This window comes from Emydura macquarii, unplaced genomic scaffold, assembly GCF_026122565.2.
Source record: "Emydura macquarii macquarii isolate MOO-44397 ecotype Brisbane River unplaced genomic scaffold, CSIRO-AGI_Emac_v2 contig_3080, whole genome shotgun sequence".
Classification (NCBI taxonomy): Eukaryota; Metazoa; Chordata; order Testudines; family Chelidae; genus Emydura; species Emydura macquarii.
The window spans coordinates 630,285-702,058 of record NW_027133217.1 but is presented as its reverse complement, the minus strand read 5'-3'; the positions used below and the strand labels follow the sequence as shown (position 1 = coordinate 702,058).

General features: G+C 48.2%; 2 protein-coding genes and 1 pseudogene across 3 annotated transcripts; all 3 read left to right on the top strand.

The window, feature by feature from the left end:
* The first annotated feature begins 26,334 nt into the window (after positions 1-26,334).
* Positions 26,335-30,924, top strand: LOC137141532 (zinc finger protein 616-like). The gene is made up of 2 exons (XM_067530433.1): positions 26,335-26,398; positions 28,267-30,924. Exon 2 carries the CDS (start codon positions 28,710-28,712, stop codon positions 30,684-30,686), a length of 1,977 nt encoding a protein of 658 aa, XP_067386534.1. The 5' UTR covers positions 26,335-26,398; positions 28,267-28,709; the 3' UTR covers positions 30,687-30,924.
* Positions 30,925-46,933: 16,009 nt separating this feature from the next.
* On the top strand, positions 46,934-54,009 carry LOC137141515 (zinc finger protein 418-like). Of its 2 annotated transcripts, XM_067530402.1 has the most exons (3): positions 46,934-47,032; positions 48,569-48,755; positions 52,319-54,009. In XM_067530402.1, exon 3 carries the CDS (start codon positions 52,568-52,570, stop codon positions 53,798-53,800), a length of 1,233 nt encoding a protein of 410 aa, XP_067386503.1. In that variant the 5' UTR covers positions 46,934-47,032; positions 48,569-48,755; positions 52,319-52,567; the 3' UTR covers positions 53,801-54,009. The 2 variants fall into 2 exon arrangements, with proteins under 2 accessions (XP_067386503.1, XP_067386504.1); XM_067530403.1 differs by lacking the exon at positions 48,569-48,755 and having other exon boundaries at positions 46,986-47,032.
* Positions 54,010-59,487: 5,478 nt separating this feature from the next.
* Positions 59,488-67,339, top strand: LOC137141514 (zinc finger protein 585A-like; annotated as a pseudogene).
* Positions 67,340-71,774: the final 4,435 nt, after the last annotated feature.

Sequence of the window (71,774 nt, the reverse complement as noted above, 5' to 3'; positions counted from 1 at the left end):
CTTCTTCAAAATCTTAATTTCACTGAAGCCACATGACACTTGTCTGAGGTTAGTTCTGAAGCAGTGGTTCTCATTTGTATGTAAAATTATGGTAAACCATGCTCCTTTCAAAGAAAAATAAAAGCATATTGTGTTTTCATGCTAATGACTTCTCAGACGATTCAGCGACCGTTACCATCACAGACATTTAACATGGAGCCAGATGCATCAGCAAATGCACAAAAAAGGCTGTGAGATCACAAATTGCCTAAAACAAAAGCAAAGGAAAAAAATATCCCAGTAGATTTTCCTGCGGTTTTGTGCTGGTACCACACAAAAACCTGTGAAATTAATTGTTCACTTGAGATTTAATAATCTTCTCCTGAAGATGTGATAATTGTTTCTGAAACCAGCTTTCCAACGTCTTAATATCCTCTCTGGTACACGATGCTTCTGTAATTATTAGCCCTTTGAAGGAAAGCTAAAGTACTCAATTTATAATTCAGGAGTTTCTTTGTAATCTAGGGTGAAATTACTTTCAAGAGAAAAGAACCACCAAGAAATCACCTCTTTAAATAGAGTCTTCTAACCCCAATTTTAAATCAGATGATTAGATTATCTCAGTTTTTAATACATTTTAAAGTTGAGACCCTTCACCTACCATCGTGTACGTTCATGTAATCCAGGTGGGTTACTTATATCTCTTGTCCCAGCTCTCTCTGTGCATTCATGAACTCCAAGTACAGAATGGATATTTAGGGTCCCAGTTTCTCCTAAACAGGGGATATGTGGTTTTCAGCTCATTAATACACAGCCAATAGCCTGCAGAATGCGGATGTTCCCCAGAACAAGTGCTGGAGTCTTTAAAGAAAGAGTAGCTGAGATGGCTCGGTGGTCTAAGCCCTGGCTTTTGAATGACTGCTTTGCCTGCAAATGCAACTTCATGTTGGGTAGCTTGGACTCTATCCATTATCCTTTTTGAGGTAATAAATTGTACATTGTGGAGATCACTGGGGGTGGAGGGGATCTTTCAGATGAAACACATGGTATTTTTTTAGTATGAGCAAGGGTCTGCCTGTCAGTAAACCTGCCTGCTTTTTCCGGTGTGCTAATTACTGGTCTGGTTAGTGGCCACCCGCCTTTGAGGGGGCAGAGTTTCAGTGGCATTGTAAGTACACTGAAACCCTTTCCTCGGCCGGTGTATATCGGAATAACTGCATTGTAGCCAATGGAGCTATACCCATTTCCACCAGCTAAGGATCTGGCCCTACGTGTGTCTCTTTTGATTTACATGGAACCCATCATCATGGCATCCGAATACTAATTATTAATTGATCAGGTAATCTTCTAGCTTTTAGTTATTAAGCTCGAGTGCCAAAGTTGAAATCATCGCTTCAGCACTCTGAACGGGAAACCGAGAAAAGTTTAGACAAGCCTGGGTTCGAAGCCTGGGATCCTTAAATTCCATTCAGCACCATCAGCAGAGCACCAGCTAAAAGTCAGGCTGATTAATAATGTATTTCTGTTTGTTTGGGAGCTAGTCCCCCCTCGCTTTCCCATTTTAGCCAGATGACAATAGCAAGGTGGAAGGTAGGCCTGCAATTTCTATAATGGGTATTTGTGGTTCATCACTGTAAATTGCTGCCCGATTGCAGCGCTTCTCAATAATGCTGAACTGCAACGAGAGCCTAAGAAATTAATGAATTACTGCTGGCTGCACAGTATTCTCTGCACAGACCTAAAGAAATCCCTATACACAGTGCCTCCAGGCTACTTGTCTACACTTGAAAAATAAGTCAACCTAACATAGGTCAACTTACAGCCACCACTGCAATTACAGCAGTGCCTGATGTCCGCACTGTTCTGCTGGTGTCGGTGGAGTGCATCCTCACCAGGAGCCCTTCCACCAACCTGAGAGGGGCAGTGTGGGGAGCTGAGAGACCTGGCTCTCCCTCACAGGGACCCCAGCTGCCCCACAGGCTCCTAGGCTCCCTGTGAGCTACCACCCCAACCCCCGTTCCCGCTGGGAATCAGGGGCAGCCGCCTGCGGCTTCTCCCCTCCCAGTTCCGGCTCTCCACCAGAACTGGGCATCCTTGTCAATTTCACAGCCCAGCTCTGAAATTGACAAGGCAGCCATGGCTCCATGCAGGAGTGGGTGGAGAAGCTCCAGCACTTCAGCCTGGAGACAGGGAAGGGGCTTTCACCAACAGAGCAGTGAAGCTGGCAAGAATGACAGCCCCACAGCCGCTGTAAGGACAGGCAGTGTCTACACTGACACTGCGCAATGGCATACCGTGGGTCTCCAGCTGCCAGGGGCCAAGCCTGCATTTGGACCCTACCTCCCCCAGGCCTCACCTTCCACCCCGCAGAGGGCAGGAGGGGTCCCTGCCTCCCACCAGATAGCGCCACCCCCCCCCCCCCCAGCTGCCCCAGGGAGGCCTCTCCACCACCACAGCCCTCCCTCCACACTAACCCGCCATGCAGCGCCTGCCTCTGTTGCTCCAGCCCCGGAGCCGGCTCGGGAGGGGCGGCCTCACCTCCTGGCTGGGGTGGGGGCACCAGGCTGGCCCCCCCAAGTTCCAGCGCCAGGGGCCTGGCCCCACCCTCAGTATGCCACTGACACTGCGTCACCCGAACTATGCCAACAAAAGCCCTAAACATCTCATTGAGGTGGTTTTCTCGGGAAAAACAAAAAACAAAACAGGGCAGTTTTGTCAGCAGGGGAGTGATTGTAGTGTGCACACCAGCACTGTTTTGTTGACCAAAGCGAACTTTGGTCGACAAAACTCTCTAGTGTAGACCAGGCCTAGGAGAGACACACAGAGGAAGAATGGTGTTAGTCCAAGATTTTCCAAAAGGACTAGTGATTTTGATGGGTACCCCAAGACTGAGGCTATCTAAAGACACCTTAAAGAAGCCCAATTTTCAGTACCAACATCAAGACCTGCAGCACCCAAAACCACTAGTCACCTGGGGAAATCTTGACCTAACTTTCTTCCATGCTACCTAAACACTGCTTCACTGCACTGCCTGGCATTTTCAGCACCTCCAAGGCTCTTGGACTTAAATTTGTCATTGACATTTGTCCACACTTAAAACTGCTACAGCAACACAGCTGGAACAGAAAGGGTTCTTCCATCACTGTAATTAATCCACCTCCCCGAGAGGCGGTAGCTAGAACTCTTCCATCCACCGAGCATAGTCTACACCCGGGGGGTGAGGTCAGCTTAACCACATCACTCAAGGGTGTGGATTTTTACCTTAGATCAGTCTCAGGTTCTAGCATGGACAAGCACACACAAGGTAACCATGTGCAAACACGTGCCAGTGGGATCTAGTATTGTCTGGAGAGTTCAGAGAGATTTACACCAGAAACAGAACAGCTTATTATTGGGCCAGAGGCTGCGTTGTCTCATGGCACCTCCTGATTCCTCTTGGTTGGACAGAATTATAGGTAAATTCCCTTTGAATATTCTAGAAGAATGACAGCACCTTAGGTTGCCCTGCAATCTATTAGTAATCTGTGCAGGGGAAAAAATATCAGACATACCCCATCGGTATTTATACCTGCTCAAGCACAGCTAAAAGTGTCAGCTACCAAAGGTGACATAATGAGCAAAGGGGATAAATTGATTCAGCAGCTGCCATTGGAAGATCCAGGGTAACTCAATGAATTGCAATTGTTGATTGATTCACATACACAGCTTTCCCCTTGGATGGGCGCCCATGATCTTTAACGGCATCTTGCAGGAGTTCGAGGTATCAGCTGCTGAGATACTGTTCAAAAAAAAGAAATTCTGCTTTCCTGGGAGCTACTGATCTCTCTCCCATTTGCACAGGACTCACCATTAATCGAAGCAGGCATGCTGCGAGGGCGGGCTGTGACCCAGCCACCTCTAAAGAAAGGAGGAGAGAAGACGCCTAAGGTAGAAACAGTAAAAAGAATGCAGGGGTGGCAACAGGGATTGTCTAATAATAATAATATCTAGCTATTTTAACAGCACTTTTCATCAGTAGCTCTCAAAGTGTTTTACGTGGGAAGTAAAGATCATTATCCCCATTTTACAGATGGCGAAACAGAGGCAGTGAGAGATTTAAGTGACTTGCTCAAATAGCCATCAAGTCACCAAGCAGGCCAGTGGAAAAACCAGGACTAGATCCCAGTTCTTCCAAGTGCCAGTTCAGTGCGCTATTCACTGAGCCACTCTGCCTCCTACTGTTCAAAATACCAGCACCTTAATTTTATTAGGGCATTTAGGGCACACATCTACCAGGGGAGGGAACATGGCAGGGAAGAAAGGCGTTCTGTAAAACATTCCATCTCTGTCTCATCTCTGATCCCCTCTCTTGATCCCGCTCTCTCCTCAGCTGTGTCCCACCTGTCTCCTGCTCTCCCCTTCTCTTGAGCCTTTACCATCTTCTGCCACCTGCCTTTTGTCCCCTTTCACTTATTCCTCTGTCTCTTGCTCCTGTAGTCCTCAGAGCCTGCTCTCCCAGGATCTCTCAGGATGCTGGGAACTCCCAGGAGAATAAGGCAATCTCCTTTCCTCCCAGCAGACTAGATGAACTAAGGATCGCCTGATCTGGTATGGAGAATCCTATTTACTAGCATGGAATTAAATGACCACGGCGGGGTGATAATACCAATAGTCAGAGCCTACAGCAGTCACTACTGGGCTGGACTTTCCTTGACATTCCCTCCCACACATACATTCTCACTTCTCCTGCTAGCCCCTGTTATTCCACACCTTCTGGAGCTCCAAGGGAAAGAGGAAAAGGTTATGAATCCAACAAGCAGGAAAATCTCTGAAGATAACGGGATGCTGTTAAATAAGGAGGATGACCAAATGTCTAAAGGACGCAAGTGACTCCTCAGCTAGAGCGGTTCAGTGGCTACGCTGCTGACACACCATGGTAATGGGGGCTAATGGAAATCTTTAATGAGATCCCACACTGTTGAATGGTGGATCCAGGATGGGATTCCAAGCTCAACCCTGGCGCTCTAGTTCAGCTGGGAATGTAGTGTCCTAGAAACGTACAACCGGAAGGAACCTCAAGAAGTCATTTAATCCATCTCCCCACACTGAGGCAGGACCAAGTGAACCTAGACCATCCCTGCCAGGTGTTTATCCAACCTGCTCTTAAAAACTTCCAATGACATAAAAATCATAACAAATGCAAGGAGCCCTGAAACCTTGGGATATGAAAATGTCCTAGAGAAGTCAAGAAAGAAGGATGAAGGCTATGGCCATAACTGACTGTCCCTGGGAAGGACTGCTAGAGGGTGCCCAAACAATATAAAGGGATTCTTCCTAATTCCACAGAGTACCATACTCTGCTATCTGCAAATGTTTTAAAAACCATTCGCATAGACTTGACTAGGGAATTGTACCCTGTGACAGGGTGCTGAGCAAGGACTGCTGAGTCTGCCCCTGTCACGGCAGCTCCTATGTAGGGAAGTAAATGGGAGCTGGCTGGAGAAAACCAGCACCTAATTGGCCAATTAGAGGCAGCTGCCAGAGAGCTGAAGGGGGAGGAAGCAGAAAAAGAGAGGAAGAAACTGGAGAGTGGAAGCAGAGTGGTGATTCCCCCCGCCCAACCCCTGGGGTCTAACTGCTAAGAAGGCAAGCTGTATATGAGACATGGTTGGGGGAGCACAACTTGTAAATGAACCCGCACCAGTGGTAACGGAATCAAGGGTTTCTGAGTGGTTTTGTGAAAGAGAAAGAAGCAGAAACAGAGCAGGCTGGCTGACACCCTGCTACACACCCCTGCTCCAGAACTCCATAGGAGTATTTAAATTTATGAAAGGGTGTGGACAGAAATTACTCTGAAAAACTACAGAAGTAAATAGAGAATTAAAGTCCATCAAGTCCTATTCTAATATATTTTATATTGCACCTAGGAGCCTAGGTCATAGACCTCCATTGTGCTAGGGGCTGTACAAACAAAGACAGTCCCTGCACCCAAAAGCTTACAATCTTGGTCAGCTTACACACTTGCTTAGCACTCTACCCGGTGGAACCCTTTGCCCCCTGGTGCTGGTTTCTGGGCAGACCCCTTTATGCCATGTTTCAGGTGTGCCCCCCTGTACTGTCCCTTTGAGGAATCTTAAACGAAGGGTACATTCACACTCATTGGTTCCAGCAAGGTTTTTAACTGAACCCCTGGCAAGATTTCATCCAGTTCATAACAGTGCACACACCTTTCAGACAGGAATTAGCAGAATGGAATCTTAGTAAACAACGTGTGTGTTGCAAAAACTTGAGGGCGGTCTCTGTTATTCATCTCTCCCTAACCCCTGGAGCCAGGCGTTATTTGTCACCCTCCCCACGTGATCCACATCCTGTCAGAAGACAGCAAGAGGATGAAAATGTGATGGGGAGGGGAAGCATTGTATTCCTTTCCTGTCATCAAATACAAGGCATGGTTTTTAAAGTTTCCATCCAAAGGTTAGCATTGAAACTCCCTTCCCTCACTCTCCTATTTTTAGCGTGTCTAATTAATGGCAATTTTATCTCTGCTGACTTACAAAAACTTACACCAAGGTGGGATGTTTCTTTTGTCATGCAGTTTTGCATGTAAATGCACCTACAAATAATTCAGTACAAGTGGAGTTGGCAAGATCTTGTGTACCTCCCACACTCCCCAAAATACTGTATGTTAAATAAAGAAACAGAGCTGAGTTGTTTTAAACATCGTTAAATGTGATTTGCAAATATATCATACGAACACTTCCCTAACCATAGGGTTACTTACCATATGTCTAACGTATCAAGGCTAGGACAGCCACTGTCACGGATTTTGGACTTACACTTGTTTTAGGCTCTTATCACAAATACCTGCTCCACATTTTGATTGAAAATGGCCCACGAGTGTTCAGGCTGGATTTCTGGTTCTTAGATTTTGCCTTTGTTTTTTAGTGAGCTCGTGGTGGCCACCACTTAGCTAATCCCCTGATTTTTCATATCACTGCTGCCAACTCTCACGATTTTACTGATCACAATATTTGGAGTTTTACCTAAAGCTCCAGTTCCTGGGGCAGGGCATTATGGGAGAATCCCTGTTTCCCTTTAAGTTTCTAGCGGTCATAGTTGCAGAGAAAAGCGTGAAACCAGGACCAGCGTGTAAAACACTAAAAGTATTAAAACCAGAAAGCAAATTAAAAAACCTACATTTTTTTAAAAAGAATCTCATGATTTTTAGGCCAGTCTCCTGATTTTGGGTCAGCATTACTGAATATGAGCTTTGGATGCTGCTTAGGAGCTGCTGATTTCAACCCACACCCACTATGCTGCCCATCTACAGCTCTTTGACATGTTTCCCAGGTGACTCCCCATCAGGCAGGCTAATTTCACTGCATGTGCTGCTTCTCCACTGAAGAGGATTATTTCCCCCATAGAACTAAAGGCATACTGAAAAATTAAATTCAGGAGACAGGATCTAAGGAAACTGGGCTTGTTTAGTCTGCAAAAGAGAAGAATGAGGGGGGATTTGATAGCAGCCTTTAACTACCTGAAAGGGGGTTCCAGGGAGGATGGGGCTAGGCTGTTCTCGGTGGTGGCAGATGACAGAACAAGGAGCAACGGTCTCAAGTTGCAGGGGGGAGGTCTAGGTTGGACATTAGGAAAAAGTTTTTCACTAGGAGGGTGGTGAAGCACTGGAATGGGTTACCTACGGAGGTGGTGGAATCTCCATCTTTAGAGGTTTTTAAGCTGAGGCTTGACAAAGCCCTGGCTGGGATGATATAGCTGAGGTTAGTCCTGCTTTGAGCAGGGGGGTGGACTAGATGACCGCCTGAGGTCCCTTCCAACTCTAATATTCTATGATTTCCTGAATTCTACTCTCTAATGAGTTCAGAGTCCCTTTGGTACCCAGCTGAGCAGCTTCTTTGCCATTCCCCATACCCAAAATCTTCACGTCAGGGATAAAGGATACCTATTCTTAGCAAGAAAATTTTCCTCACTGACACATTTACCATTGTAAGGCTTGAGGTTGTTTTCAGCTAACAAGTTGTAGGTCGAAACTCATTTAAATGGCTAACAAAAATACCTGAGCCTCAAGAACAATGGCTAGTGTAAATATCCGATGGCTCAGGAAACCAGATGTCCTCTTAGTGATTCTAATTCCAATGAGAACAGCACATTTGCTTTTAGAATTTCTGTCTCATCTGCCACCTATCTGTAAGGACCCCCCCTTTCTTCCTCCACCCTACCCCCACCCCGAGTGTTGCCCTAGCATCCGTGATGTAAGTAGAGTGATTAGAGTGTCTCTCCGGATGGGACAATGTCTGTATTTGTAAGTGAAGAGATAAAGAATTTGAAACGTACTATGTAATCGATAAGAAAGCGTATATAATTGACCACTGTAACACCAGGAAGTTGAAGCTAATTTATCAGACTTCCTGGTATCATCAATAAACTTCTTCAGTATTGTCTGTGCTGCCTGATTCTTGCAGAAAGAATCCTTCGTGCTTTACACCGTCCTGTGGACCATTCCCTTTCGATGCTCGATTTTCAAAATTAAAAATTATGCCTAGCTCTTACATAGCACTTTCCATCAGAAGATCTCAAAGCCTTTTACAAAGAAGGTCAGTATCATTATCCCCATTTTACAGATAGGGAAACTGAGGCACAGAGCAATAAAGTGACTTGTCCAGTAGCCAAGCCAAGACACACTCTTTGCCCAAACAAAGTACCCAATGTGCATGTACAACATGTGCATTCGCTAGTGAGGTAGCCAGTTGTGTGGCTAATTGGCCTTTTGCAGGCATGGATAACCAGTTTGCGGATGTGCTTTAGGTACATGCAAACTGGCCAGATTCAGATGCCCTTACTTGCACTAGCACCTTGTTCCACAAGTAGTCTTGCTGAAATCAATGGGATTATTTGCAGAGGAAGGTGCTACTCAATGTAAGGGTATCACCAGCTGGTCCCAGGTGAACCCACGTCATATAGAAAAGACTTAAGCAACCACTGCCCCATAAGTTCTCCAACATTAAAGTGCTGGCATTTTCGCTCTGTAACAATAAGTTGACACTGTCCACTCCCATCATATTCCAGGGTCTAAGGCCCTGATCCTCAAAGATGTTTAGGTACCTAACTTTCATTCATTTCAACAGGAGTAAGATGCCTAAATACCTCTGAGGATCTTGGCCTGATTGTTTCACTGGTGAAAGCACACACTGTGCAACATCACAGATATCAGAGAGTTGCCGGCAGTCTAAAGTGACTAGTATGGAAAAAGTCAACATTTAGGATTAGCAATCCCAGCCAGGAGACAGGGGCAGAACAAGACTCATGCTGGGACAAGCCTCTTCCTCGCCGAGAGGCTTGAGATAACATTAGACAGACTGTTCGGCAGCATACACTCTGGGCAGAGGTTCTCTCCTTTCACTATTGCGCACTGTTAATAATCAGAGCAGTGCACTGCAAGCAAGAAAGAATTAATCACGCAACAGTTTCACAGATATGCAGGCATCTACGTCTACAAGTCCTGCAGAAAAACCCCTCCTCTTATTTCATTTTCAGGAAGATGTTAAGATTGCATAGAAACAATGGAACCAACAGTCATCATAATTGTGTGGCTTTCTATTTAGCATTAGATGATGAATCAGTCATTGTTGGCAATGGAAATATATACCAGTACTGCAGATCTGAACTCAAGCAGGGGGCTTGATCATTCTTCTGTGCAAGGGAGGCAGGATGGGACCTTAAGAATCAGGAGATGTAGGTTCAAGCCCCATCTCTGCCACTTAATCCCTGGGACTTTGGGGAAGTCACTTCACTACCTCAGTTTCCCTATCTGTGAAAATGAGAATAATGGCATTTACCCTCTGAAATCTATGCATGAAAACCCATATGTAAGTATCAGCATGTGATACTGACACAGTTCCCATTGCCATGCTCCCATTCCCATATGCCAATGCCCCTTTTCTGCCAGCCTGGCCCTTAGACAGTCAGACAAATCAATCCACACTGCCTCATGCCTCTGGGTATCCTCCCAGCAACCACTGTTCATGCCAGGCTTAGCAGTTTTAGCGGAGAACATCTGGATCTTGCACCATTTTGATTGTGACATACAAACACTGGAGAAATTAGCTGAGCTCTGGACTTTTGCTCCATCCGCTCAGTAGTTTGCCCCATGGAGCTAGATTACCTCATAGGCCCTGATCCTGTAACTTGGTCCAGGTGGGAAGATCCTGGCACCAACATATAGCCCTATTCAAACCAACAGGGTTCTAAACAAGCCCAGGAGTTTGCTGCTGCAGAACAAGAAGCTAGCTCAGGGCCTTAATTATATTTTTGCTAAATTTACCACCCAGCTGGACACTGAGGGGCTACTAATCAGCTGGATTAATTCAAATCAAAGCAATTAAAAATCACTGCTTTTAATCATGCTTTAAATCAGCAAGCAGGAAACCTTGATTTAAATAGTTGCTTTTAAGTGTGTTTTGCATTTGTACTTCTTACTTATTTTCTTAAAGAAAGTTTGATTCTCACTGATTGGTAATCATTAAAACATGGTTATCTCCAGCTAAAGATAGCCTGTACACTAAACTGAGCACTTCTTTTTGCTAAGTAGGAGGATACACTCTATCAATACATATTTGCATAAGCTGTTACATAGCTTAACTTTTTACTATGATGATTATGTTTTACTTGCAATTTGCATCCCGTTCTATTTAGAAGGAAATTCAAATTGAGTTAAAAATGCACTAAAAAAGCATTTTAATTTTTTTAATTAAATACAGCTACCTTCACTGTGCTCGATGCATTAGGAAAAAGGTTTATCAGAACATGCACTGCATTTAAAACTAACTGATATATTATTACTAACTGATATAAACAAAGAGTTGGTGGTTTCTTTTTGATAAATTAGAAGAGGGCAAAAAACCCCAAACTTTCCTGCTTTTTCAACTCCCAGTTGGTTTCTGAATTTTGACTGAGCCAGTCATTGAACTGAACTACCTGAAATGAAAAAAATTGTCTCTTGGCACCTGCAGAAGAAGCGACTGCTGTCAAAAGCTGGTTTCACGTCAGCAAACTCTGCTTTTTTGGCCCTCAGCCAGTGCTTCCACCAGCTCAATGGTTTGACTCTCTTTAAAACTCAGCAGCAAACTTGTACTGCTTAATATGATTTTTTGGTATTTAATTTAAATGATTTTAATAGATTATAATAAGGTCAGCCCTTAACATAGGCTGTCAATTTCAAATGTAAATAGATTTATATTTTAAAAACTGTATTTAATTTAAATTTTAAAAAATCCAATTTAAATGTTTTTTTTTAAATCTGGGCTTTTTGGATTTTTTAAAAAAAATCATCAATTTTGATTCATCTTGCTACTAACCGTACGCCAGGTACATATAATGTCAACCCCCCATGGACTTCAATGGCAGTAAGGGAGAGACCCGAAGCTCCAAGGATTTTCTTTCTTGTGCTTTAAAAGCCCCATTAATAAAGGCATGAACTTACATAAGCACCTGAATCATCCCCGGACTTTTAAGCAGCATGCTGTTCTCCAGGGAAATGGCCTGTGTTGATATAAGCGTGGCGGTTTCCCTACGCAGTCGCAGGGGGGAGTCACAGCTTGCCACTGCATAGCAAGAATCCTTGAAAAGTACATGGCGATTTCAACTTCTAATGGAGGCGTTGTGTGTGCACAGAGAGGTCTAATGCTTTCGCTTCCATTACACAAATTGCCGGCTCACCCTTAGTAAGTCCTTGGATGTTTTGCTCACTGTGAGCAGCTTCTCAGCAATTAGGGGTTCAGGAGAATAACATTCTGGGGCCCCTCGCCTATAAAACACAAGAGAATCAACCTTCATTAGAAGGCAGAGATATTTCAAAATAGAGAGACAGAGCTCAAGCTCTGCATGAATATGCCTGAGTCAAGAGATGTGAAAATGTGACAGCCCCTTTAAATGGATGGACCAGCCCCCTGCTTCACAAGTTACGACAGGAGTCTTTAAAAGAGATCATCATCATCATCCTGGCGCACCACAAAGGAGCCCAGCCTCCTTGCAGATCGAGCGCCACCCGGATTGCTCTCTAGCGAGGCCCATGGGGTGGTCTGCCCACAGGGCACCAGAATAGCTCATTCGCAAGGTGTCCTTGGGCATTTTCACCTCAGGGGCTGAGAAACTCTTGGCTGTCAATTGACCAGAGTGGCCAGCTTCAGTATAAGCCCCGTATGACATGCTGTACCCCATGTACACCTCAGTGCGTACCAAGGCGGGGGCGCCAGGCCCCCGGGCACTGGGCTGCAAGGGATGTCGGGCCAGCACCCCCCCCCCCCAAGGCCGGGGGGGAGGGGATTTTGAGGCCACCCTGACTGGACTGGAGCAGCAGGTAAGTGGGGGGGGAGCACGCCCCACCAGGCTGCCCCTTCCCAATGGCTAGTGGTCAGGGGACACAGGAGGCGTTGAGGGGTGCCCCTTAGCGCCTCCCTCCCTGCGCATCGTGAAGGGCCGGCCCAGCCCCCGTCCCCAGGCCCATCTCAGCAGGGGGCTCACGAGGTGCTATGGGGCGCCCCCCAGCATCTCCCCTGCATGTCGTGAAAGGCCACCCCCCCAGGCTGGGAGGAGAGGCTGCCCAGTCCAAGCCAGTGCCGGGCTGCAGGGCTGCAGCGAGAGGGACAGGCACTGCCTGTCAGATAAGTGCGGGGAGGGGAGGGCAGCGGAGCCAAGCCTGCATTTGCACACCCCCCCCAAGCTTCCGGCCCTCTCCTCCGCAAGTACAGACTCCCCTTCCCGGGGCAGCTGGGGGATAGCGCCGGGACCCCTCCTGCCTTAATTGGGGGGCATGAGGCCTGGGGGGGTGCAAATGTAGGCTTGGCCCCTGGGCGCCGGAGAGCCTCGGTACACCACTGGCACATCCTTAGGGTGTGATTTGTGTATCATCATTATAGTGTGACTGTGTATTGTTTAATGCAAAGTGTCCTGTAACACTCATGACACACTGAACATTGTTGTTCTAGTTGTATGTTTCCTGCAATGTCATAGGTATGGTTATGAAGCTCTGTTATGTAACATTCCCAAATACGTGTCTCACATTGTTCGGAGCAGATCCAGGCAAACACTGACTGCAGAGCGAGAGGTCACACCTCACGGAGGCATGCATACAGGAACAATGGACTGGCCGAGGTATCTGGTAAGGGGACGCTCATTCGACTCAAGTGGAGGAAACCATGCCGGACATTGCTGATCACCTGACCCCAGGTGGTGGTGAAGGAACAGGGGATAAAGGCAGAGACATTTTGGTCTCTTGAGCTCTTTCTTGCAATCCATCTTCATGACCACACCAAGCAATAGAAAGACTGTCCAGAGGGGGAGGGCCTGGCTGAAGGAGTCAGCCAGCCTGTGGTGAGCTTTATTTAATTTTGGGAAGCTACTGGAAGTATTGATCTTATTTTAGAATCTGATTTGCTTTTATTTCTTCCTGATCAAACCAGATTTATAGTCTTCTAGCTTATAATCATTTTAAATCTTTCTGTACTTAATAAACATATGTGTTGGTTTTATCTAAAGCAGTGCATGTGGTTTGGGTGTGTGTAGAGACTTCATTTAGAGTGACAGAGCTGGTGCATATCAAGTTCGTTGCTAAATTGACAAACCAATGAGCCTGCAGAGTCCAGTTGGCAGCACTGAACTCTGTAAAACCACAGTTCCTAGAGTTGCATCTGGGACTGGGGATATTGGCGGGGGGTCATACCATTGCATAATCCCATGAGTGACTGGCCAGAAGCACTCCTTCACTAGGTCAGGGACCGCTTGTTGCAGGTGGCTGGGTGTGGGCTGACCCAAGAGTGGGGGTTCACACAATGAGGCAAGTGCAAGACGGCCCCAGGAGTGGGGGGATTGTGGTGACACAGCGATATATCAGTCCAGATTGCAGAGGGGAATGTCACACCCCGTTACGCATGAATGTTCCGACCCTAGAGGTTTTCTAAACAAGAGAACGATAAAATCCTCTGCCCTGTGTTCTGCAGGTCAGACTAGAATGTCACAATGGTCCCTTCTGGCCTTGGAAACTCTGAATCTACACACAACCGACAAAAGGACAAACAATGAACACCAGATGCGCATTCTCAGCCCTGAATTAAAACACCACCACAAATAGATCCCGGCCTTGCAGGGAAACCAGACACAGCCTCACCAATTATCTTCAGTGCCTGCTCCGGGCTAACGATGCCTCCCTGCCCTGCCGCCTCTGCAGTAAGACGGGAAAGCGTAACAGGTACGTAAGAGAGGGAGAGGCAACTTACAGCTGCGAGTTGCAAAATGGCTGCATTGAAAGGACCAGCCCCCGAAAGTTACCTTGGGGAGAAAAAATGTTTCTATTCTGGGGCAACCTTACACTGGGGGAAGTTAGAAGGGACTAGGAAATTACCGAAGAAGGTGCTACTTATCACTGCTACATGGTACATGCCAAGTTCTGTACAATATAAAGGAAAGGCAGCATGCGCCAGTGGGTGAAGCACTGGCCTGAAAGTCAGGAAACCTAGGTCTCTCCTCTAAACCTCATTCCACTGCTGGGTGACCTTGCACAAGCCACTGAAGTGCTCTGTGCCTCAGTTTCCCATGCCACCCCTGTATCTGCACTGGCTCAGGGCAGGGGCAGTGTTTCACTATGTGTCCATGCAGCATCTGGCGCAATGGGGTCCTGATTCGTATTGGGGCCTCTGGGCATTGCTTTAATAAGTGTATGCGGGCCCACCTGTTGTGTGCCTAACCTGTGCCCCCCACAGAGCAGGGATCTGGAGAAAGTCCTAACGGAGCCACAAAATGGAAGTATGCTCTAGCCATGGTGGTGGGGCAGGGGCCAGTTTACATGTAACTGGATCCATCTCTGTGGCTGCATCCGTACCGTTGTAGGTGGAACCCTGGAACACTAGCAGCCTGCGGTGTGTTTATCATGAATCAAAACATCTCAGCAAAGTTCAGCTGACACGTTAGCCCTGAATAAATATGGAGGCTTTGTCATGTGAAGTGTATTGGATAATACCCCAATGGTTGATAGCGGTGACTGCTGCTAACATCCATCTGAACGTTGCTACCAAGGGCTGAGTACGATTCATCCTCCAAACATTACACAGTATTTCGAGAGCAGCACCATCGGTTATGGACAAACAACCCGTTTCCCAGCTCTCCAGCACGGCTGCAGCAAAGACCATCCATGGTAAACCGGAGGATGATTATTTAGTACCTGCAACAAACATGGCTGCAGCATTTACTGAAAGCCCCAGCAGCAGCCGCTGAGTCAGTCTTTGTAACGGCAACAGCTGGTGATGTTTCCTTACCGGATGCCAAGGCCTGGAAGGGTTGATTTTAGCTACCCACCCATTTGAAGACTCAAGTATCTGGTTTGTTTAGCTCCTGTGGTGTCTGCTGTAGCAGTGCTTTGGAGCTCATTCAGAGCAGCCTTCGTAGTCAGCTGTAGCTGCAGGAAATGTCTGGTGTATATTTCCAGAAACTAGGGCTTGGTAACTGACATAACAGACCATGTTTGGTTGACTGGTCCTACAAACAGCTGCTCCTAACCCATGATCCCCTGATAACAAAAGATCCCACCACTAGAACTCAGTAAAGAACCAAGGGGCTACTCAGAAAGTGTGGAACGAACTCCCCCAGGAACTAACGCCCATTCCAGACTTCATGACCTTCCCATGTGCATGCGAGTTGCTCTTCTTCAATCTGCCTTCTCTAGCATCATTTAAAAAAATAAACAAAACAAATGCACTCCACTGTACATGCGGTTCTCCCCCTGGGGAGAGGATGAGAAAAAGAATCAAACGCAGATGACAGATGTTAGTCATGTTGATTAATGCACTCCTGGAAGGCACTCAATTACTATGGAAATAAAGGGGTTATAAGAACCTACATGGAATAGAAGTGCAATTCAAATTGCAAAACTCTAACTGGCTTCAAGATCAGGTCACTATGCCAACAGTAACGGCTGAATGATGTAGGGTACTATTGTAAAAATAAGTGCCCTTTGTAATTGAGACAGAGCAAATGGGGTGGTTACTAGTTGTTCCCCTGCTGTCTGCAAACACAACGATTCAAGAAGCTACGGAACAATCTCCCAGAACTAGCACCCTAAGCTATCGGGCAATGGTATGATTGCAACCCTCACGTAATTTCTGCAGCTGCTAAGTATTCATATTGAATCATAATATCGGGCCGAATCACGAGGCTTATATGCAGCAGGAATTGCACATCAATGAAGACTGCAGGATTCGGCCCATTGTAATGAACTGGCTAGTGTGGATGTCTGCCATTGCTCTCTGGTGGCTAGAATCAGAACTGTCCAACTGTGCATCATAGGCCTTTGACTTCTAACAGTACAGCTCAAATGGACAGGACCCAGGTTCACTGACTCCCTCTCTGGGGATTTGACCCTTAGAGCAACCTCTTTCCCTGCTACCAGATACAATTTTTTTCCTCCCACAAATGAAGGGTTTTTTTTAAATCATGAAATGTATTCTGTGAAAAGAATATGCAGCTGAAGCCTTTGAAACATCATCTTTCATTGAATTTATAGTAGCTTCTGCCAAATAAATATAATCTGTATTACAATGTCCGACGCTATTACAGTAAGCTGCTGCATTTACCGGAGCAAGGAGTAATCTTCCAACAATTCCTCACGTGAATACGAGTATATAATTTACCCTATGAAAATGCATCAACACTAGTTAGCTCCCGTCCGCAGATCCAGCTATTGTGCAGTCAGCGCTCAACATTTCACAGGGACAAATGTGAGCTATGAGTATCTCCTTGTGGAGAAACTGCTAAATTGCTAGGAGTATGTAAGTTGCTTCTGATTAACAGGTTTCACTTAAGAGGATCTTGTATGTCCTCATGTAAATGACGACTGTCTGGTCCCAATGTAACTCAAGACAAGACCCCTTTTCTCCTTCTGTAATTGTGCTTTCAGACTTTTTGCTTGAGTCCAAAGGCTTTTCAGATGGTGCAGTCCTAAAGGAAACAACAGGCACAAGCAAGGTCTGTGCTCTGAAATGTAATGCAAGAGGGGATTGCTTTTATCCAGCTGAAAAAGAACCATCCTTTTCATATCCTTAAATTAGCCAAATTTGTGCGCTATTCTCTGGTCCTTTAAGGAAGTTACTAACGCGGATGAAGGCTGTGACCCTTCTGCCGATGATGATGATAGCAAAAGGACTAGTACTTATTTTAGGGGACTCGCCACAGTTTCTTAACTTTCTTGGACTCGAGCCCACACCCATTATGTTGGAACCTATAACCATTCCAGGCACTTTTGCTAGGCAAATCTGTATCCACTGGCAAGCACAGAGGTTTAAACAAACTAACTTTATTGGTGGGGCAGGGAAAGGGGAAAGAAAAGGGGGAAATATTTACAATTTAACACCTGCCACCATTAACCTCCGGGTGCACAAGTCACAGTCCCAAGCAATTGGCCCCTGAATGGCTGCTGCAGTTTGGTCTGCCTTCCACTCTCAGTTCACGGGTCCCCGACTCCCTCACTCGCAGTTTGTGTTTCAGGAGTTCAGGAAAATCAGGGTCCCTGTTTCGTAGGCAGTCCTGGGGCTCTACGCTCCGGCCTGCTACAATGCTTTCAGCAGCTGAGACAGGGAGGTCCCTTACCAGTCGACAGTAGACGTACAGAAGTGGTTTCCAACTCTTTTTTCACTTGCGGACCCCTAAAAAATTTCAAAGGAGGTGAAGACCCCTTTGGAAATCTTAGACACAGTCTGCGGACTCCCAGGGGTTCGCAGACCACTGCTTGAAAACCACAGATGTAGACAGTTGCTATGAATTTCCCCGCTCCCACTGTTGTGCGTGCAACGGCTCTCGGTCTGCCGCTCTCCTGCTGGAAGCTGGGGGTGAATTCAACTGCTGCTTTGCTCTGCACGCTGGGCGCTGTGGCTGGGCCCAGAGGCGGCCTTGCTCTGGTTACCAGAACTGCATCTGGGCTCTGACCTCTGCTTGCCAGGGGCTAGACAACTGGAACCTCTGGTGAGCTCTGTCCACATAAGGCTGTTACAGCTCTTTGCTCGGCTCTTGCAGATACAAGGGGATCAGTGACCTTAGGAACACCAGAGTCCCCCAGAAAAATACTCCTCAAAGCAAGCCAGAAACATGCACTGTCTTTTCCCTTGCCCTCTAGGGGAGTGGTTCTCAACCTTTCCAGACCAGCGTTCCCCTTTCAGGAGTCTGATTTGTCTTGCGTACCCCAAGTTTCACCTCACTTAAAAATGACTTGCTTACAAAATCAGACATAAAAACACAAAAGTGTCACAGCGCACTATTATTACTGGAAAATTGCTGGCTTTCTCATTTTTACCATATAATTATAAAATATACCGATTGGACTATAAATATTATATTTACATGTCAGCATAGAGCATACACAAGTCATTGCCTGTGTGACATTTTGGTTTGTATGACTTGGCTAGTGCTTTTTATGTAGCCTGTTGTAAAACTGGGTAAATATCGAGATGAGTTGATATACCCCCTGGAAAACCTCTGCGGGGCCCCTGGTTGAGCACCACTGCTCTATGGGTGTACAGAGCCTCTGACCCCACTTCAGCGAACATCAGTCGTCGTCAGGGTGACCTCATACCCAGCCGTTGTCCAGGCTTTGCCCAGGTGGGTACCCAATGGGTAGTCTCAAAAATATGGTCCCCAAGTACAAACTTAGTCAAATTATATCCCCGTGTCCCGAAACTTCCTGTGTAAACTTAATGTGTAAACGAGGTGCTGCCTCGCTCAGTCAACACCCCTTGCTTGCCAACAGATTCCCTCACCGAGCTCACTCAATTACCCCCTCTCTCTCTTAGGCTACAGGCCATAGAGTGGCCTACAAAGCCTTCTCAGAGTTAACCCTTAACTAGTTGGCCCTCTTCTCTGTAGATAAAAAGACACCTTGAATTTGAAAATACCCCATCTAAAAAAGGACTGTATTTCCTGTATTAAAATTTCACAGAGCTTCCTTAGGAGACTACATTCCATTCCCAGCTCACAGGAGATGCAGCAGAAATAGAAGGGGTCCAAAGACAGGTGCTGGAAACAATCCAAGGCATGAACTGGAAGGGGAAACATATGTTAAATATAAAGAAATAACTTTCCGTGCAGTGAGGTGTCCCTTAAAAAAAAAAGGTGTTACAATAGCCTGCTGTCATGGACCCAATACTGCAGTATTCTGGGCTATCACTGTACAATACTGGAGCATTTTTATATGGGGTATTAATCTGTGACATAGTGGAGTAAGTGCTAACGCTTGGAACATTTAAAATTAGAGTAGGCAAAATACTAGGAAGTCTACAGTGGGGAACAATCCTGGATTGGTAGGAAAATGAACTGGGACTTTCAAAGCAGCCAAAGGAGGTTAATTATTAATTATTATTATTTATTTGTATTACTATAGGGCCTATGAACCTTGGTCATGGACGAGAACCCCACTGTGCTAGGCACTGTACAAACAGAACAAAAGACAGATAAAATCTCTCTTGGATTCATCTGGCATCTGTTCTATTTGCGAATCACAAACTCAGCTGTGAATACATCCTAATAAACCACTATATACAGACTGTAAGCTCTCCTGGTTACTTCTCCCCGCTTGTATTGTACGACTCTCTGATCTTGGACACACTCCACAGCGTACGCGGCATAATGCCCACTGACCTCCGGATGTGATTCCCGGTGGCACTTTTAATAAAACCTCCGGCAACGTTCCCCTTGTGAAGTATGCAGGAGATTTCTCTTTTTGTGTCCAAATTCCATTGTTTTCATTGCTTAGTTAATGGATTGCTACAAGAGCTGAGAGCCTGGATCATATTTAGACCCCCACCTATGCCCCAGCCACCCTGCTGGATATAGCTAAGGATCTGTGTTTGTCTGAAACATAAACATAGGAATTGCCAGCTTGGATCAGACCCCTGGTCCAGCTAGACCAGGATCCTATCTCCGGCACTAGACAGCAGCAGAACTTTCCAAGGAAGGTAACAAGAACCCTGCCCTATTACATTCCGGGAAGTGGGTGGGCACAGCTGAAGGCTCCTCCCCCAGCCTAAGGGGAGGAGTTACTGAGCCCAGGACTCAACTAAGTACAGGGGGCAACCAATGAAAAAACAGGAACAGGTGTGGGGATCAGAGGGTCAAAAGTAGGGAACCGGAAGGGGAACCCTGCAGTAGGCAATTAGGGTCAGATCCTCAATGGTATTTAGGCATCAATCTCCCACTGAAATCAATGGCAGTTCGCTGCCTAAACAGCGTTGAGGACGTGGGCCTTATAGAATAACTTGCTCCAGGGAAAGATTTTTCCTAACCCTTATTAGTTTGAGACTGGCTTATCCCCTGAAGCATGGGGGGTTACATGTACACTCACGTGCATGCACACGCATAGGCACAGGCACATAACTAGTGGGCTAGATTAAGCTCTGGGTTACCTAACCTCCTGCCAACCAAGCCCAGCCCAGGTTGTAACACCCACAGTCATGGCTCCAGTAATGACCCCCGTAATGGGAGGTTACACCATTGTAAGGCATAAGTATGGAGCGAGCCGCAATCACCCCAGAGTTAAGGCTGCAGCTCCACTTTCTGGTCAAAGCTGGATTTTTCATCCTCTCTAAAATTCAAATAAATTGTCAGCTTGACTTGGAAACAGATAGGCCTCTTCAGGGAACAGGGCAGAGTTTGATACAAAAAATAGAAGTCATTTGATTGAGGGGGTCCCAAGATAGAACCCCCCACAAAAAAGTTGTGAACATCTTTGTTTGCATAGCCAAGAGGCAGCTGAGTTATTTGGCACCGGGAAGGGGGTGCCTCACCTCTCCGCCTCCTCCTAATTAAAAGTGTCAGAGGGGACTTTAAACTTTGGAGGGACTTTAACTCATTCCCTGCCACAGCTGAATTTCTCAGCCACCAGCTGCTCCACAAGTCCCTATATCACACTGTATCCAGCAGGAACAGATAAAAACATTTCCTGGGAGGTGTCTGCTGGAAGGCTCAGCCACAAAATCATTAACCCACCATTATGCTTCAGAGTGAACGTACCATTCTGCTGACGGGGGTGTAGTTCACCCTCTCTGTGCTATTGTTTCAGGCCTCCTGCAGACTAAGAAGAATAACACTGCAGAAATTCACGTTTGGAAGATTAGCTTCACAACTACAGGCTACACAGGCTAAAAATAATGTAAGCCTCAATCCTGCTGCACAATGGTGGTGGAATCAATGGGTTCAGAAGTGCATGGTACATAGAGTCATAGTTAGAGCACTGGGCAACGGCTTGATTTTACACTCTGTTGCTATCTGTTTTTTCTGCTACCATCTGCCCTGTTGGTCCCCTTGGACTGCTAGCCACTACATTACCTTGCTATTTATTCTTACTTACACCTGTTCTACGATCATCTTATGCTAATTGCATGTTTCATACCATAGCTATGTCTGGCTCAGAGGTGCCTAGTTGTTGGACACACAGACACCGCAACTGAGATCAGGACCCCATTGTGCTAGGTGCTGTACAGACATATAGTAAGAGAGAATCGCTGCTCCAAAGAGTTTATAATCAAACAGACAAGACAGACAAGGTATAATTATCCTCATTTAACAGGCAGGGAACTGAGGCACAGATGCTCAGCTGGTATAAATTGCCATAAATCCACTGATGTCAATGGAGCTATAACAATTTACACCACTAAGGATCTGCCTCTAAGCGACTTGCCCCAGGTCACACAGGAAGTCCATATGGTAGAACCAGAAACTGAACTCAGATCCAGGGTCCTCACACAGAGGGGTGGGAAAGGGTACACTTTACCAGGCCCGAAGGCCCTGGGGGGCCCGGTCCAGGCTGCAACCCCCATTACCATGAGGGAAAAATTGAGGCTAAATTGTAGATCATGCCTGAGGATATTTATAGAAACTTATTTCCCTGTATCTATGTATCTATTGTCCAGATCTTGTGAGATTTGCAAATCTTGGAGATTTGTAACACGGGAGGGGGCCCGTGTTACAAGTTTGTACTGGGCCCGAAAAAATTATGCTTGGGCCCTGCTTAGATCTCTTCAGTCTCAGGCCGGTACCCAATTCACAAAACCACCCTTCTCAATTTGTTAGCTCGAGACTACCATGTTCCATCCAGGTCAACAGAATCTACAAAACTAGGTGGAGATAACAGCTACGTTTCATCTGTAAAGGGAGCACTGGGAAAATGGGATTTGCTGAGTGGTAGCCTTCACTCCCTCTTCAGAGGGGCCCTTTATTACAACAAAAGTGAAGGATCCTAAAAAGTAACAATCCCCAAATTCTGAAAAAAAAAATAAATTGCCAAGGCAGGGTGGTTTTCTAGCAAGATCAGTTTGGGAAGAGCTTTCACTGGCATCTAGTGGTGCATGATGAAGCAGGCATCACAGCCACTGCATCTGATGTGCTAGTGATCACTATTCATGTTCGCTTTGGAGATCAGCACCTGGGGTCTGCTGTTGAATAGTTTCGGGCCCAGGAAGAGAATGCCAACATTGCAAAAATAATTATAATAGCAGCTGTAACAAAGGGCCATAGATCATACTTTAATCCATCAGGAGCAAGCAGGTGCCAATTCCCAATTCTAGGTAGTGGCCACTGTTATCATTTGTATTGTGGTAATGCCTATGGATGCCAATCAGGGATCAGGGCCCTACTATGCTAGGCGCTGTACATACCAGTAAGACAATACCCAGCTGCATGGAAATGTGCTTGGAGGAATTAAAAAAGAACCCTCCTCATTCCACATGCAAACCCCAAAGTCATGATAATCCCCACAGGATTGTTCACATCAAAGCTTAGTAAAATAGGAAAACGGGAAAACAATTAAGTCCATTCACCAGGGCTGGGGGAGAATAACAAGGCTCCACAAGAGTGTGGCTGGTGGCACACAGCTGGAAGGAAAGCTGGTGAGTTGCACATTCTTCTCCCCACCATACCAAAAATTAAATTCACCCAACGAATAACTCGCCAACATGTTTGCTGACTTTAGGCCAAATCCTCAGACGGCGGAAATCACAGGTAGCCCTGTTTGATTTCTATAGCAGTAATCTGCTTCACACTAGCTGAAGATCTGACCTTACCTTTTTCTAAGTCAGGTTGCTTATTATTCAAGCAGGCTGGCAAGGCGTGATGGCTAGTGGAACTCCCCCCCCCGGGGCCCGTGACAGACAGCGAGTAATGGAAGCCAAGTGGTTTCGTCTAAGGCCATATCCTAATTATCTCAGGAATGCTGACTAGCTTCATTTGAAAGTCAAGTTGAAGAATAAATTAGGGCAAAGGAGGCCAGAAGGGAAATGATCAGTAATGTATCTTCCTGTCTCCCCAGCTACAGGTTTTGCTGGTTGTATTATTCTGTAAGTGTTAGAGAAAGTCCTACTTTGACAGCCCTAGACATGGATGGGCTTTATCTGCTACACAACAAATACACCGCAGTACAAGCTGCCACACATGGCCCCTCCAATGATCTCAAACCTGACCTGGAGGGACCACCCCTAGCATAGCTCAATCTCCTTGTCTCATCAGTCCACAGCTGGCGTCTAGAATGCCAACCTGAAGCCAACTGCGACAGTGTGTTGTTACCTGTCCACTGAAAACTGGACCAAAAACACCAACTTCATTTCGCACAGCCCACCATGCGGTCTCTGGACAGCAAGCCAAGCCCTACCTATTTCTCCAAACTATTTATGAGCAGCCAACACACGATCTGCTTTTCAAAGGGATTCTAACCTTCCAGCTACTGCTTATAAAAGGGTCCTAGCTCCCAGCTGACCAGGCATGGTACATAGAGGGTAAAACACGGCCTGCAATCGCTCTCTCTTTCTGCAGCTGCAAACAGCGAAGCTGATTGATAGCAGGCTTCTACTGCTAGAGTGAGCCTAACCAGTAAGCAATTTCTATTCATCTACCAACAAAAATGTAAGTACCAGCAAATCGTATGGCTGTGTGCCTTTATTTTTTATTAAAGAGCCCGAATCTGCTCTGTTAAGGAAATGGGATGTTCACCCCTGCACGGTACTATTAGGCAGTGTTACCCATGAGTAGCAGTCATAGGAACATGGTAGTGCCAAGAGGTGGCAGCTGAGCTGGGGGCCCCGATGTACACGGAGCTGTTTAAAATGAGCAGTGAAAGACTGCACCTGCCCTGGAGAGCTCCCAGTCTAAAGAAGGGAGACAGACAATGGGCGCAAGGAAAAACAGAGGCACAAAGAGGAGGGAAGAGACTGCAGATTTCCTGACTCTCAGGCTAGTGATCTACCCACTAGACAACAGTACCTCCTTTGTCCTGGAAAGAGCGCTCTCCCCACCCCCCTCCCCCACAGTATATTTAAAGTAGTACAACTCCCCTCCACTAGTGCGGAGTAGTAGTTGTAGGAGTATAAAGGTGCTTATACTGGTACAGCTTATTCCTGTTCCAGAAGGGGAATAAGCTGTACAGGTATAAGGCACCTTTATACTACTACAACTGCATCCACACTAGGGGTTATACTCATATAATTGTATCAGTAACACAATCACATCCCTGATTATAGTTCATAGCTTCTAAGGCCAGAAGGGACCACTGTGATCATCTAATCTGACCTGGATCTCACAGGCCATAAGACTTCCCTGAATTAATTCCTCTTTGAATCAGCACAGCTCTTTTAGAAAAAAAACATGCAATCTTCATTTTAAAATTGCCAGTGATGGAAACTCCATCATGGACCTTAGTCAATTGTTCCAACAGTTAATTACCATCACTGGTAAAAAATTGTACCACATTTCTTGTCTGAATTTGTCCAGCTTCAACTTCCAGCCAATATCTTGGATCCTAAATTAGTACAAAAACTGTGTGTAGGCCAGGCTTGAGAGTCAGGAGACCTACATTCTGTTCCAGTTCTGATGGGTGATGTTGGACAAGTCACTTCACTTCTCTGTGCCTCAGTTTCCCAATCTAGAAGACAGGGATCATAATGCTTGCCACATTTGTAAAGTGCTTTGAGATTGTGGTTGATGAGGTGCTAAGCTTTATCCTTCTGACCAAAAGTGGCACGTGTGTTTGTCTCCATATGTGTGTCCATAAGATGAATGTATTTACATATATGGTGTCAATAATAAGTACCTCTTTTTGTTTGTTTGTTTCCTTTGTTATTTGCCTTCCAAAATGATTGCTATTACAAGTGGAAAAGCCGCGTTTAGGAGATCCAGCTGTTAAAGGCCAGTGAGATTTTAGCAAGCGCTGATTACCTCCTCCTATTTTCTTCCAATTATTAAACTGAGGAAGGAATCAATAGCATTCGAAACCTGGTTTTGAGCTGAGAGCATCAATGGTCCCGACTGACGGATCAAACTACCAAGCGCTATGTCGAAGTACCCGCTGCTGGCCTCATTGCTTTGGGAACGCTACCAGTTCCATTTAGCAAAGCCAACGTCATCACAAGAAATGTTCACATGCATTCAGCCTTTCCCACGCCCAGGGTAATAAAGCAGGTATGATAAAACGGCCTGCAGCGGAGTTCCCGTGTGCTCAGGTGACTCTGATCCTTGAAGGCCTGCTCTAGGAAGCGCTGGGGAGTTCTGAGCACCGTTAATTAGCCTCTGCCCTCGTGGTCAGCATCTGGCAGGTAGCTCCTTGCAGAATCCTGCCCTCACAAGTTCTGGGCCTCAGTTTCCTTGTCTGCGGAATAATCCTGCTCTAGCTAATCTGTCTAAGGGGCTGAGAGGGTCCCATCACACTGGTATTGAAACCCCAATAGCGTGGTCCTCCCCTCCAGCGTAGGGATATTCCCAGCTGCTATGGAGGTGTTTTACGCTTAGCTCCTGGTGCCTCTCAGTGGGAAGCTCTTGAATCCCGCCCCGAGCCCTGCGGAGGCGCTGAGCCCTAGATGACAGCAACATTTTTCCAGCATGGTTTTGAATCCCCCCCCTCATTAAAGGACCACACACTGGGCTGGGATAAGTCCAGGGGCCTGCTCCTGTCCCCATGGAAGTCAATGGGAGTTGTGTGGCTGTAGCAGGATTGCTGGGAGAAACTACAATTCCCAGAAGGCGCTGCGAGTCTGGGAACATTCCAACAGCCGCAGCTCCCCACAAAGCTAACGGTGCAGAAGAAAGGAGGGCGGGCGAGCTTTTTCCCTGCCTCTCGCTGCCGGCCCGCCGGTTAGCATCCGCGCCGCCGCTCTGAAATCCTGCCCAGCACGGTCCGGCTGCAGCATCGCCTCCTCTCTCCCCGCCCCTGGCTTCACTCAACCTTTGCTCCTTGTCTTTGTTGAGTTTCACCCTTCCTCCGGTAGCTTTCACTGCACTGGGCACAGACTTCCTCTTGCTCAGCCCAGCAGCTGCGATTGCAACACAAGTTGCAGCCAAGTCACAAACAAATCTGGTGTCACTGATTCCAGAGGAGGAAAAAAACTGCCTGCAGGGATGGATTGCTCAGGTAAGACGCTGGCAGCGAGCCTCTGGTGGGTGTATTTCACAGAGTAGCCCAAACGAGGAAGCTCCCCGTGGGATCAGATTCTGCCCTCAGTTGAACCCCAAATCAGTGGGGCTGCAGAGTTGCAACTGAAGGCAGCATCTAGCCTTTTGTGATGTGGAAACTGGAAAATATAAGCAGGGATTTCTAATGTGGATCTGGCCTGAATTTAGTAAGAGGCAAACTGGCTTGCATTTGCCAAAACTAAAAGGCAGCTAAAATGTTTTCATAGGTTTTGAAGCCAGAAGGGACCATTGTGATCTTCCAGTCTGGCCTCCTGCATAACACAGGCCAGAGAATTTCACCCAGTGAATCCTGTATCAAGTCCAATAATGTGTGATTGCGCATATCTCTTAGAAAGAAACGTCCTAGTCTTGATTTAAAGATTCCTAGTGATGAAGAGATTACTGCTGCTAATCCATTCCGATGTTAATTGCCCTCACTGTTAAAAATATGCTGTTGAACTTTAGTGACACAATCTCCAGCCACCTGATCTTGTTATGTCTTTGTCTGCAAGTTTAAAATACCCTCAGGAGGGAATTCTGTGCTCTGATCAAGTCCTCTCTGTGGCTGACCCACACAGAAATGGATCTTTAAAATAAAATACACACACCAGAATCAAACCAGGATTCTGCTTGGAAGAGGTTTGTTTTTTGTTTGTTTTTTCAATTAAAGCTTTACAGGTCATTTTCTCTGTTCTCTTCTTATGTAACACCATATTCTGATCAATTCATACAGAACTGCTGGCTTATCTGAAGGCAGAATTGCAGTCCATGCAACCAAATAAAAAATAGTTCTCATCTGCAGTTTTCTGTCTGTGCATCTAGTCAGTTACACGTGTGACCCGCTGTATATGAGCAGTGTACACTGGCAACCACTTCACCCAGTCAGCAGTGCCATATGTGTATCTTGACTTCATTTTGACTGCTGTATTCAGATGTTTAGAAATCTCCCATTTCCAAGCTTCCAAATTGCCCCTGCCCTTAAAGCTGTAGCTATTTTCCTACTTCCTGCTCCGTTAGTCCCATCCACAACGGCATCCCCCCAAAATCCCATCCCCGCAACAACAACATCCCCAACATCCTATCCCTTTGGCAACAGCATCCTCCAGTAACCCATACCTTCCTCACTTCTGCCTTTCAGTTCGAATTCACAGACATTCTAGGAAATGATTTCCTGCGTATATGTGGCCCTGTAGCACGAGGGTCCGACCTTGTCCAACAGACAGGGCAGAGAACGTAGATTCCACCCCTGCCACATTGTGTTGATCTTAACAAGTCACCTAACTGTTCTGTGCCTCAGTTTCCCCAGCTGTAATATGGAGGTGATGATGCTCTGCCTTTACAAAGTGCTTTGATGTCTGCCAATGAAAAGTGCAGAGTATTAGTATTGCAAATGCTGCCAACTTTGATTTTATCCTAACTTTTGAAAACGTTAGCCTATCTGTGCCTCCGTTTTCCTATCTGGATAATTGGACAAGTCATAATCATTACTGTGAGGCTTAATTAATTAACTAACATTTGTAAATTGTCTTGAGATCCTCAGATAAGACACCATAAAAGGGAAAAGTATTATTTTTACTGTAACCTGCTGGTGAGAATGTTACACGTTCCCCTCGGCACCTGATCCGCAGAGGATAGGAATCCGTTTCAATCACACCTACAGCGGCTTTGCTCTTTAACATAAACTGTAGCAGCACAGGGTTTTAGGTCCGGAGATCTCTGGTTCAGTCCCTGGTGTATCAGCTAAGGTGGCAGCCATCACGTTAGCACAAGAAATGTTATCAACAGCACATGGAATAACAACTTGACTTTCTTTTTGCTTTAATCCAGCATGCTGAACCCCCAGGACTGACTGAGCCATCCCGAGAGATATGGTGAGAAGAGAGTGCCCCACAGCAATGATCAGGAAATGGAGCTTTGACTGTTAAGAGAACGTCTCTGCTGTTGGGTTGAAAGAAAACTTCATGAGAAAATGCAAACCAAGGAAGAACCAGAACCATCCAGTTAGCGACACAGCCTTTGTCACCACAATATCTGCGCCGCAAGTTGTCAACTTCTCCTCCCGATCAGCAGGGCAACATGGGCCCATCAGCTGCACTTTGACTGTTGCATCCTGGTGACTTTTCTATAACCACCCCTTGCCAACCTTCCAACCAGCCCTCCCCACAGCGCCCCAGTTCCTTTCCTACTGCCGGCTCCTTTAGCAGTTGCCCGGCTTGCCAGAGAGAACCCCGCCATAGAAGAATCACCTCCACGCACTGCGCGGCACCACCATGAAAGATCCTGCAAAGCGCGCGACCCAGAAGACACATACCTGCCCGGAGTGCGGGAAATCCTTCAGCAAGAAGGGGAACCTGAAGAGACACCAGAGGATCCACACGGCAGAGGAGCTCTACCCATGCGGTGAGTGCGGGAGGCGCTTCACCACGAGGGGACACCTTACCACGCACCAGAGCATCCACACCGGAGAGAGGCCTTTCCAGTGTGACGCGTGTGGACGCTGCTTCCGGCTGGAGATCTGCTTGGCTGCGCACCAGAAGACACACACCAAAGGTGGGCCCTATATCTGCGCCCACTGTGGGAAAAGCTTGAGCACACGCATCTACTTCAGCATCCACATGAGAACCCACAAGGACAAGCGGCCGTACGCCTGCAGTGAGTGCGGGAAGAGCTTCGTGAAGAAGGGGACGCTGACGGCGCACAAGGAGATACACAAGCGGGATAAGCCTTTCAAATGCCCCGACTGCAGCCGGTGCTTTGGCCAGAGTGCGACGCTGGTGGCGCACCAGAAAATCCACCTCCGCGGGGGGCCATTCATATGCACAGAATGCGGGAAAAGCTTGAGCACCAAGAGGTATTTTAACGTCCACCAGAGGAACCATGCAAAGCAGAGGCTGCAGGAAGCCACTGGCCACCTGAACGGCATGCCTCTCCGAGTCATCCAGATTAAAGAGGAGCCGGACGTGGCCTTCAAACACGAGGATGGTTTTAGCCTGGGGAAGAACGTTACAATACCAGGAGCTCACTCGGAAGACAGACCCCAGGAAGGTACTGACTGTGGAACCCGATCCAGTCCAAAGATCCCTCCTAGCACTCCGTGGGGAATACAGACTAAGGAGGAACCAGACACGTACCCTGAACATGAGGGAAACATCATTACGGTAGCACACCAGAACTCTTACATCAAGGAAGAACCACGGGCCAGCCCCGAGTATGACAACCAATTCAATCTAGAAGTGCCTCTCTTTCCTCCATGGGGAATCCAGGCTACCAAGGAAGCCGAAGCAGACAATGACCACAAGGGGGATATCTCCATGATCAGCAATCTTGCGGCACACCCGAAACCCCACATCAAGGAAGAACCACAGGGGAGCATTGACCCTGGAAGCAATTTCAGTCAAAAGACATCTCTTGGCGCCATCCAGAGGATCCAGATTAAAGAGGGAGCCGGGGCGGATGGCGAACATGGGGAAATCTGCAGCCCAAAGAAAAAATATAGAAAACGCCAGAGAACCAGCGAAGTGGGGACTCCTGGTGCATTTACCGAGAGCCGGGCAAACACAAAATCCAAGAAAAATCCCTTGACGAAGGACAGCCCCAAAGGGGAGAGGATATTTCCATGTCCCGAGTGCGGGAAAAACTTCAATCAGAAGTCGAATCTTACGAGGCACCGGAAGATCCACACCAGTGAGGGGCCTTATAAGTGCAACGAATGCGGGGAGAGCTTCCGGATGAACAGGAAGCTCATCAGGCATCAGAGAATCCACATGAGCGAGCCCTTTAAATGCACCGAGTGTGGGAAAAGTTTCACCCAGAGATCGAACCTCGTTAGGCACCAGCGAATCCACACCAGGGAGGAGCCGTACAAATGTCCCGAATGCGAGAAGACTTTCAATCAGAAGGCCAATCTCTTCAGGCACCAGACGATCCACATCAGGATGGGCCCGTGCAAATGCACCAAGTGTGGGAAATGCTTCACTCAGAAGAAAAACCTTATTAGACACCAGACGCTGCACTCCAGGGGTGGGGCATATAAGTGCATGGTGTGTGGGAAACGGTACAGGCTGAAGAAATATCTGCGGAGGCACCAGAAAATCCACATGAGAGAGGGACCCAACGTGTGTGCAAAACGGGGGGAAAAGCTCAGTTCAGCAGCGAGCGTTAGCAACCACCAGTATACCCACACAGAACAAAGAGCGCTCCCGGCCGTGAAACATGAGGAGAGCTTAACTTGTGAGGGCAATCTCTAGCCACAGAACAAAGCCCACAAAGGAAGGTGATGAATGTGGACCAAATTCTGCAGTCCTTAGTGGAGCAAAACTCCTGCTGTAAACCGAGGGATGGAGTGTGGCTGGGATTCAGAAGAGCTGTATTCTGTTCCTGGCTGTGACACTGGTTTTCTGGATGACCTTGGGCAAGTCAGTTTCCCTCCCTGTGCCTCAGTTTCCCCATCTGTAAAATGGGGTTACTGATACTGACCTCCTTAGTAAAGAGTATTATTAATTATTATTATTATTATTAACCAGAGATTTGCTCCACTGAAGAATGCAGAATTTAGCCCAATCAGTCCCAACTCTTAAACAGGCTGAATGTATCCAGGAGCAAAGCACTGATTTCGATTAGACCATTTTTCTCTGGAAAAGAAGTGGGGAATATATCTGCCCAGCATGGATCTGAGAAACAGGGCTCGCCCACGTAGTTCCAACACAGACATCGCTTCCATTGATAGCGGGGGTCAGCACCGGGATTCAGGCTCGGGATGAAATGCAGTAGATGTAAGGGCTAGCATTTTCAAACTGGGGGCCCCAAGAATAGGCTCCGGCGTGAAAGATCTCTCAGGCTGGGTACCTAACATGGACACACACGAACTCGGTGGCCACTTTTGAAAATGTGGCTGACAATGAGCAAATGCTGCTCTCCCGGTACATCGACTCTGCAGCTGGATGTGTAATTTCCAGGTTGGGTAGACGTACACATGCTAGATTAGAGAGAGTGGGAGTCCCCTCGCTGCCATCCAACACCGCCTAGGAAGCCAGACAGCGACTTCATGAAACACACAGTTCTCTTAATCCCAGAGTAGAAGCTACTGGACAATCACAGCACGTCTCAGTACCAACCAGGTCCTTCCTAGTTCAAAGACAAGGCTGGAAGTTACTACCCGAGCACAGACAGGTGGTCACAATGGGCTGGGCAAGAGACACAGGAGTTTATGACACACAGGCCACATAATACAGTGAGAGGCTAAGGGCTTGTCTACACTTGATATGCTACGGAGGCACTGCTACAGCTGTGTAGATGCTGCCTACACTGACAGGAGCGGCTGTCCCATCGGTGTAAGTGTTCCACCTCCCGGAGACATGGTAGGTAGTGCAGTCTATACCAGGGGTTAGGGTGGCATAACTATGTCGCTCGGAGGATGGATTTTTCACACCTCCTGAATGACATAGCTGGGTTGACGTAACTTCCTTTCTTAGTGTAGACCTGGCCTGAGCTAGCATGCTAAAAAGAGCCATGTAGCCGCAACGGCATGGATCTTGGACAGGGTTGTACCCTGGAGGCTAGGCCGTGCCACCACCTGCACCGCCATGGCCACTCATTAAAAATAGTGCGCGGGCTCAGTCAGAGTTAGCACGTGTACAACTGGAGATTACACCTTGGCTGCAGTGTGTACCTGCCCTCAGTTATCCCCATGTGAACCTGTTACCTGGGCGTAAGCGAGAGCAGCAGTCTCAGTCTAGCATTTGGTCCAGGAGACCAGGATAAGGAATAAACCAAGGTGCTGTTTCGTACTACCTACCTTTCCCCCTTAAGGTGATGATGAAGGTCACTACGGGATTTTGAATTTACGGGGCATTATTTAGGGATTTAAAAAAAGCAATCAAAATCCGTGGGACAGGCTGCAGCCCTTGTGGACCGGAGGCTGTATGGACTAGAGGAGCTGAAACCCTTTATCCTTTTGATGAGGGCTACCAAGTGAATTGAGGGCAGACACAAAGTTCGCTGCTCTTTCTTGCTCTCTGCTACTTCATTGTAATAGCACGTAGTCCTCAGTCTGTGGCATCTGCCATGTACTGGGTTGGCTGGCAGGGGCCTTGAAGAACATTGACAGAGCAGAGATCCGGCGGGAACCCAAGACCACCACAACCGGACACTGCACCCAGCCCCTCCAGAGCGTTCTCAGCGACGTGGCTTACGGGACTGATGTGAACACGGCAGCTGAGGGATATGCACTACGGAGCACTGCGTAGCTGGAATAGTTAGAGGGGTAGCGTCAAGTCAAGTAGTGTCTGGGTTTTAGGCATTAGTTCTACCTCGTGGTTTTGTACATGAAAAAGGAAGAACCTCCTGCACCTCACTTCCCCAAGAGAGGTTGCACACAATGGGCTTTGATCTACCCCCATGGCATAGGTATTGCAGCTGGCACCCAGTTGGGGCCATTGAGCCCAAGGGGGGGGGGTCACGTCTGGGCAGGAAGGTAGGCAGCTGTACAGAGAAGGACAATTTTAATCTCTGTCTGGGGTCTCCAGAGGAAACACCCTGGAGGAGGTTGCCTTGGAGATCAGCTGAATCAGTCCATCTCCTGGATGGTCATGCCCACTTAGTGTGCTGTGCATGCCAGTTCCCAGTCCCTTGGGACTTGATCCACCCCAGGCGGACTATCAACCTCCAGAGGCTTGGAGACTGTGTTGCAGTAGAAGAACATGGTGGAACCTAAGTAATGAATCTAGAACAATATTGCTAGGCCTCCCGCAGTGGGAAGTATACCGGAGCTCCTCACTGGAGGATCAAACCGTAACCAAGAAAAGAATTATTTATCCTCCCATTCTTTGGATGTAATTGTTTTCTTCTCATTAGACTAGTTTTGTGGCCTAGAGATTTACCCCGGAGGAGGCAGCTATGTTTGAGAATTTTGCTTTGCGTGTCAATACTACCTTTAATAAGATACATAGAACGATAAGCTGCCCTCGAGCCAATCTGCTTCCCCTGACATCACTGGGCATTGCATCCTGGACCGAGGGCAGCAGCCGGACCTCAGCTTGTGGGGGAAACCAGCGCTGACAGATTGTACCGTCTCCTCAATAAAAGTAAGTATTCTAAAAAACCAAACCAAAATCAAGCCTCCGTTCTGCTTTGTACCACTGGTCCCTAATTGCAGTCAGCACTCAGAATCGGATTGCCCGGTACCCCTAGCCCAGTGGATGATGAATATTTGAATGAAATGGGTATCTCATCTCAACGATAGGTTGCCCTCCATTGTTCTTGCATGCTGCAATTCTTTTGTGATAGCGTGTGTTCTATACGACCTATTAGATATCTGGGGGGATTCTATGCTATGAAAGAGTATTACGCAGCTTAGAAAATTCAATCATTTGATGGTGCTGAAGTTTCCACAGCTCAGCTCAGCCGCCAGGGGACGGGACAAAACTTGACAGAGAACATTGTGGAATTATGGGAGTGTTGCAGCTACTGTGGCCTACCTAATGGCTAAAGCATTGAGCTGGGACTCTATTCCCAACTCTGCCGATGGTCTGCTCGGAGGCAAGTCACAGCAATGCTCCATGCCTCGGTTTCCCCATCTGTAAAATGGGGGTAAATGTATAAAGCACTTTGAGATCTACTAGTGAAAAGTGCTGTATAAGAGCAGAGCTAAGTAGTATTATTGTACCTTCCCCGGGACCTCTTGGAGGCCTCTCTTGGCTATATCATGGAGACTGAGCTCCCCAGGGAGGGAGCAGAATTGAGGACGAGTGTTTGCTGTGGCACTGCACTCATCTGGCCCCTTGGACTTCTAGCCCAAGCGGATATCCCATCAGGCGGCATTAAACGCTCACAGAGCACCCTCACTGCAAATGCTCCTGCCCACGAAGTAGGCACTCTGCCAATGGGAGTACAGGTCCCGAGGGGGTCAGGAACCAGCACTCAGTTACCTGGAAGTTCCATGGCCTGGACACCTCCGGGACCTGCAGGGGTGAATGATCCCATTCTCTGTCCCCTCTGTGCCCTCTCCAGGGACCTCGCTGAAGGGATTGTTTCCTGGAACCCGCAGCAGGTCAGCCTCAGAGCCCCTCTCAAAGCAGTGGCATGTAAGTCTGCATCTGCCACTGGCACCAGGAGTTTGCCCCCATTGTTTTCTGGCCTCCTGCCCTTGAGCTTTCTGGGCTTCAAGCCCTCAAGTGCGGCTTGGCTGGTTTGTCATGGGAAAAGTCTCAACACTGGAGCAAAAACGAATCCAAAAGGCCACATCACTTTTTAGCAAAATAGCCGTCGCTCCGCAATAAAACCAATTTAATAAAATCCAGCTCACCCCCCTCCCCGATCGCCCTCTGCACTAAAGGCAAATTCACAGAGCAGCGCGTTAGAAAAGGCACTGGTCCTGATTCTGCTCTCCGGTACACCAGCGTAGAACAGGGGCTGACACTGCTGAACTCAGTGCTATGGCAGAGTGAGACTGGGGTAAGGAAGAGGAGAATCAAGCCGGCTGACTTTTCAGAAGAAACCTCTGGGAGTCCCACATTTGGTCACGTTCCATCGCGGCTGGGCTGCCTTATCATCAGGCACACTGCGCATTCCTAGCTCCCCTCGGTTTCAGTTGGCCTGAGGCTGCTCGGGCCTTGAATCAAACCTTTTGATACCAGTGAGCCCAAGTGGTAGTTCAGGGTAGGATACGAGCATCTGGAAAGGAAGACAACTCTGGCAGCAGCATTTGTTGGGAAATGGGGGGGCTGCATGAAGGAGAGATGAGACTTTATGTCTAGTACTTTTAATCTCTGAGGGAACCCTAGGTGTTTCGCATGCTATAGACACAAAGCAGCACTATAAGACGCTCACCTCATTGCTGGAAGGTTGGCATCTGGCTGGCACATAGGACACTACACAACACATGGAAGAAGGGGAAGGTTAGGCCAAGAACATCAGGGCAAACATCCGCTCACAAAAAGTGCCCTGAGATGCTTACTGCCCACGCAGAGCATCACTGGTTCCATAAGGTCTGATCTGAAAGAGACGGACCCAGCAGACGGCATGGAACTCAACTCCTGAAGGACGGAATTCATCCTACCACGAACAGTGGTTCAGGAGTGGCCCCAAAGAAGTCAGCGGGTCTGCGTCAGCATGAAACCCGGGTCGGCTGAGAATCAGGCACCAGCGCTGCAGCATCAGATGCTTCGGCTCCTAAAAAGCTTCCTCCGGTTTACTGCTGGCTAAGGGAACGTGCCACAGGTTTACTGGGAAGTATGCGGTTGTGTTAGTCCCCCGTGTGCATTTTACTGAACAGAATCACAAGAAAAAAAAAACCTCCTTTCCTAATTGTAGGCGCCATTAAATTAACAAAGGACAAAGCTAAAGGCACACTGATCTCCCCACAGGCAGCAGGCTAGATGGCATTCGTGGGTTTGTTTCAGAACAGCAGGTACCCCAGGCCATGGCAATCCTTTGGAGGAAGGCCTGCATCTCCCAGCAGGGCATTGAACAAGGCAATTTCTCACGCCCCAGCTCCCCCTCCATCTTGCTAGCCAGGTTTTATTTCTCTGACTCCTGTTTCACTCCCTCCCCCAGAGCTTTTACTACCCCACTGACACAGCCTTCCTCTTCGTCTGCAGAACAGGCCACCGGAAACAAGTGGATGGAAGAAGAAGAAGAGTAAGAGACAGAGATCTGGATTTTATTAGCTGCCAAGTGACAGCTGGGTAGCCAAGTTTCCTCTGGTTAATGCTAAAGGGAACAGAAAAATGCTTGCAAGGGTATTTCTGCTGGTAAGACATTTTCCATTCAGCTGCCTGTGTGTGTTTGTTGCCTCTGGATGACACATGAGGGTGAACATGGAAAGCATCTTCCGTGGGGCAAATAACTTGTGTTATAAGTTAAACAGGTACTGGAGTTTTCTTTCACGTTGACATCTCCGTAAGAAAGTTACCAGTGCACATGGTTAGGCTGCGCAGAGCATCTGCAGAAATTCCTTAACAATCTATGCCCGGCTTGGGAAGAATTAAGCTTCCATTTATGAGGCAACTAAACATTTTGCTAACCTCACCTGGGCATTCATTTTGCTGCATTGCAAACGGCAGAGGACACAAACAACACCAAAGCCTATTTATTCCGAAAGAAGCCTTAACACAAGCTGCTGCTATGCCTTAAAACTCTAGCTGTGGTGTACCATTAGATACGCCCATCAGTGTAGCATTGGACATGTATGCACAGTCTAGGCTCTTTATCCCGGTGGTGGCAAACAGTTCAATAATTTCTGGGACCAGGGTGGATATTATCCAGTTGAGAACGTCAGGTTTTCAGCGTTCCCCTGCATGTCTGGTTCCCAGAAGAAAACGGGTGACCAGATGTAAGTGTAGATCCAAGTATATCAAACTTGAAAGCTGTACTTTGGATGTGCTCACCTTTCTGTCTCCTTTATTGGTTCATAAATGATAAAGCCACACTGATCACCTCGTCTGACTTCCTGCATAACGCGGGTGGAACAGCGGCGTGCTCTTACCATTCTGGCACCTAGCGGCCCAGTTGGGGAGTAAAACGCCCCTTCCTGGGGTTCCTCGGCCCGTCATCCCACTTGCTCGCTCCGTGGCGCCTCTCACATTCCCAGAGCTGCAGTGCTTTCCTCTTTGTGGCTTAGCTCCCCCACCGGCCAAGTCACACAGATGTTCCCCCCCTTCTTGGGTGTTATCAAAGTCTCCTTCCAAACTGTCCCCGGCAGTCCCCAGATAGGCTGCCCTTAGTGTGCCACTCCTGCCATGGCTTGTAGATGAACCTGGGCCCGCTCTCTGCACTGCGTTCCAATCCAGGGACTTCCACCCAACAGCTCAGGGCTTTATTCTCCCAGCCCTTACTGCTTCTTCCTACACTGCCTGGTGCAGGCTCCAGCTCTCCCGCCTTGCGCCTTTCTCTGTTACCAATGCCCTGGCTTTATAGATGCCCCACCTGGTTCGGCCCCAGTGAGCTTCATCCCCAATTAAGCCTCATTGTGTCCTAGCTCTCCTCCAGGTGCAGCCAATGGCTAATTGGTCTCTCTCACCTATATTAACCACTCCAGGGCTAATGTGGGCTGAACACCGCATCATAACAAGCCAGAGAATTTCACCCCGTGGTCCCTGCACCGAGCCCAACTATTTGTGATTGAACTAGAGTGTGTCTTGCAGAGAGACATCCATCCAATCTTGATTATAGACTCCGAAGGAAGGCAACATTACTGCAGCCCTTGGTCCAATGGTTAAATACCCTCCCTGAGAAAAATTCTCATCTTATTTCCAGTTGGTTAAAGCATATGAGTAAAACGTACTAAGAATCGCTACCAGAATGACGTCTACGTGCAATCAGATTTTAGAATGTTGGAGGATATAAAAAAGGAAGCGGATTGGAGGGGCGATCCCGATCAGTTATTATTTGTATTATCAGAGCGCTGAGGAGCCCCAGTCACGGATGAGGACCCCACTGTGCTAAGCATTGTCCAAACACAGAACCAAAAGACAGTCCCTGCCCCACAGTGCTTGCAATCCACATGCAACAATGCTTTGCATGTCTAGACCTTTACCAATAATGCATTAAGCTCCCCAACAGGCAGGGATTTATTATGCCCATTTCCCAGATGGATAAATAAATTGCGCCACAGAGAGAGGGTACAAAACACGTCCATAGTCAAAGAGCCAGTCAGCATGGTAGAATTGGAGCTACAGTCTTGGTTCATCTATCCTAGTTCCTTCCTCTAGCCATCAGCCAAACAAGCAGCTCTACCCTGAGCAGTATTTATACAGATCATCTGAAGACGTGATGGCCCTCATGACTCACCCCCTGGGTATTTATCTGCACCCAGCTTTTGTCCTTTCCTTAGCTTTACTTTCTTCACATTTTTTGTTGTTGAAGATATTTAGATGCCTGCTTTTTTCTAAGATGATGGTGCCTGATTTCCTTGGAAAATCCCAGACTCCAAGAACCCCAGGACTCCAGTGGAGGAATACGTTCCTGGCATGAATCACCACCACATCCAGAGTGTAATGTTCTCCATGCTGCTAGTCACACACCATTTGATATAAACACTCCAAATGCCATTCTGGCTGGTGCAGTGCCATCAGCACTACCATTGCCCCGATGGAGCATGGTACATAACTGGCTACATTTAAAAAACAGTCTCACTCTCCCCCACGCAGACTTTTCAAAGTATTTTCCCTTCTTACATTTTTAATGGGTTTTGAATGTGGTGGGAAAGTAGCTGATCGATAGCCCAGAGGTGGGTGGGAGAGAAAGGAGAGAGAGAGAGGTAGATTCCTGTTTACTGAGAACTTGATTCAAATCAGCCAGGCCCTGATCAGGCCTCAGAATAGACATCAGATGGTGACCGTGTTTGATCCTTGTCCTCCAAGACAGACACCTCTCGGATCTACCACTGGTGCCAACAGCCAGAGGGTTCACTGTTCTTTACAAGCAACTCCTGTCTCAGACCTGATAAACTCACTTCACCTAATACACCGCTTTCACTGTATTTATCCACAAAGGGTAGCATGTGAGGTCTCTACTCAAAGCTTGTGACTTATCAATACTCATAATCATTGCGAGATGTGGGTAGTGGTAATATTTAAGGAATAATGTAACTACATTGAAAATGATGCCCTGATGGTCTTGGAGTGAAAGACAGTCACCAGGGAATTGTATGTCTTGGTAATGGCCCATTCCGGCCGGAGGGAGTTGTCACTCTTCTCTAGCTAGCAAGTTATGTCATATACTGCTCCATTGTCCATCACGGTACCAATGCAAAAGAGCCAATGGAAAAGGCAAACTATAAAGATGGAAACCATTTGGCGGCGAAAAGGAAGGACAGGGCAGTAAGGGGATCCCCTGTGAATAAAGACGAGACTAATTCAGTATATCACGAGGTGGAGGAAGACACTATAGACCCATTCACTGAGGAGGTACCTTGATGCATCATAGAAGACTGGGCCCTACCTCCTGGGGGCCAGCAAATGCTACAAGAGATTGAACTTTGGGGTGAGAACCTATTTTATTAGATGGGAAACAAGACTATTCATAAGCATAGGCACTAGTTAGCGTTTGAGGTTTTGTTTTGTACATAACCGTTTATTTCCATCACTCACACTTGTTGGGATTTGAATCCCTGTTCTTTCTTCAGTAAATGTCCTTGTGTTTTACTATAATTGAACTGAAGTGCTGTGTGTGATACAGGCGTGGTGGTCTAGGGTAAAACTGGTGAATTGAGCTGCACTTTGGGAACAGAGGAGCTGGGATTTCTGTGGGTATCCAGTGGCCAGGGGCTGGACACCACGGGGGGACACTTTGACGGGACTTGGGGACTGGGATGCCTCTCCTGTCAACCTGCAGGGCAAAGACGGGGCTGGCTTCGCCCAGAGAAGAGTGCCTGAGTGGCTGACAGGCCGGTTGTTATAGGGAGCTAACACCAAGGCTCACACAGGCAAGACTCCCTTACGCTGCAGGCAGGTGACAACAAGGTGACTCACAAACCCTGGGTGCCCCAAGAAGCGTCAAGACCTCCCATACTAAAATCTGATAGGGCCAGGATTTGGGGCGGGATTTTCAACAGCCTTCAGCGCCAGCCTCACTCTGCTCCCGGTGATGTCTGTGGGAGTTCTCGCATCATCCCTGAGGGGTGCAGAGTAAGGCCATTGCCCAGTGCTTTTGAAAATCCTTGTGTAGCGATCATGCCAGACACCAGCCTTTGAACTAAAGCCAGGATTCCCTCTTCTGGCATGAACGAAGAGGAACCTGATGGGCAAGTGCTTGGAATGAGAGGGGCAGCTTCAGCCAGAAGGTCTCTCTGGTCCCCTGCCAGAAGATCCACTCCTGGGAGAGGCCCTGCCTCTGCACCAACTGAGGGAAGAGCTTCAGCTCTGAGAGGAACGTGGCCACACACAGAAGGAGCTACACGGGTGAGTGGCTGTTCGTCTGCGCCCAGTGCAGAAGAGCTTCATCTGGCAGGAGAACTTCAGGTGGCATCAGAGAAGCCACATGGGTCAGAGGCCCTAAGCCTGTGGGGAGCACTTTGTGCACAAGACGACCCCGAAGATGCACCAGCCGGTCCAATGGAGGAGATTCCCCAGCCAGTGTAAGCGCTTTGCGAAGGGCTCCCTGGCCATGCACCAGAGGATACACGTGCCCCAGGTACGGCGGAAGCTTCATGCATACGAAGACCCTGAAGGTGCATCAGAGTTCTCCCATGGAAGAGAGGCCGCGCCAACACACTTCCAGGTATATCAACAGCACTGGGCTCCACCCAGCGCTTATGCCACTGCCGAGAATCCACGTAGAAGAGGAGCTGGACGGCAAGCCTTGATGGACGGCAAGTGAGCCTCCATGTGGGAGGGAGTGCATGTCCCAGAGGGTTCAGCGAGATGAGGGTCTGGACCGCAGCGCTGAGAGCAACTTCAGCCCCGTCATAGGAGGAATCACCCAGCAGGGCACTCCTACGTGTGTCCTGAGCACCAGCTGCAGAATAACTCGCAGCCCACCAGACGGCTCAGCCGGCAAGGACAGCAGGGACTGGGGAGGTCACTCATGTTCAGGGTTAAGCTGTGCACCGGAAAAATCGCTGGCTGAGCACAGGAAGGGCTGGACCTCAAAAGACATCAATTGAGCTGGAGGAAAGTTTGATGGGGAAAATGGTGTACACGTGCACCAGTGTGCACTGGGCATGTGCCGACCCACAGGCAGGACAGGCCCCATGAATGCAGGACATTTTGAAACGAAACACTGCCATTCATTTTCAAATGTCGCATCAGAAACATCCAAAAGTTTCATTGAAAAACATTCATGTTTTCCTGCAGAAAAGTTTGATTTCAATGGTCACATTTTGCAAAACACACACACACACACGCACACGCACACGCACACAAACCAAACCTTTGAAAATGTTTGACCAGCTCCACTTTAAGTTCACCCCATGCCTAAGTGCTTTTCTGAATTGGGCCACATAGGCAAGCGGCCATTCATCTGCACACTAAGAGCTTCTTGAATTCCTCCTCTGCCTCTGCCATTTCTTCCTCCTCTCTCTTTGCTTGTACTCTTCTGCATACTTAACAGTCCTAAAAAGTACCAATCTTTCAGAGATTCATCCCAAACATTTGACATTTTAGCTTCTGAGCTATGCATTTAAAATGGTGATGGGCCCTCCGCATTTCACCCTGTGGGACTTTACCTGCCTAGTCACACTCCTTGGTAGCTGCCATCTTGGAATCCCTCCGTGACAGGAGAAAATCCCGACTCCCTTTAAAAGAGCTGGTTTTGAAGTGATTCTCCCAACCCCTCCACATTAGGTTCTCCAACTAAGCTCCAACGAGAAGAGAGAGGAATTGGGTCAGCGAATATTTACATCAATAAGATGGGCGCCTTGTCAAGCGGTTGAAGGCAGGACTTAGAAAACAAGTGTTCCGTGCTGAGCTAAACTCCGGTCCCGTCACAGTCAATGGGCAGCCTCCCGCTGGCTGTGGAGTTCAGCTGGCATCAAGCACTTTGGAAAATCTGCCCATCAATATTTAGCGGAAGATCAGTTTGAAGGTTCCATTAGTTCTGTGGTAGGAATCAGACTAGAATGCAACAAACCAGAGAGAGGATGGAGACTAAAATAGCCGAATGAGATAAGTACACACACAGAATGAATATGAATTAATGTGTGAGGAGCTAGCACAGTGGAGCGCTCCAGTGACTCCAGCATGCCTGATTAAGTTACTGGGAGCTGCGAGAGCTCAGCACCTATGGAGATTCCTTTTGAAAGGTTCTGGATTATTCATAATGCTGAGGACAAGAGGAAGATGGCAGAGCTATTTACCGGTGCTGCTCAGCTTGCCCCTACAGAATAACACGAGCCAGATTCTGTCCTCCGATACATGCTTCCATTGAGTGTGTGAGCAGAACTGGGCACTCAGCAAAGTGGATGAAGATTAAACACCAAAACACAATAGAAGCATTTGACAGAATCTGCAAACTCGGCAAGCACTAGGCATACAGATTTATAGAAATAAGGAGAGGGAGCAGAAACACAAAATGAATGAGACAAAGAATGAAAGATAAATCCTGTGGGAAAGGGAAACCCAGCCAACCCCTCCGCCAATCCAGATCTGTTTCGAAAGCAGCACACTGAAATCAGAGATGCCCCCAAGTCACAAAGTTCAGGCTTTCTTCAGAGGGAGGGCATGCAACTGGATCTCCCCTCCTGCGTGGTGAGTTACTGACATTGCTCAGGCCACAGTGCTTCAAGCTGGAAATGAAACTCATGGTCGAGATTCAGCTCCAGAGTTCCAATCTGGACTACTATGGAAACAGTCTTAGGCTCAAAGTCCAGATGTGACACCTAAATGCCCTACAGATCATGGGGGTCCATAGCCCTCTTTCTAGCTTAGCCCCATCTCTCTGCATAGAAACGTTGGGGGAAATGTTCAGACTTCTGTGCCCAACATCAGGCAATAAATCCACATTTGGGTACCTAAAAAAGTGGCCTGAAGTTCAGAGGTGCTGAGTCCCCTCAACTCCCATGCGAGTTGCAGGGTCTCAGCACCTCTGCGAATCAGCCCACTGATTTAGGTCCCCATTTACATAGCAGGTAAGCTATCATTTTGTCCTGTGTTTGTACAGCGCCTAGCATAACAAGGTTCTGGTCCATGACGGAGGCTCCCTGGCGCTGCCTAAATATGGATTTAGGTGCCTAATTTTAGGCATCCTACTTTGCCGATTTTGGATACTCTGCTTGTCGGGACATAGGCGTAACTGGCGCCTTTGCCCAGATCCCAAAGGGGATCAATTGTGCTGTGGAGTGGCAGGAAGTTTCCTTCTAGACAATCGATATGCTATCTCTGCTGAAAGCCTAAAGCTGCCAGACCCTTCTAATGTCTGAGTTTGCTCCCTCCCACCAACCCTACCTTTGGTTTTAGTTAAAAGTGTCAGTTAAACATCATATGCATTGCATAATGCTGGTGGGGTTGCGGGAGAAGAGGGGGGGGGGGAACCCAAAGAAATACATAGTTCAGACCAAAGAGGAGCTGCCATTCTTGATATGCACCACAGATCCAAGAAGGCGTGCAGGAGAGGGGTCACAGCATTCTCTTACCTAAATCTTTTCACTGATTTTTTTGGGTACTTTACAAATACATTGAAATTCCAGCTAAGCAATGGAGTTGGCTAGCGATCGGTTTACACATACCTAGCGTTATAAGACAAGCAGACCTGGAGCCACCATGGGCATTTCTACACTGCAACCAGGAGATGTGATCACCACTTCAGTAACAGCAGCATAGCCAAAGCAGCATGAATGTCAAGCCCTGATAGCCACTCAAGTAGGTACCCAGGGACCTGGGCATGGGTGAAGGTGCCAGACTGTCATATTTTGGGGCGGTTCTTGTCCAGATCACTCCCCTTGTGGCTCAGTAGGAACGGGGGCATGTCAGTTTCACACTGATGCTTCTTGGAGAAGCGTTGTGTGCAAAGATAAGCAGCAGAGGCGTAGTGCTGCCAGTTCGGGTTGGATGTATTCCTGGAGTTTTCATCACACAACATAATCCTTAATTAATGATTCATCTTTCATTCCTGGAGACGCCGGGACAATCCTGGAGGGTTGGCAACCCTTGTTACCTCAGGAAGAAGAGACATGCAGGAGAGGACAGGGAAAAGAGGAGTCAACACAGAAAACGGGAGGAGAAGGAAGGGGTTTCGAAAATATCTAAACAGAGGGGCTAGGGTGAACCAGAAAGTGACTGTAGGTGGTAAACCCAACCTCCACCAAAAGCCCCCTAAGACAAAAGTTAAAAATCCTAGGATGGAGAAGGGTGGGGGGATCTAGACAGGATAGGGAGGGCAAAGCTATTCTAAGTGAGGGAAGCAGGGAAAAGAGCAGGGAGATATCTCTGGGTTTCTTTCAGATCCCAGCCGAATTAACAGCCCCTTTTGAAAGAGAGAGAAGGCGTGTGTGTTTGAGAAAGCGAGGTCAGGGAAGGTAGGAGATGAGAGAGAGAACTCCCTTACGGACAATAATTAAAACACCGAAAAATATTCCACCATCTTCTCTAACTCACACACCAGGCAGTCCTATATGGGCAGAACAATTCATTACATTAATAATAATTGTAGATTCCTTTAGTGCATGTATTTTATGCACATGATGCATATTCTGTATCTTTAGGGAGGGACAGGATGAAAATTGCATGCATGTGCACGTGTATATTAAAGCTGGTTAGAAAATGACGCTCTCCCGCTCTCCCCCCACGGTATAATTTTGACTTTTCATTGAAAAAAAGAAGAACATGAAAACCAAAGCAAACTTGAGGGGAAAGTTTGTTGACCAGCCCTAAGCTCTCTCTCACCCACATTTTCAATCTGTAGCTCCAAAATCTTCCACATGGGGGAGGGTAAAAGGGTACACTTTACCCCAGCCCAGGCTGTAACCTCCATTACCATGAGGAAAAAAATGTTCCTGGCTCATGCGATTGTATGTATGGGATGAGGGATTGTGGTATGTGTGGGGGAGGGAGCCCATGTTACAAGTTTGTACTGGGCCCGAAAAAATGATGCTCGGGCCCTGCACACACCCCGTTGCCAGTGCTGATCGGATCCCTCACTTCCCCAGAAAGCCGGATTAAGCTTCTTCAAACTCACTCGTCCCACCTCCTCCTCTCACTTCACACTGACCTTTGTTTCATCACCCCTCCCCCAGTAGCTTTTACAGCCCTGCCAGAGAACTTCCTCTGTGTCAGCAGAACAGACATTACATTACATGGCAAACTGGGACGGGAAAGGGGCACAGGGGCTGGACGGACCTGGGTCCCCAATTACAGCTGATTGATCTAATCTGGGTCATTTCAGGACAATAGTGAAATGCCTTCTCAGGTAAGCTATTTTCAGATGAACTGCCCGGTCATTTGTTTGCACATTCAGTGAGGATTGAAGTCCAGAACGTCACTCCCATGTGATGTTGTTTTTTGGGTTTTTTTTTTTTTTTTTTTTTTTTAAGAATAAGACAGAAGCGGTCTGAAGACATGTTCCTGAAATCTGGTTTTGTCTTTACTGTGAACATTGCAGCATGATCTGCATGTGTGCACGCACGTGTGCATTCTGTGCCTGGAGAGTTTAATACACAAGCACCAGCTTAGAAGTTTGATAGTTTGCAGGGTTGTTGTGGCTGTGTCGGTCCCAAGATAGGACAGACCAGGTGGGTGAGATAACAACTTTTATTGGACCAACTTACGTTGGTGAAAGAGACCAGCTTTTGAGCTGAAGAAGATCTCTGTGTATGCTCAAAAGCTCATCTCTTTCACCAACCAAAGTTGGTCCAATAAAAGCTATTACCTCACCCAACTTGTCTCTCTAGGAGTTTTATAAGGTTTTCGGGATATGACCGGACGTAAATCTAGTAGGGACGAAGTAGCAGGCTTGCGTGTTTTACTCATACTTTAAATCTAATTTTACAGAGCTGCTTACTTGTCAGAGAAGCGTACATTTAGCATTTCATTTAAAGCCAACCTTGCAATGATATCCATTTCATAAGACTCCACCAGCACAGGGTACACTGTATTGAAACCAAAGGGCCTGATCCTTGCAGTTGGATCCACTTGGCTACAAAGAGCCTCCTGGGTTCAAGAGTCTGACCAGCTGGACTCGATCACAGAACTGGGTCCCAAGGGCCAAAACCAAACATTTACTGCTCGGCAGACTGCATGTACTACCACCAGCACTCCCTCTTTAGGCCCATGCCATTCCCTTCCTCAAAGAGAGAGTTACAAACTGTGGGGAGGCCAGAGAAGGCAAACAAAAGTGATCAGGGGGCTGACGATGACACAAGAGCTTTTTAAAGCTGCTCTAGTCCAGCTAAGGAGACCAGAATGAGAAGCAGAATTTAGCCACACAGCTGAAAAGCGGGCAGAGAGGGGGAGAAAAACATCATAGCTTTTATCTGTTCTGATTTAAATAACACAGATGGTGACAGAATCATAACAAGCAGGCATGAATAGCAATAGAGTTAGTTTTAAGTCTAAAGCGTCTGATAAGTAGTAATGATAGTTTAGAGTAAGTTTAGGTAGAAATGCAAAATGGTGACTGATGATGTCATCACTAAGAGTAAAAAAAAAAAAAGAAGCAAAATGGAGATATTAAGAAATTGACCAATAGCAGAAAGGTAGGCGAGGGTGAAATAAAGGTCACGCCTAATACCTGCAGGGAGGAGTCGGTAAAGAAGAAGGAGGATCCAAAGTTTGAAGTAAACAAGTGACTCTAATTAGCATATGGGATAGCTGATTGGTTGAAAATGATATCATCTTGAAGGAGGATCCAAAGGAGTTCCAGGCTAGGAAGTAAACTACTAAAGCTAATTAGCATATTGGGCAATTGATTGGTCAAAAATAATATCACCCCTGGGTGGGAAAGTTGCTGTTGATTGATATTAAGAAAGCAACCAATCAGAAAGGATCAGATAAGGGCAGACAAATCATATATAAGGCAGAGAGCTGATAGACTTGAATGAGTGTGGGTGATCGTGACCACAGAAGGAGATCTTGGCAGCAGCAGAAGCAGAAGAATAGCAGCAGCAACAAGCTTGACAGAGGAGAAGGACCCATGGACAGGACAGAGGGATGTCAGAAGGAGAGTAAGTATAACTATTCTAAATCTAAGAAATGCACACATACACACACAAACTGCCACTGAATTCTCTGCCAATCCCCGGAGAGCTGAACCTTACTCCCAGTGGCGTCAAAAGCTAAACTCCCGGTGACTTCGCCAGGTGCAGGATCTGGTCTACAGGCAGGCAACTGAAATTTTGGAGATGAGGAATCTATGCCATCGTGGGACAGCTTTGCTGTACCCTCTGCCTGGCTCCACTACCGTGCCTCAGTTTCACTTTCTTTAGGAAACCAACCCCCACACAGTGGCTGCGTGTCAAATGAGCATCTCCCTTCTCATGGTCCCACCCCCATATAAGTCAACCAAAAGCATTCATTCTCCATCCTGGCATCCAGGCTCCCCCCGTCCCTCTCAGCCCTTCCCCCAAGACTTTGCAGCCTCCAGAATTCACCACCAGCTCTCCCCACCAGAGCCTCCAGCTGATCTCTCTATCCTGGGTCACCTCAATGCCCTTGGCTTGCCCTGCACTGGCCCCAAAGCCTTGTCTCCTATGGCTTCCCCAGCTAGTTCATATTTCTGCTGCAGTGCCTCCCTCCCCTGCATTATCTAGTCCCCACGCTGAATACCCCGCTGAATACCCCTTGCACTGATGGCAGCCAGCTGCCTCCTTTTCCAGGCCAAAAGCATTAACTCCTTCCTGTCTGGCGAGGGATGGGGTCTGCACACCGCGGCATGCACAAAAGGCCTGCAAATTGTGTCTCCACATTTGCAGATCACAATAGATTGTCAGCTGGCTGGACAGCTCTGCCTTCCAAGCTGACAAGAAGAAGAACAAAGGTTCTGGCCCAAGCTAAGAATTTTAGTCCAAGCGGGAGCTGTATTGTTTCGGATGACCTTTCCTGCCGCCCTCCCTAATGAAACACTGGGTGGCCCAAACAGCCACAGCAGCATAAGCATTAAGGAGAAGATGGAAGATAAAATTTGTCATCATGATTAAGTAGCCGGAACAGGACTTTGTTTACTACACAGCGCGGCGCATCGTCAATGTGTAGGTCAAACACATGCAGCCTGACTGACTCATCCGCCTCTCTGCCTTGTCACATGCCCCCTATATACAGGGAAAGGCCTCCAGGGGAAATCATCTCCCTAAGGCTCTGCAGCAGTTGCTCTTTATTCTCCTTAATTACAGCGCCAGGGAAACTGCAGCTCTGGAGGTTATGCTAAATCTTCCACCAAAGAAATTGTATTTGAAATCGGCACCTCATTTTACAAAGAAACATTAGATATTGTTTGCTGCTTACTAAGGAGGACTACAACTCCCAGCAAGGCACTGGAAATCCCCTAGAATAGGAGCTGTGCATCTAATGCAGCATTGCCCAGGGTTATCTAAAGTTGATTGCATCCTCAGGAGAACTGATGAGGGCAGACAATGCCAGTGTTCCTATGATCTGCCCATATGCCAGCTGTTTCACAAATCCCCCAGCATTTTCCAGCCTCTTTCCTTTCTCCCTGATTTGCCGGCTTTGTTTCTCTGACTTGTGTTTTACCCTTTCCCCGGTAGCTTTTAGAGCATTGGCACAGACTTCCTGTGACTCAGCACAGCAGACATCTGGAGGAGAATAACTGATGGGTAGAAACTCTGTGTGTTTGTGACTGTGTGACAAAAAGCGAGAGGTCTGGATTGCATTAGCGGCCAAGTTACCTCTGACTGAAAAATCCTCAGCTGGCTAATTCTTAGAGAACAAAAGGTAAATGCCTGAAGGGGATGTTTTCCCACAGCTAAGATATCATCAATGAACGTCTTTTGTGTCTGTGTATGGGCCAAGTTTCATCACTAGAGACTGAATAAACTAGGAAAAGTGAAAGATTGTTTGATACATGGAAATATTTATTGAAAATTTCTGATCAAATTAATATTATATTTCTAAAATTCTTGATGTTAAATTTCCCTCTTTTGGATGTTTAATGATCAGAATCAAATATGTACTCTTTTGGGTGCCACCTGCTTGTTTCTTTAAACCCAAGGACAATAGGTTCATGGTAGATAAATTTACAAGATATACAGGGATATTTGCTGGTGACCAGAATGGGACCAAAATCTTTTATGTTTTAAGGTCCTTTTATTTAATATCTGACATGTCAAAGTTGCTCCATGGCAAAGAAAATAATCTTGCGTTTCATTTTAAAAACTGCGTGAAACTGCCTTGATGAGGACATGAGTTGCAGCTCATATCCTGGTTGTGTTTGTGTGTACATGTGTGTATTTTTCTTAGAACATCAAATAGTTATCCGATGGTGAGACAGAGCAGTTTCCCTCTGATGACAGCACTGAGCACTGTTATGTTCTTTTACACTATTGAACTTGCCGTCTTAAGTTCATTGCACTGCACTAGGTTATCAGTGAGTTGAATATGCCAAGTATTATTGTTAGTGATGCGTATTTGTTGGATAATTCATATGGTCCCTAATCCAGAAAAGCACTTAAGCATATGCTTAACTTTAAGTACAGGACTCCCATGGACTTCTATAGGGTTGCTAACATGCTTAGGGTTTATCTACATGAGAAATCACTATAGCAATATCATTACGTATATTATCCCAGAATAAAGTCACTTTTATTTCAGAATAGGGCTGTCGACAAGAGGGGTTATACCAACGTAGCTATAATGGTATAATTATACTGCTGTAGCTCTGCTGGTCAATTTCTCCAGGTAAACAAGTCGTGAAAGTTTAGCATGTGCTGAAGGGCTTTGCTGAATCAGGGCTGTACAATGGTTATGTCTGTGAAAATGTCATCGAGGCAAAGTTTTTATAGATGGTTGGATATTAAAGCAAGAACCAGTGTTTATACAGGGATCACAATACATCGTTGTGCTTTAAGTTGTCCTCATTCTTCATTAATTATTACCGAGTGTCATTATCATTAGCTCTCTTCTGCAGCTGTCAGAGTTTCCCCTTCAGGGCTGAATCCTGAAATCACGGGGGCTACTCAGAGGAATACATTTAAGCACATGCATGTGTAAGGCTTGAGGTTGTTTTCAGCTAACAAGTTGTAGGTCAAAACTCATTTACATGGCTAACGAGCATACCTGATCCTCAAGGACAACGGTTAGTGTAAGCATCCGATGACTCAGGAAGCCAGATGTGCTCTTAGTGATTCCAATTCCAATGAGAACAGCACATTTGCTTTTAGAATTTCTGTCTCACCTTCCACCTATCTGTAAGGACTGCGCCCCTTGATGTAAGTAGAGTGATTAAAATGTCTCTCCATGTATGTAATGACCATTATCATTGTTGTTCTCTCCGGATGGGACAGTGTCTGTATTTGTAGTGAATAGACAAAAAAAATGTAAAACATACTATGTAATCGATAAGAAAGGGTATATAATTGACCACTGTAACACCAGGAAGTTGAAGCTGATTTATCAGACTTCCCGGTATCGTGAATAAACCTCTTCAGTATTGTCTGTGCTGCCTGATTCTTGGAGAAAGAATCCTTCGTGCTTTACACATGCATGTTTGCAGGACTGGGTCCTAACTCTTCACCCAGAAATGTTACTCTGACCAAGGAGCACTGCAGCATGTAAAAGCAGAACAGAATCCTTTTAAGCTGTGTGTGAACTCACTAGTGGTGCTGAGTGGGTTCTTGGTCTTAAAAACTGACGAGCAGCACTGTGTACGTAGCCAGGCCTGGCATGTTCAGTAAAAATAGTTATTCGGGACCCACCTGTGCCCCTGTGGTGGCTCATAGTGTTGTTGGTGTGTAAAGAGCAAAGGACGCAAGAAGCATTCAGTGCAGTGCAAATCTAGCTTACAGCAGCTGCCAATGGTTCCTAGGGGCCAGATGCAGCCAGGAATCACCAAGGAACCAGGCACCTAGGCCATGCCCCTTTCCTCTGGCCATGCCCCCATACTGGGAGCATGGAAGGGCACAGCCTGGATGTGTTGGGGTCATCCTCCCTTGTCTGGCTACGCTGGTTTGAGGCCCAGAGTGCACCAGAGGTGAAGTGCAAAGTGGCCGCAAAACACCGTAAGGGTTGGCCATGTGATGTCCTCTTTAAGAACCCATCTGCACTGCAAGAAGCACAGGTCTAGGCATCAGTGTTCTAACGTGCATTTCTTGGTTCTGTTGCAGTGTTAGGGAACACTGCATTAATCCAAAGGCAGATCGCGGCCTCGCTTAAAACACTCTTCCTTCAAATCGTGTCAATCCTATTTCCCCTCCATTAAAACACAGATGGGCTAGTGCCCAATTCTTTTCGCAGTGCAAAGAGTCCCTAAAAGTCAAATGGGCCGAATCCATCTGTTGAGTTTGGCTTTAAACATTTCCAAAGCATTCGATTTAAAACGGGTGAACCAAGAAGATTGCACAGATGCTTTTTGGCATGAGGAATTGGTCGCACGCTTCCCTGTGTACAAGAGTTTGTGCTAGAGAGAGAGGAAAGGAAGTGGATGATGCTGAGTCTGTTACAACGTCACGTCCTGCTCTCAGCAGATCAGAGCTGGATCAGCAAAGGATGGAAACAGGCCGTGAAAATAAGCAGCCCCAACACCTGAAAAGGAAATAAAAGACAAAGCTTTATTGTAATAATGATGGAAAATATCCTGACTTTGAATGGAAATAAGGAACGGGGGGAAGGATGGTGGCTAGGACAAAGGTAATAGAAGCTGCTTTCTCTGTAGCTGATTCTGCACTCACATCAGTTTCACACCAGTGTAACTCCAGGGCCTTCTTTGGAGTTACTCCTGATTTCTGCTGATGGAAGTGATTCAGAATCATGGACTTTGTCTTCACTAGTGAATACTGATGTCTGGGAGAATACATGGATAGCAGAGGAATATGGACCTGTGATTACGGAAATGGGCTGGGGTTCTAGGCTCAGCTCCCAGTTCTGCCACACATGTGCTGTGAGACTCATGACTCGATTGAAGCCAACCCCCCATTAATGTCAATGGGGTCAGGCTTTCATCCTTTAAACTTCGGGGCTCTGTTCTCTGCCGGCCCCTGAGGGATAGTGATGTCTCCTCCTCCCACCCTACCTGTCTGCGTTGTCGACTTTCCCATCTGTGAACCTGAGCATAGATGAACTGCCAAGGTCACAAGTCAGTCAGTGGAAGAGAGGGGACTAGAACCCAGGAGTCCTGAGACCAGTCCCCTGCTCTGACATTTATATTACAATCCCCTCTGCCCCTGGGTTTCAATTTAGCTGGGGTAATTCCAAATTTTTTTCCAAAATTAACAGCCCCGACTATGAACTTTCTTCTGTCAGCCTTTGAACTAATGTGTGATTGTATTTTATTTTTCTTCCAGCAGATGAAAGCCCAATGGTTTAAAATAAGGAGAAGCATCCAGAGGAGCGGATTAAAAACAGGAGCCCCCTCAGGAAACAAAATGAGGAAGGAGAAGTGGGAGCGCGCCGATGCGAGGTAGAAATCATGAGTCAGGAGAAAGCCAAGAACGAAGAAAACCAGAGCAGAAACAAATGCGACACATTCATTCCTTGCAAACGAAGCTTCCATAACGGCCCAGCAGCCTGGTCCACGAGGGCAGCTGGGAGCAATGGAAATCCTTAACCTAGATGCACCAGAGAGACTGGAGCCATGCACCGAATATGGGGAAAGCTTTGATCAGACGGTAGATCTGACAGCCCAGAACTGCAGACATGATGGAGAGGAGAAAAGCTGCAGCACCACAGGGAGCCTGACGGGTACCAAGCAGCCAGGAGAGAGAGCACATGAGTGTGCCAAATGCGGGAAAAGCTTTGTAAAGAAGAGGAATCTCACAGCCCACCAGAGAACACACAGGAGACAGGGCCCCGAGGAACCCAGTAGGCGTGAGGGAAATCCAACAGCCACAGGAGATCTCAGAGCCCACCAGGGACTTCTCAGGAGACAAACCGCACAAGAACCCCACATGGGTGAGGGAAATCTGACAGGAGCTCTTGTAAGGTACAAGACAGGGATCACAGGAGCAGAGCCATCCCCTGGCATCGCAGCCGAGGAAAGCCACCAGGGAGCTCTCTCAGCCCCAAGGGAAGGCCTGAGGAGAAAGTGGACTCACACCTGCTCTGAGTGCGGGAAGAAGTTCAGCAAGAAAAGCAACCTCACCAAGCATCAGCGCACCCACCGGGACGAGAGGCCCTTCAAGTGCAGCCGGTGCCAGAAGAGCTTCTTCGTGAGGTCCCAGCTAGCCCAGCATGAGAGGATCCACACGGGGGAGCGGCCGTACAAGTGCACCGAGTGCGGCAAGTGCTTCACCCAGAAGTCAAACATCATCATCCACCAGAGGATCCACACGGGGGAGCGGCCCTTTAAGTGCACCGACTGTGGGAAAAGCTTCATCGACAAGTCCCAGCTCATCACGCACCGCCGGACCCACACGGGGGAGCGGCCCTTCACGTGCGGTGAGTGCGGGAAGGGCTTCCGGCAGAAGATCACCCTGATCACGCACCAGAGAATCCACACCCGGGAGGAGCCCTACACCTGTCCCCAGTGCAGCAAGAGCTTCAGCCAGAAGGCCAACCTCATGCGGCACCAGCTGATCCACACGCGGGAGGGGCCGTACATATGCACCGAGTGCGGGGAGAGCTACAATGCCATTGGGCACCTGAAGAGGCACCAGCTGAGCCATGCTGGGGAAAGGCCCCATGTGTGCACCAAATGCGGGAAGAACTTCACCCGCAAATCAAGCCTCAACAGGCACCAAGAGATCCACGCCAGCGATAGGCCGTATGCGGTGGTGACGGCAGAAAACCTCACCGTGGTCTATGAGATAATGCAGGTCCCACTATAGCACAAGGGGCGGGGCGGGAGACGCCGCAATGTAGATTTCCTCCGTATCACCTGTAGGAGGCGCTCCAAAACTCCCCAAGGGGGTGCTCTCTCTCTCCAGCTGCCATGGAGTATAAAATACCTGAAAATCGAGCCGAGAACAAAGATCGTGGGCCGGTGATTTGCCACTGTTTAAATTTTGTATTTTTCTTGCACGGCAATAAAATCTAATTAGACATCAATCTGTGCATTGCTTTTGTAGGGGGAGTTAGGGGAGGACAGAGGAGGAGACGTAGGTGACACTGGCACTGGGTGTTGTAGATCGTGCACGCACCCCTCCCTCTGAAGGGATCAAGGGAAGACGGCAGCCGGTTAGAGAACACATCTGTCCCTGGACACCATGGCTGAGTGGGTGCTCCTTCCTGAGTTACAGGTTGAGCTTGCTGCCTCTGCTCTGCATTGGCAGAGAGGCTCTTGAGCTCTTCCTCACCAACACTTCCATGGGGGAAGAAGGAGGGTGGCATTTGTTTTTAATAGATGATATTCTGGTCCCATGTAGCTGGTTTCCTCTTGCCACCCTTGCTCTTTGTGTCACTTCCCATGTTGCCTGCACCTGCCCCCAGCCCTATAGGTTTGGCCATTCTCCTGTGGTTTCTGAAAATAGCCCTTCTTCATGCTGCTCACCAGTGTCTGTGCAAGCCTCCTTAGCATATTCAGTCTGCTGATTTACAGATGCTCCCGTGCACCACGTGGGTGTTTCTGCTTAGCCCTGAGCACCCAAGGAATTTGCATGGGCCCTTTTGAAAATCCCACAGAGCACTGGGTACCCAGGCAACTTGGATGCATCCAAAACCCACCTTAAAAAATCCCTTGGTCACCCGAAATCTACCTGAGCCCCTGGATGGGGGCCCAAATTGCCACAGGTGCCTGCCTTGGTTTTTGGAAATTGGCCAAAGCTACTCAGCAAGAAAGCTGGGATTGGAACTCTACAACTCTTAGCATCTACCTTCCGACTCCTTCCACTAGCCCTCACTGCCTGTAAAGCATGTAGAAGTGCCAGCTAGAACCAGTTATCGCTGATCTGTCCTCCCTTCGCATTGAATTGCCTAGCAAGCAGATCTCACAAGGTCAGAGATTTTGCTTTCATGCACTGATTGAGGAAGTTTGCTGCCTTACGGCTCTAGATGTTGTTATGGTAACTGAGAGAGGATGAGCATCATCTCAGCGATTTTCCAAACAGCCCCTTACAACTGGTCACACTGTATTTGCTTGTGAAACTTTTGGCCTGTCTCACCCCCGCTATCACGCAGACCTCAGCTCATGCAACTCCACTTGCAGAAGAAAGAGGCTTTTCTAATAAACATTCTCAGGTTACTTTTTTAGGCCTTAAGTTGTATCGTGTGATCAATTCTGGTATAGTTATAGCAGTATGATCTAGTGAGGAGGACACAGGGTATCTTGGTATAATCGTGCTTTATGCCAGCATAGCTATTCCTGTATGGAAAGGGGAATAAGCTATATCAGCATAAGGGATCTTTATGCCGGTTTAACTGCATCCACACCAGGGGCATTGGATTGGTATGACTATATTGGTATAAAATTCTACCCTGTCCAACGTAGTTATACCGATATAACTTTCCAGTGTAGATCAGGCCTAATGCAGGTCTTGTCAGGATGGCCTATGCTGTGTGAAATTGTGACTCAGGTGGACAAAAAATATCCCCAAACTGTGCTGGCTAGCTGGAAAGCAAAAAGAAGAAGAACTGCAGCTGTGCTCACATCCGTTCCTCCAGACGCTCTGCATATGTCCTGTTCCGTGACTGCTGCTGCAGGGCTGAGAAGCCAGCAGAGGGAAACATAGAAGGCCTGATTCTTCACTGTCTAGACATTTACATTTGTCCAAAACAGGTGTAAAAATGCCACTTCATCAAACTTAAGTTGTCCACTCACATTGCTGGAGAACATTACACATACACCTTTAACTCGGGCATTTTCTGCATTGCCCTTATACAGCCATTGGTGAGCAGGGACCAGAGTAACTGTGCCAATGCAAACCCCTAGCATAGACAGGCAAAGGTGTTATTTGCACCCTTGCCACTGTCCCTGCTGTGAAGCAGGCCTGATCACCGTGGCACAGGACGGCTATTCTTGCATGAGAGGGCATCATCATAGAGCAGAAGAGATGACAGCAAATTTCAAGAATCTAAGTCACCACAAAGGGGGAAGGCTGGCAATGTTTTCTCTGATCATGATTCTGCACTCAGATGAGTTTTACAGCAGTGTAACTCTAGGGACTTCATTTGTGCTTAAAGAACTGGGGCAGTAGCTCTAGGTTCAATTCCTGACTGCCCCCAACTTCCTTCATGACTTTAGGCAGGTCATTTTTACTCTCTGGGCCTTAGGGCAGGTTTACAATACTCCTGAAGTCGATCTAACTTACGTCACTCAGGGGTGTGAAAAAGACACCTCCTACCCCGAGCAATGCACGTTACTGCCAACGAAGCACACCAGTGCTATGTTGGCAGGAGACGCTCTCCCGCCGACATAGCTTCTGCCTCTCGTGGCAGTGGAGTAATTATGCTGATGGGAGAGCGCTCTCCCAGAGAGTGTCTTCACCAGACATGCTACAGCAGTGCAGCTGCACCAATGCAGATGTGCTGATGTAGCGCTTCTAGTGTAGACGTGCCCTTAGTTCCCCTACAGGAGTGTAAACAGGCACAGAAAACATCAAATGACTGGTCCAACGTCACACAGCAATTTTACAGATGGGGAAACAGACACAGAATTGGCTCTGCACAAGATCACATGGGATATCTGTGTCAGAGCTAGGCAGAGAATCCACCTTTTGATGATATTACCATAGCACCTAGGAACCCTGCTCATGGACCAAGACCCCACTACGCTAGGAGCTGTACAAACACAGAACGAAAAGATGGTCCCTGCATGGTGGGTAGTTGTATCAGTGCACTAGCAGCCTAACCTCTGTCAACCTTTTTTATAGGCGTCACCAAAAATCAGAGTTCTGAGGAGTGATTTGCTGGAGGATAAAGAGGTAGCTTTGTGGGTGTTTATGGAAAGCGCCTCCCAAGCAAAAGGGAGCAAACATGATGGCATTTGTTTGAAAATTTAACCTGTGGGCAGTATAGGCTGGCTTCATGAGTTCTGTGCTTACAACAAAAACATCCTTACCCTGAGATCAGGGAAACGTTTGCTAGAAATGACTTAATTCCAGCAAAGCGTTTGGTTGGTTTGTTTGAAATAACTTCAGCAAGCTTGATCCATAATTAGGAAACCAAAAGGAAACAGAGAATTTTGGCAAAAGTATTTCATACAAAGGATACATGGGGTCATTAACAAGAGAAGAAAATAAATGGTTAGAGTCTTTCCAACTAGATGATCCCTGGAATGAGTTCGTTTTCATTAAAGGCAAGCCATCAATTTGAACGTCATATTTCCGTCTCAAAAATGTGTCCCCACCACATTTACCTCCTTAGATCACGATCTGAAGAAGTTAGCAAAAAGACCAACCAACGGCAATATTTGCTTGGAATGCAAGATAGCCACTCAGACTGAAATCAGTAACACCAGGCATTTTTCCCTCTGTCGATCTCAAAGTGCTTTAGAAGAGATAAGAATCGTTATCTCTGTTTTACGGATAGGGAAACTTGAGAGATGAAGTTACGTGGCCCACAGCCATTTAGCAGGCCAGGAACAGAACGCAGTTTTTCTGAGTCTAAGAGTCAGTAGCCTGGCCCTTAGGCCACCGAGTTACACTCCCTGTTAGTCACCTAATTCCATATATTAAAAGCAATACATTCCCATTAGGTCTTTCTGGTCATCCAGCCACGTTTGTAGCTGTATGGTCTGATTGTGCAACCCAGATTCACAAGGATGGCAACCTACACACAAATGGCCCCACTGATTTCAGTGGAAATCAGCGTTACGTGTTCCAAGTGTACAAAAGTCATGCACCAGGCCTCAAAATCACGAGATTGGCTTAAAAATCATGAGATTTTTAAAAAACCAACAAAAGATGGTTGCTTTCTATTAGCCTTCTGGTTTCTGAGCCTTTTGGTCACGCTTGTTTCACATTTCCAGGCTTCACCTCAGCTACCACAAGGATGAGAAACATACTTTTTTATTTAAGTAAAGCTCAGATTCTTCTCCAGTATCATGATCTAAAGCCCCGCTTGGGGCTTTAAGAGACGCTTCAAATAGAATGCGACTCATGCTAAAATTGCAGGAGCTGCCAATGCAGGGAAGTGCTCAGATGAATAAGGCCCTGATCCTGCAAACGCAGCTAAATGCCTAACTTGACACATGTGAGTCATTCAATTGAGCTTAGTGCGATTGCTGAGGGGTGGAAAATTGAGCTGGAGGCCACAATCCTGCAAAGGCTTTTGCAGGGGCTCATCAGTGTGAGGAAAGGGGGCACAATCAGGCCTGTCCCGTTTAGTCTTTCCACACAGGACCTGATCTAACGCCTATTGAGATCAAAGGGAGTCTTTCCATTCAACGGGCTTCAGAGCAGGCCCTCAGGGAGCCATTTTGCAAACCAGAGAAGCAGTATGGTCTAGTGGGCAGAGCTTGTACTAGGATTAGTCCCTTCCAAGAAATGAGGTCCTAGGTATATGTGGCACTGTGATGCAACTCCCCAGCCTTGTCCAACAGAGAGGGCACAGCACCTGGGCTCTGCCTCCTCACTGACTGACCTTGCTCATTTCACTTAACCTCAGTTTCCCCATCTGTGAAATGGGAATCATGAAACTGACCAGCCTTTGTAAAGTGCTTTGAGCTCTGTGGATGAAAAGCACTATATGAGAGCTAGGAACGATCCACATTAATGGGACATTAATGGGAAGTAAGGCCCACTCCTATACCAAAGGCTTGGCAGGATCATATCCTTAGGTTATGTCTTCACTGATGGCGGCAAATTCGCCGCCATCAGATCAACTTCTCTGGATCGACTGAGCGGTCAGTGAAGACCCGCTCGGTCGATCCAGAAATCAACGTATTAAGACCACCTTCTCAAGTAGCGTAGCGCAGTGCGGTGAAGACAGCGCACAGAACAGAAGTAGAGAAATTGACGGGAGTTGCGCAAGTTTTTTGCATAGCTTGCGTAACTCCGGTCGACTGCCGCCGAATCTCCGAGGTAAGTGAAGACAAGCCCCTAGATTGAAAGAATTCCCTGTGACAGGGACGGTCAGTATCCTCTGCCATCTTTTGCCCAGCGCTGAGCACACTGCCGGCGTATAACCAATCACACCCATCGTGGCTGAATCAGGCCCTCTGTGAGCCCGAAAGCAACAAGCAGCTCATTCACCACACTTCTTCCCAGCTCCTGGCAACCCTGCAAGACCTGCCCGGCCCCCGGCCAAGATTCCAAATCGAAACTGCAAGCAGCACTAAAACTACAACTAGTAAAAACTACAACTCCCAGCAGGACCTGGCCCAGCTGCAGGGAGCAGCTCTGCAGAAAGGGGCTGTGTGTGCTCTGCACACAAGGCAGCAATACTCAGGGGTAGCTAAGGCTGGGTGGAGAAGCAGGGGGCCTGGATCCCAGTGGTTTAAGAGCCCACCAGCATTTCTTACATCCTAAGCCCCACTTCTCCCTGAAGCAGCTTCTTTTTTCTCTGAGTGACTTCCCTTCCCCGGTAGTTTTTACATCACTGACACAGACTTCCTGTGAGTCATCATCACAGCAGACAGAGAGAAGTAACTGGAAGAAGAGACAAAGTGTGCTGATGGGGTACCCGGCCAGTGACATCTGGTGAATTAAAACCTTCTCCCTGTCTCATTCTGAGGGCAATGAGCCAAAGGTAAGTAAACGGCTGAATTGGGATCTTGGTGGCTAGATTCTCAGTGAACTTCTCTGTGCCCACAATAGTCCCCAGAGCGAACCAGGAAATGGCTGGAAGTTTGGGTTGTTGTGAAACTGAAGGTGTTTGCAAATTGTTGGCTTTAAGGTCAGAGACGTTTCACGGGTTTAAAGAAATCTTGGGGCTCTGTGGCTGGGCGGGTTTCAGGCTGAGACTGATATAATTCTCAGCTTCCCCTTAAACGTAAACTGCAAGAGCAGCTACAAAGCATGTTCAATCCCAGCTTCCGTAAGAGCAAAAAATAAAAAGCACAGGAAGGGAGCTGATTTTTGTTAACGGCAATCTAAAATGATGCCTCTGAGACATCCCCTGCTGCCTTGGAAGTGTTTGTTTCGGCACCACAGACACCACGCAGATATGACATATGCACCAGCCTCAGTAGTCACTACACGTCCCCAGGAGGTGTGTGTGCAGTGAGTGGAAGTAGATCAGGGCCCTTCCCCAGGAGAGGGGAGTTGAGTGAGAGTTCAGCAGCCGAGAACGGAGCTTGGATCTTATACTCCACTGAAAGAGTTTTACACACGAAACACGTTCAGTACCACTGACATGCAGCCACCTCTGGGGTGGGGGGGTTCAGCCAGCATGCTGTATAAAAAGAGGAAAGAGGAAAGTTTGGCTAAGGTCACCCTGTGCTTCTGAAAAGTGCCAGGGATCCTTTAGGGCAACGCAGAGCGAGGGACCCCAGTTTAACATCTCATCAGAAAAATCCCACCTGGAGCAATCTGCATGGTACTGGGTTTAAGGATTGAGGGTGATTAAGCAGGCAGCATGAGACAGGTCAGTGCTGGGGGAACAAGAGCGATGGGGCCATAAAGCAGAGGAGACTGAAGAGGCGTTGGCAGTGGGAAGGGAGGGCTGGATCAGGGCTCTTTTTGCTTGGCAGGAGGTTTCAATAATCAGGAGATGGGTCACTCTGGAGAGTGGTAGCCTAGTGTCTCTCTAGGACAGGTATGGCTCCAGCTAGGTCTCACCAGGTTTTTGCCTCTGGAAACCCAGCTGGCCACTACTAGCAGCAGCAACTCGTTCCAGGGCGTATTCCTTGTTTGACCCCCTGGTTCAGGGTGTGGTGATCCCCCTGTATCACCAGCTGGTCCACCTCTGAGGATAAAAGCCTACTACTGTCAATGAATGGGGTTACTCCTTCAGCTCAAGTATCAGAGGCCCATGCTTTTAGCACCAAAGCAGGTGATGACCTGTGAGGGCTCCGTCTTTTACATCAGCCTTTAGCTAGCAGCATCAGGTCAGTCTGGGGCACACGTATTCCCCACCCAGCTGCTGGGAGGGAGTAATACCCTGCAGATCCCTGAGGGAGTGGGTGCTCAGTTTCCCCCAGCCTCTGCCACTCTCTTGAGTAACTCTGGTGCCTGCCCCGCTACAGAGCAGCAGGGATGTAGCTATTAGTTTCACTTCTGCCAGAGAAGGTTGGGAGTGGTGGCTGGGTCCGACTGCGTGCTGTTGCTGCAGACTTTAGCTCCTTTTTTATACATTTACTAAAAACAAAAGAGACTCCCAGTGATATTCAGGGGGCTGTGAATCAAGCAGGGTGGGGCAGAGGATGGCGGCACTGAGCTAATACTCCGTGTATTTATTTCACACCTGGGATAAGGCAATATAGGATTCCACTGGGATCTTGAGATGGGCAGGCGTCCCTGCCTTTTGCCACTGCCGGGAACAGCTGCTGAAAGCAGGGCCATGTAAAGGATCCTGCGAGCTCTCCACTAAAACACCAAGCTGAGCGGCACCGTAGCAGAGCACGTAATAAACGATATCAATAATGGGAATGGAGCCGTGATTGGCAGGGTCCTGTTATCGTGCCCACGAGTCTGTGCTGCCGCACCGCCCCACTGAACAAGCGCAGGGTACGGAGGTGTGGGTGCTGCACCCGGAGACGTACCCAAGCTAGCTTGGATCCAGCGAGGACCAACAGCAGGGAAGCTGCATCAGCACTGGCTCGCATGGCTGACCAAGCCTGCCTGGAACCGTGGGTAATTCCTCAGGCGGCTGGCCTGGGCCAAAACCAGTGCCCTCCCCCCCAGACTGCAAGCCAGAGGAAGGCATGGAATATGCACCCCACAGCGCCACAAGTCAAGATGCACCTATATTAGATGTGTCAACACCTTCTGCAATCACAACCCTGATTTTGGGGCACGCAGCCCCTCCGAGGTGTGTGCGGGACCAGGTTCTGGTCCCAAGTAGCAGGGCTCAGTGCGGCAGGGAGGAAGGTCACCTCCCCGCTTACGGAGCAACTGCAGAACTGTTCCCTGAAGGCTACTTCGGTGTAACCGCCGGCGTTACAAAGGACCCATTGGCAGGGGAGTGCACAGCAGCAGATCCTGTGGCCACACCAGCCCCCGGCGTGCTGCCAGGGGAGCCTTCATAGAGCTGGGCTGCAAACAACACACAAAAACTCCCCCTACTCCCCCCCAGTGGTAAAGTGGCTCTACTTCAGCCTGCTGGGGGGGGCGATGTATGGGTAACATGATTACACTTCCTCTGTGCAGGCCTGGCGTTCCCATGGCAACACGGCACTCAAGCACAGGCCCAGGCTAAAGAACTGGGTGCAAACTAGCCCTCTGCTCCAGCCGTGGCCTGCTCGGTGCGGCATGGACAGCACGCTGCGCTCCTGCACGGGGGCCGTTCAGCGAAGCGCTCTGCCCCCTGTATCCCAACCCCCCCCACAGCCTCCCCCCCCCTCGCACTCTGCCCCCCCGGGCAGGCCCCTCACACCCCACGTACACCCCAACAACCTTCCACCAGCCCCCCCACATCGCTGCAGCCCTGACACACATCCTGCTCCCTGCAGCCCCCTACTTCTCAGCCCCGACCTGCTCCCAACGTGCCTGCCCCCCCCCCCCCACACCCTACACCCCAGCCCCCCAGCCCACCTGCTCCCAACATTCCCAGCTCACCCCCTCAGCTCCCAATCCTTCACCCTGTCGTCCCCCCAGCACTGCCCATTCACCCCATAGCTGCCCAGCAACTTGCCCTCAGGCCCTCATCCATCCACCCCTGCAACCTTCCTGGCCATTCACCAGAAACCCCTACCCCTCCCAGCTCAGTGCTCTGCTCCTGTCCTGGGCCTGGGTGGCTCTTCCTGATCCCGCCCATCCACTCCGCTTGCTCCAGCCTTCTGCCCTGTACCCACATAGCCCCACACCACTCAGGTTTGGCTCGGCCGCCCCCCATCATGAGTCGAAGCATGGGATTGGAGCGTTGCTCAGTTTTTGGTTTTGTTGCACGTGGGTGAATCCAGGCTTGCTGAAGTCAACTATTAACTCGGTCAGTGCTGGTTCTCCTCTACCCCCTTCCGCTGACCTTCGAATCCCACGGAAATCAGTGGAATGTGAGGAAGTGGTGCTTGTTCCTCCACAATGATTGGCGCAGTGCGAGTGGTCTCTGAGCCCTCAAAGGGTCAGTGCTAGTTTCTTGGAAATGCTGTGATGCCGTATTGATACTGACAAGGCACCAGGTTGCAAGAGCCATCACAATGTGGTCCATGTCTCTCCCATCAAGGCTGCATCAGCACTGGTGGAACGGGAGCCGATCCAAGAAAGCCTGTAGAGTCCTTTAGTATTTTCACTTCAGCTTCTTTTCAATTTTACTCTAATTGTCCAGGCTTGGTGTGGGGTTTATTTGCTCCCAGGAAATTTACCATGCTAAATTTACCATAAATATTCATAGCTTCCAACACCAGAAGGGACAACTGTGATCATCTAGTCTGACCTTCTGTACAACCCAGTCCATAGGACTTCCTGGAATTCTAGACCATAGCTTTTAGGAAAACATCCCATCTTGATTTAACAATTGCCAGTGATGGAGAATCCACCACGACCCTTGGTAAGTTGTTCTATTGGTTTGTTACCCTCACTCTTAAAAATGTGTGTCTTATTTCCAGTCTGAATTTGACTAGCATCCACTTCCAGCCATTGGATTTTGCTATAAATATGAGTTTTCCATCCCCATCGGCCTTTGATGTAAAGTCTGACTGTCTTTTTGTTTTTTAACCCAGCAGATGAAGGGAAATAAGAGTTACCGTCCAAAGGGGAGTAATGAAAACCGGCATCAGTGTCTTTGTAGGCTCAGAAGGTCCCATGAGCCTCGGCAGGCCAAGAAAATTGGAGGACATGGCAAGAAAGACCCCAGATGATCACTCTTCTTGTGCATGAGCTCCCTGCCAGCTGAGCCCCAAGGCTCCAAGAAACCGGACGATGGAGAAGCTGACGGTTATTAAGGTGGAAGTGGAAGATCTCATCAAGCACCCCCGGGAGAAGACGTACACTTGCACTATCTGCGGGGACAGCTTTAATCACAAGGGCGTCCTCGCCGCGCACCAGAAGAAGCACAAGGAGGAGGTGCGGGTGGAGCACCATGAGCAGGAGGGAAGTGCTGTCTCAGCAGGAGAGCTAACGAGCCAGCAAGCCATCAGAAAGGAAGAGGATGCCAACCAGGAAGGCGTGACCCAGCAGGGAGATCCCTCAGCACAGAAGGAATCCCTGCAGAAAGAAAAGCCCTACTCTTGCACCGAATGTGAGAAGAGCTTCAAGATGAAGGTGGACCTAACCAAGCATCTCAGGACACACACGGGGGAGAGGCCTTTCCCATGCACTGAGTGCGGGAAGAGGTTCATCACCAAGTCGCAGCTGAAGGAGCACCAGAGGATCCACACAGGGGAGCGGCCTTACCAATGCTCTGAGTGCGGGAAATGCTTCACGCAGAAGTCCCAGCTCATTGTTCACCGAAGGATCCACACTGGCGAGAAGCCCTATCAGTGCGGTAGCTGCCAGAAGAGCTTTGTGGACAAGTCGCAGCTGGTCACCCACCACCGTATCCACACAGGTGATCGGCCCTTCAAGTGTGGGGTGTGTACCAGGGCTTTCCGCCAGAAGATCACCCTCATTAAACATCAGAGGGTCCACACTGGGGAGGGGGCACGGCGGTATAGCGGGCCCCATGCAGGCAGCATCTCGCAGCTCATTGTGCCCGAGTCAACGCCGGATGGGGAGAAGATATTCCGCTGCAGCGCATGTGGAAAGGAGTTCAAGAAGAAGTCGATCCTGGTGACCCACCAGAGGATCCACACCGGGGAGGAACCCTACCATTGCACCGAGTGTGGGAAGCGCTTCCGGCAGAAGATCCACCTGATCCGCCATCAGAGGACTCATGCCAGGGGGGAGGCCCATGTCTGTGTTGAGTGCAAGGAGGGCTTCAGAAGCAAGGGGGAGCTGCTGAGGCACCAGCGGTGCCACCACCAGAGTGAGGGACCCCACACGTGTCCCAAGTGTGGGAAGAGCTTTAGCCAGAAGGTAGGCCTCACGGCGCACCAGAGAGTCCATGAGAAGGAGAAGGGAGACGGGAGCATGGCCGCTACTGAGGAAAGTCCTGGGGAGGCGGCAGACGGGAGGCCACCTGCCAAAAACGGCAAAAGCAGCAGCCACCAGGGGGACCTGTTGGCGCCATGTAGGAGCCAGATCTACACGTGCTCCCAGTGCGGCAAGACATTCACCAAGAAAGGAAACTTCGCCAACCACCAGCGGGCCCACACGGAGGAACGGGCACACCGCTGTGGTGTCTGCGGCAAGAAGTTCACCAAGAGGGGGGAGCTGACCAAGCACGAGCGGATCCACACCGGCGAGAGGCCGTACGTCTGTGCCGACTGCGGCAAGCGCTTCACCCAGCGCACCCAGCTGGTCACCCATCAGCGCATCCACACTGGCGAGAAGCCCTACCCCTGTGCCGACTGCGGCAAACGCTTCATCGACAAGTCCCGGCTGACCGTACACCGGCGCATCCACACCGGGGACCGACCCTTCCAGTGCACTGCCTGCGGCAAGGGCTTTCGGCAGAAGATCGCCCTCATCAAGCACCACCGGGTCCATGAGAGGGGCAGGCCAGCCGGAGAGGTCTCAGGGGCCCCCCTGGGGAAGGAGCACGAGTGCCCCCAGTGCGGCAAGGGTTTCGGCACCAAGGAGAACCTGGCCAGCCACCAGCGGCTCCACACCGCTGAGAGGCCCTTCAAGTGCGGCGAGTGTGGGAAGAGCTTCACGCAGAAAGCCCAGCTGGTGGTGCACCAGCGCATCCACACGGGGGAGCGCCCCTTCCACTGCGCCGACTGCCACAAGGGCTTCATCGACAAGTCCCGGCTCATCGTTCACCGCCGGATCCACACCGGCGAGCGGCCCTTTAAGTGCACGGCCTGCGGGAGGGCCTTCACCCAGAAAATCGCCCTGACCACCCACCAGAGAGTCCACCTGCGGGAACATGAGGCTGCCCCGGAGCCCTACAAATACTCCAAGTGCGGGGAGAACTATGTGGGCAAGGCTGAGCCGGGCGAGGAGTGGCCCTTCCCCTGCAATGTGTGTGGCAGGGGCTTCCGCAAGGAGATAGCCCTCATCACCCACCAGCGGGTCCACACCAAGTACGAACCCAACAGGTGCAGCAAGTGCGGCCACGTCTTCCCCGACAAGGCCCAGCTGCTCCTGCATCAGCCCTCCCACGCAGAGGACCGGCCCTTTAAATGCAACACCTGCGGGAAAGACTTCAAGCGGAAAGAGATCCTGATCACCCACCAGAGGATCCACACAGGAGAGGTGCCTTTCAAGTGCACCGAATGCGGGAAGAGCTTCTCCCAGAAGGCCAACCTCATGAAACACCAGCTCACCCATACCCGGAGGGGCCCATTCATCTGCTCTGAGTGTGGGCAGAGCTACACCACCCTGGGTCATTTTAAAAGGCACCAGAAGAACCATCTGAGAAAGAGAGCCCCTCCCGGGGAAGGGAAAGACTTGGCGGAGGAGCCGGACGCAGCTGAGCTGCTGGAGATGGGCACGCACAATGGGCCTATCGTTGTGGTGAAGACGGAAGTCGATACAGACGACTACGAGATCCCGCAGGTCCCATGACATCCCCTTCCGCAGGGAGCGGGGCGTGTGTAAAGGGACCCTCCAGAGGCATGCGCAGGAGGGAGGGCCCCAGTGGAGAATCAGTGCTGCCAACCCCAAGCATTCAAATAAACCACGAGTCAAGCTGGCCCTTCAAGTCAGAAGACTGGCTAAAACGAGATGAGATTTGAGGGGGGGAAATCATATGTTGGGGGTTCTTTTTATGTTTCGGGTCACGTTTTCAAACTTTTCTCTGCAACCACGTGGGTGAGAAATTTCCTTTTTCAGATTAAATCTGTGATTTCTGATGTCTCAACGTGACTCCTGGAGCTGGGGCTTTAAGGGAAAACACCAAATATCCCGAGAGTTGGCAACACTGATTAGTCTCTTCCGTGGGCCTACGTGGGCACTGGATTGGTCCTTAGATCGGTATCCTAGCACTCAGCAGCACCAAATATCATTCTTAAGCCAGCTGACCTGGATTGCTGGTGGTCCTTGGGAAACCATCAGCGATTCTCTGCAGTGTAAGACTTCAATGGTCGTCTTTCCATACAGCAATAAGAGAGGCCGACCTGGATGGACCCATGGGCCCATGCAGAACCTCGTTGAAGACAGTGGGCTCCACATGGGATGCAGACGTCCACCTGTATGGAACAGTTTGCTGGACCAGGGCTGATGTATCTAGAAAGAAAGCACCTACTTGAAGCTGAGATAGGCCCAGATCCTCAAAGGTATTTAGATGCCTAATTCCCATTGACATTCAAAGGGAGTTAGGTGCCTAAATGTCATTGAGGATATGGGCCATAGTGTTTACTCCAAAGTCTGATCTTTTTTGACGATCACGCTTTAAAATATGCTGACGTGTAGTTTTCTTTTGAGCTGCGATCACCAATTGTATTTTATTTTTTTAAACGAAGGCCATTCGTTGCAAAAACACCATTCTGGTTGTGGATTTCAACACACCGATCTCCCCGGGCCTGATTCGCTGCCGCGTTACTCCAGTCTAAATCTGCTGATTGCAATGGAATTACACTGGTGTAAAACTGGAGGATCGGAGGGAGAAATCAGGCCCAAGCTATTTCAAGTTCTGCTGTTGCGTACATCGGCAGAGCTTGATTGAAGTCACTGGAAGCACACCGACTTGCATCAAATGGGGATCTGGTCTGTGGTTCCCACAACTCTCATACCTCCAGCACTCTTGTACCTAAATGTTCCAGCAGTTTAGTAGTTCTGTGTACAGTAGCCCAGAGCATGGCATGTATGCAAGGGGATGACATAAGGGCTGTTGGAAGGAACCATAACTTTGACTATCCTCTCTGTTTTGCATTTAAATTCTTAACCATAGCATTGCCGGGGCCCACGGCCCTTCCCCCTCTGTAGAAAATCCATATGAGATGGAAACATGGGACATGATCCTGAGAACCCCTGGCTTCCCAGCAGTCTGATCCTGGAGGACTTGTGCCCCAAGCCTGCTGATCCCAGGGCATTTGCAGGGTGGGGTTGTCTGCCTCTTCCCTCAGTCCCTGCTCTCTGGTTGCATGTCTCACTAAGGGGTTATACTGCCATTCGTTCCCAGCGCCCCTGGGTTAAAGCTGCTGGGATTGCTATGTAAAGCGACTCTCTCCTGACTCCACCGTGCTCAACCCCCTGAAAACTCACCAAGCCCCAGTCACCTGGGGCTCACGTGGCAGGTCGGCAATGAAGGAGCAATGGCAGGGCTCCCTCTGGTTTGGAATTTATGTAGCAACAAGTTCATCAATCCATGCCGCCCTGTGGTCGCTGCCTTCCTTCCCCAGAAGCGTCAGGGTTTGCATTACAGACAGGATCTTGGTTCCTCCAGGGCACGTCTCCACGGCGGCAGTCCGGCCTGGGGAGACAGACTTGTGATAGCAGGGCTCAGGCTAACATGCTACACAATGGCGGTGTGGCCATTATGGCACCAGCAGAGGCTCGGGCTAGCCACCCGAGCTCAGACCCACGCTACCCGCTGGGTCCCTCAGCCTCCACTGGTGGCCGCAATATCCACGCTGCTATTTTTGAGCATGCTAGCACAGTCTGGCTCCCCGCAGCAGTGAAGACATACCCGAAGAGTTCACAGATCCCTCCAGGGTCCTCCTTTCCTGAAGCCAGCATGCTCCATTCACGTCAACAGAGAAGCCTGGAAGTTAGAGGGAGAAAAGACTCATTCAGTCATTTCCTTCCCCATGCAGGAGTATTCCCTACATTGCCCCAGTGTCTATCGAGTTATTAAAAGTCCCAAAGGAAAATGGCTGCCATGATTTCCGCAGGGAGACTGTTCCCCAGCCTGATACCTATTGAGAAAGATCCCCTGATTGTCATCCTAAATGGTCCCTGTCTCAGATTCCTCCCATTACCCTGCATATCACACTAAGAATGAGGCACAGTGTTTTACCCTGCAGGGTCTGCCGAAATCCTGGTCTGGATGATGCAATATGGGAGTGCATCGCTGACTGGAGGTTGTTCCAAGAGGAGCAGCATTAAATAAACGATGCCGGAGGGGACAGTAAGTCTATGGCTATAGGAAGGCTGTGAACACCAAAGAGAGGGAGGAATGATTTAGGCCCTGATCTTGCAAACGTTTTTACACTTGCCCAACTTTCAGCCGGGGTACTGGAAATGGGGGTGCAGCTGCACCTCCTGGCTTGAAGTGGTTTCCATCATCCATTTACAGTTTTGTTCAATGGCTTTCAGCACTCCCGCTATAAAAATGGTTCCAACGCCACTGACTTGAAGCACCTGTATAGTCCCATCAACTTCAACAGGACAGTTCAGATGCTTCAAGTTCTGCACATGCTTAAGGGGTTTAATCATCACTCCTCTCGCTTTTCGGTGCACACAGCATTCGTGTAGTCAGAAATGTATTGCAGCCTCTCTCACTGCTTAGCCAATGCTGCTCTTCTCCAAATGCCCCCACTCAGCAACCCACTCCCATATTGCATAATCCAGACCAGCACAGATTGGGGTCCAGAGCTGACAGGAAAATAAAATATTGCCAAACTTTGATTCTTCCATTTTGCTTTTTTCCCCCCTAAATTTGACAATTTTCTCAGTTTTGGAAATTTCCTCCAACTTTTTTTTAATTGCCTTCCCCACCCCCCAAAAAAGTAACTTTTTGACATTGAAGTAGAAAGTTTTCGGATTAGAAAAACTCAACTATCCGACTAGCCCAATCAATCACAATTGGCGCCAGACCATGAAAAGCGTAAACCAAAATGAATACATGAAAAAATCATTGAAAGATGTTGAAAAATCAAACTGTTTTCCAATATTTTATGTGAGGTTTTATCCCTAAAAGGTGATATTTTTTTTGGTCCAACCTATTCTGTATGTAAAATGTTTTGGCCAGCTCTGTTGTGTTTCTCAGTCTGTGAGCTAGGGACAATTCCAGTTTTACTACACCTGAGACCTAGCCAATGCAACCCTTTATTGTGTCTCGTTTTCAAACTGATCCCGATTTCTGACACTCAATCAGCAACTTGCAAGTACGCCCCAATTTATATGAACAGACTTGAGTCATGGTGAGTTTGGGAACTGGACATTTGATGAGGTGTGATTGTTACCTAAATCACATGGCATTGTTTCTACCCCCAGGTGGGTAGCTGACTAGCTTTTCAAACAGAAGAACAGCAAATGAAATAGCATATGTTGTTTGCAGGCAAATACAACTCTGCAAATAAGGACTGGAAATTCTTCAAACATCCATGCCAACAAAAACCCATTCCTGCAAAACTTCAAGAATAACCAATAATAAAGAGCATGAACATGGCCCAGACCAGCAACCCTTTGGAAACTGACTGTACATTCATTAACTCTATTCTGGCAATTTTCAATCAGTTCTCCAGAAAAGTGTGACTTCAGAGAGGGATCTGGTAATATAAGCAGATGAATTCTTAATAAAGATTCTGGATTTTGCAAATACTCCTACTAATAAAAATAAAATAGAAGAGACATTTAAAAAATGATGCCTGTAGTAGTCAGATGCTCACAGTTTTCTATGAGACATCTGGGATCTTTAAAATCACATTGGCCAGTGCAGCCTGCAAATGAGAGAGCAGTCTGAAAGCATTTTAAGTATGTAAATTATTGTCATTTGAGAATGAGAGGAGAAACATTAGAAATGGGTTGGGATACCCTCTGGTGACAGTATCCAGAGAAGTAGGTTTAGTAAACAGGACAGAAAAAAATGTATCATTCCTGCTGAATAATATCAGAACAGAGCAACCTTTCAGCTTCGACTACGCTCCCCAGATACCGGGAAGCAATGAACTGGAACGGTTGAAAACAAACACCACTTGTATCAGTTGCTTTTCTTGATCTATTTAAAAGGACAGCAGTACCATAAGGTGCCTTGAATCCCAACAGTGGCCCGCTTGTATCTCCCAGGTTTGCCTTCGCTGTAACGGTTTGTAGCAAGCACCATCAAGCAATTTGCACAAGAGTATAGCTTTCTATTTATACATAACCACCAGTATGAAGTTAAGCCAGTGATTAAGGACGAAGTGGAATGAGGAATCAGCATAAAGGATCTATTTGCTTTGCAATGTGCCGTGACCTACTCTGCACCTAGGGTCCTGTTTGGATTCCTAGATGTCACTAGAGGTAGATAGATCTCTTGAAGAAGAGAAGATGGTTGAGACTGGGAGATGTTTTGCAGGTAAGGAAGGTTTGTGAAAAGGCCAGTACAGCCCACACAGATGGGGATTTCAATTTCCCAGATATATTTTTACACTTTCTTTTTATTTATTATAATACAGAATGTATCGCTGCAGAATATTAATTAACTAGCAAGTACCATGGACCTCACCTGTTATCCACATTGGGAACACATCTGTTCTCTCAGCGATCTAACATTCAATTCAGTGTTCTTATTTGCTATTTTTCTTCTCTAGGCTTCTTTTGTTTTAAAATTAATGTAATGCTTTCAGTTTGTTATTGTTTTTTAATTAAAATCGTTTCCTTTCTGGCATATGCTGTGTTGTATACAATGTGATTCATATGCTTATCCATCTCCTCAGCTGAGATTTTTACTGTAATCCTCTCATTTTGAGGTGTTTTGTTTTTATTTTTCTGAATAAAAGGCTTTACTAAACAAATCGCTGCAATGTCCCTCTTGTACCTAAGTCATCCTTCACCGGCCAGAGAGGGGCAGTGAGGTTCAGGGGCACTGAACTGGGGATCAGGACTTCCAGGCACCGACCCTGCCATGTCTCTGAGTGGC

Excerpts from the sequence above, each read along its gene's own strand:
- LOC137141532 (XM_067530433.1), top strand. The coding sequence starts at position 28,710 with ATGAAAGATCCTGCAAAGCGCGCGACCCAGAAGACACATACCTGCCCG.
- LOC137141515 (XM_067530402.1), top strand. The coding sequence starts at position 52,568 with ATGGAAATCCTTAACCTAGATGCACCAGAGAGACTGGAGCCATGCACC.